This window comes from Phascolarctos cinereus, unplaced genomic scaffold (genome assembly GCF_003287225.1).
Source record: "Phascolarctos cinereus isolate Bilbo 61053 unplaced genomic scaffold, phaCin_HiC Scaffold_1;HRSCAF=81, whole genome shotgun sequence".
Lineage (NCBI taxonomy): Eukaryota > Metazoa > Chordata > Mammalia > Diprotodontia > Phascolarctidae > Phascolarctos > Phascolarctos cinereus.
This window is the reverse complement of record NW_027555514.1, coordinates 121,059,070-121,131,158: the sequence shown is the minus strand read 5'-3', so window position 1 is coordinate 121,131,158 and position 72,089 is coordinate 121,059,070. Positions and strand designations below refer to the sequence as shown.

At 38.4% G+C, this 72,089-nt stretch overlaps 1 protein-coding gene across 1 annotated transcript; it reads left to right on the top strand.

Moving 5' to 3' along the window:
• The first annotated feature begins 20,826 nt into the window (after nucleotides 1–20,826).
• Nucleotides 20,827–32,142, top strand: HYAL4 (hyaluronidase 4). The gene is made up of 3 exons (XM_020966372.2): nucleotides 20,827–21,810; nucleotides 29,449–29,538; nucleotides 31,701–32,142. Exons 1-3 carry the CDS (start codon nucleotides 20,857–20,859, stop codon nucleotides 32,109–32,111), a joined length of 1,455 nt encoding a protein of 484 aa, XP_020822031.1. The 5' UTR covers nucleotides 20,827–20,856; the 3' UTR covers nucleotides 32,112–32,142.
• The last annotated feature ends 39,947 nt before the right edge of the window (nucleotides 32,143–72,089 follow it).

The following is a 72,089-nucleotide window of genomic DNA, read 5'->3' as shown; positions in this document are numbered from 1 at the left end:
GTACTAGTCAAGAGTCCTTTGTAATCTCTTTCTGACCACCTGTCCAACCCCATTACCATCGGTGGGCTGAGAGTTTCCAACTGTCCTTGCAGCTGGTGCAGCTGCCTCCAAGGCCCCAGTCCCAACCTCTTATGTTGTCTTGGACTGGACAATTATTTCACTCTGACCTTTTGTTGGCTCTCCTGCTTCAGAATATGATTTGAGGTGTTGTTTTAAAGTTGTTTGGAAGAGAATTTGGTTGAGTTCATGAGTTCCCACTTCTGTTCTGCCGTCTTCTATTCATTCTGATTTCTGAGGAAATGTCTGTGTTTGAAATTTATGATTGCTACGGTGCTCCTGATCTCTTAAAAATTATGCCAAGCTGCTGGGACTGATGTGATACTTTTTTTAAAAATTGATTTGAGACTTACTGGTAGAAACTTATTCATTCATTCATTACTGGAAAAGTAACTCAAAGTGTTATGTCTAATAGGAAGTAATACAATTTTTGTATATGAAAAAGAATGCTAAAATGTAATGTTAGTGTTTTATTTAATAAAAACAATGTATGAAAAGTCTATAGGGCTCCTCCCATTCCTCCATCATTCTCATTAACAACCTTGACTAGACTCTGTAAATATGCCAGTCTCCAAAGGTGCTAGGGCTCAATGTGATATAGTTCTATGAGAAAACAATTTGCTACATATACTTTTGCAGCAAATCTCATTAAACTGTGAGCTCCTTGAGATCAGGGGTCTTTTTTTTGTTTGTTTGTGGGGTTTTTTTTTGGCCATTCTTTGTATCCCAGCACTTAGCACAATGCCTGGCACACTGTAGGAGCTTAATAAATGCTTGTTGACTTATCTTCCTTAGAACATCTCAATGGGAATAACTGTGTATAGTAAACTGAATTACTATTATACATCAGCAAGGCATGTTAGAAAGACACTGAGCCAGGAATTAAAAGATTGGGCTTCTAGTTCTGTGTGAACTTGAAAAGTCACAATATTTATGGTCTGAAACTTTCTTAACTGTAAAAACAATGAGTTTGAACTAGGTAGCATCTAAGATCTTTTTCAACTTTAGAGTCTAAAATCTATTATCTTTTAATTTATTTAATTTACATTATTTATATTTATATTATCAAATGAGGTAGACACTCCTTTCAATGTTATATAGAGGTTATTAGAAACTTTTTGTTTGCCATCTATTCAACCACTGCTCACAAGCCCATATTTTTCTTCTCTGAATCCTTCCCTACTCCCAGACCAGTCAGGAGCAATCATATGACATCCCAGTAATGTAAAAGGACATTTACTTAAAACAGGATACAACGTGAATAACTAGGAACTAAAATTAAGCAGCAGGCGTTTCATCACCCATTTCTACTATACAGCAGAGGCCAGGTGTTCCAAATCAGCATGGGGAGTACCCTTTCTCCTTGAATACCTCTGGCCAAGTTTGCACAACACAACATAGATCTTGGGAGAATGCTGACTTGTGGCAGGTGTATGGTTACCGAAATCTGGGGGAAGTCCCTTAATCGTCATCAGTCGGGTCATCAGTTAACAAGCACTTTTTCAATGCTCCAAAAGGCACTGGGGGCACAAATTGAAGGAGAAGTACAGTTCTTATCTTCAAGGAGTTTATATCTAATGGGGGGAAAAACAGCACATCCAAATGAGCTGAAAGGGGCTGTGGGACAAGGAGAGAAAAGAGAGCTGGTGGGAAGCCCAGAGACAGCCTGGAGAGGAATGAGGCTTGGCTGGCCTCGCCACCCTCCTAAAATGGAGGTTCTGGAAGCAGTTATCCAATGACAGGCAGAGCCCAAAGAGGTGGAGGGCACTTCCAATGTGTGAATTCCAGGGCTGGAGTGAGCTTGAGGAAGAAGAGGTTTCTGGGGTATGGTAGAAGTCAATAACCAGAGAGGAATGTGTCATCCAATCATCATGCAGGTCCAGGTAAGCTCCTTGAGCTCAAGATGAAGCTGCCATTTTCTTTTCCTTCTGTTAGAATATGTTCACATTCCCTCTCCCAGGAGACTACATCCAGCCTCTTACCAGAGGGCCACAAATACTCTCATCTAACCAGAGTCTCTTTTGAGGTAGTATCACCACCTGGCTCCACTGTACCACCCTTGTAGGGGATGAAGTTCCCTTTTCTTCTTTTATTCTTACTCTGAAATGCCACATATATTTACTAAGAATTTAGAGTTGAAAAATATTGTTTTTTTAGACACAGGCTCAGCATTGAGTATTTAAAACAGTCGTGTCAATGAATTAGTAAAAATATTTCATCTTAAGATTATGGTGATTGGAAGCATAACAAATGTTCAATTCTTCTAATCCTTTCCTGGGCCCATAGTAACAATATATTAAAAATCTCATCAATCCAGATGTGACAAAATAGTATAATTAATCATAACCAGAAATTAACACTTGAGATGACAGATGCATTTCTGAGTTAGTGAATATTGAATGGCACCTAGTAGGGATGAAATAGGCAGTTCGGTGACACAGTGGCTAGAGCCCTGGGCCCAGAGTCAGGAAGACCTGAGTTCAAATCTGACCCCAGATACCTACTAGCTGTGTGACCCTGGGCAAATCACTTTACCCTGTTTGCCTTAGTTCATCAACCGTAAAATGATCTGGAGAAGGAAATGGCAAACTACTCCAGTATCTCTGCCAAGAAAATCCCAGATGGGGTCATGAAAAGTCATATATAACTTAAATGATTGAATAACAACAACATGGATGACAATGCTCCTGACTTAGAACACTTGGCTACAATACTGTGACTGAATTGCTTTTTCATGGTAATTTACTTAAAAATATTTCAGGGATCTGTGATGCCATTATTGTGAATATTCCTTTTATCTATAAGTTGTTGTGGCTGAAAAAAATAACCATCATCTGGTGAAGGGAGAGCTTTTGGTGGAGAACCTCTTTAGATTTAATTAGGCTGGTTCTTGGACAAAAGGCATCTTAGTCTATAGCTGGACCAATTCTTGAAGCTTTCCAAAACATTGATGCAGTTGGTGTGACCTTTGAGCCAATCCTGGGTCAACTTGATAACAGTAGGTCTTTAGTGGAGGTTTTACTGAAATAATCAAAATAATTTATTCATTATTCAATAATGCTGAACTAGGCACTGTAAGGGGAGAATTTCCTTGACACAGTCCTTGCTTTCCGGGAAAGGATAACCAATGGACAAGCTACCCTGAATGCACGCAGAGTTCAAGGAATGCACATGAGTACTATAAAACACTCAAGTAATTCTGATGTATAAAATAAAGGGATTTGACTAGATGATGATAATAATAACTCACATTTACATGATGCTTTAAGGTTTACAATGTGTTTCCTTTGTGACTGGGGAAACAAAAGTAGGAGTTCTACATCCAAGCAAGGGTGCCTGTTGGCTTTTATTCATCTGCTCAATCTTAGAAGGCTTTCTTAAGGAAATGAGTTGTCTGGGGTCTTTGAACGACAAGAAACAGCCAGCCAACTTGACCAGCAGTCAGGGAATAATGATATGTTTTTAAAAAGCTAGAGAATCTTTGAAGATAACTCAAAAGAATGAAAATCAAATGTCTGCATTCTAGGTATGCTTCACAATTTTAGAGAAAGCATATCAAGATCTAGGAAGCCAGGCAAGTTGCCATTTTCATAACCTACTTCTCAGGTCAATGATTTTCTTAACAATAATCTCCACACACCCATGCTCCCCAAAAAAGCCACTTAAGATGTTTCAATGTCTTAAAGGTAATTTAATGGGAAAAAAACTAAAGATGCAAACAACTTATGAACCATAAATTTTGAGATATGCCCAACCTTTTTTAGAAAGGGTTCTTTTCAAGAAAAATCTTATTGACAGTTCTTTTATGGCTGATGTAGGCAATTTATCAGGTAGGTAAGTTATAGTTAAAAAACAAACTTTAGTTAATGTCTTTAGTAGGAAGAGAGCATTTAGTCAATTTGTTCATCGTGTTTCTGTGTAGCTTTTTACTCAAGGCTTCTAAATGAAAATGTCTGCATAAATTAGAGTAGTTACTATGTAAGTGCTTTCATTCTCACAAAGGTACCCTTGAATAAGAATAGAAATTGTTAAATGATGGAAGAGGAGACTGAAAATTTTTTCTTCTCTATTTTTGAAAATAGAATAGATTCAATGGACCAACAAGCGTTTTTAAAGTACCTGCCATGTGCTGGTCACTGTGCCAGGCACTGGGGACATAAATACAAAGAATGACATCATCCTTTCTCTCAAGGTTCTTACATTTGAACGATCTATGATTGTAAACTTTCCTGTGGATAATCTAAGTTATAGTTATTTCCCTGGCTAAAAAAAATTAAATTGACTTAGATAACTCCTTAGGGACCCTTAGAATGACTTTATCATTTAAGATTTTAGTTAGGAAACCATTGTTTTACGCAGATATCTCATCGTGGTAAGGAGGTGATTTGTGCTGCCATGGCTATTCCAGCTGCAGATTCTAACAGGTTCAAACATTCTGGGAAAGTTTCCTATATGGTCTCAACATCGCAGTGTTTTGATCATCCGAGGACCAACCCAACTTAGTTTGTTGAGGCTTGTCAGCAGTGTGTTAAGATTTTGTGATCAGTATTTTGGTGAAAGAGGCTTATGAAGATTGTGTTTGAATGCTTACTCGTTTTTCAGTTGGTCTGACTCTTTGTTACCTTTTTGGGATTTTCTTGGCAAAGGTACTGGAGTGGTTTTCCATTTTCTTCTCCAGCTCATTTTTCAGATGAGGAAACTGAGGCAAATAGAGTTAAATGACTTACCCAGAGTCACAGCTAGTAAATGTTTGAGGCCAGATTTGAACTTAGGAAGATGAGTCCCTGACTCCAGATAGAGCTCTCTACCCATTGTGACATCTAGCTGCCCAAAGAGACAAATGAGATAATATTTGTAAATGCTTAGCACAGTGCCTGGCACACAGTAGGAACTTTAAACTATTAGTCCCTCTTTCCTCTCCTCTAAGGGGCACCAGAGTTGCGATAGGTAATAGGCACCTACAACAAAATCATATATCTTTGGTAAAGGAAACATTAAGAATCATACTCTGCAAACACAGATGACAAGGACAGAGTGCTTTATGAAATGTGATGTTCTTTTCTCAGAAAGCTATTCATCTTGGTTCCATGAAATTTCAGGACCACATACCTGGGAGTTATTCAATGGAGATTTTAAGATTTTAGTTAGGAAACCACTGTCTTACACAGATATCTCATCGTGGTATGGAGGTGACTTGTGCTGTCAGTGGTTATTCCAGCTGCAGATTCTGACAGGTTCTTTCGACTACTTTTTCACCTGCCTTACAACTCTAATTGTTGAAAAATGGCACCTTAGGCAGCTGCTGTGATATGATAGATACTTGCTTATTCCTCTTCATGTAGGACATTAAGCCCTGATTTGTGAGCTAGAGGGAGGTATTTTCTCTTACTTCTTTCCCTATTTCAGGGGCCAGCAGTATGCCTCACCACATTATCCTAATCTCACCTCTGTGGTTTACTGAGGCTGGGGAATAAACAAACACATGCATACTTCTTGAGCCTTCAAATTCCCATTGGGTGGTGTCATGTAAACACTCTTAAAACTTTGATGTGATTCAGCTGAGATACCAGAATACTTGGGCGTTCAGGGGGTGGAGAGGGAACGTGCCTTCTGCTGCTACAAAAACAAAACAAAGCAAAACAAAACAAAACATTTTTATCCCTCTCTCAAGATTAAGGATCTCTAAAGTATTTTCTATGGACTTATATCTCCTCCCTCAACTTTTACTTATGTAGCCCTCTCCATTATGCTGCTTCTCCTTCCCTATTCATATTCACAGGTTGGGTGCTCTGGGGTATGACTACTTCAGATTCATGGTTCTTTGCTGATAAGCTCCCACTTATGCCTTTAGTCACCAGTTGATGCAATTAGTTCAAAGTTAATTTATGCTTTTATGCTTTTATGGGGTAACTAGATAGTGAAGTGGATAGAATGAGAGGCCTGGAGTCAGAAAGACTCATTCCTGAGTTAAAATATAACTTCAGACACTTACTAGCTGTGTGAATCTGGACAAGTCACTTAACCCTGTTTGCCTCAGTTTCTTCATTTGTAAAATGAATTGGAGAAGGAAATGGTAAACCACTCTGATATCTTTGCCAAGAAAACCTCAAATTGGTTCACAAGAACAGTTGGATATGACTGAACAACAACAAAAAAGGCATTTATGGAAATGGGTGGGCTATTTTCCAAAATAGGATAGATTCAATTGAGCAGAAAGTATACCCTCTTAAACTTGGGGCATACACTTTCACAACTTCGTAAAACATCAGTGGGATGAGTGAGAATAAACATAGAGTACACTTGTAGTAGGCCCTTAAATACTAGTTGATTGTTGACTAACTAATAGAGAGGAAAAAGTGACCAAGGCAATGGTTACTACTGGTACTGCAGATCCCCATTGTCTGTATTGTGTCTTTATACCATGCCCCTGTGCGCAGTATGTCTGCTTGGCAAGTCACCCTTTTGGTCTCCTTGGGTCTGTCAGAATCTGCAGCTTCTTCAAAGCTCTACTCAACTCTTCAGATGGACTCCTCTCTGTTGTGCTTAGTGTTTCCTTATGGGTGAGTGACCTTGCTGGAAGACAGCATTATAAATTGGTGATGAGGAGGAGAGAAGAACTCCTCTCCCTCCTTGCTGCTCTGGAAAGCTGGGCTCTTCCTCCATAGCTAGCTCTCTTTTCAATTGCTAGGGATGACTCACAAAACTGATTACTAAAGATGATTCCCTTAGAGTTAGGTGTTTATGCAAAGCCGAGCAGCTTGCTTAAAAATATTCTTTTAAAGCATTTTTTTTAACAGAAAAAGAGGATTATTTGTGAAATAATGAATCTTTACTGTAAGGAGGGGTAGTACTCCAATGTAGTGATGTCAAATTCAAAAAAGAAATCATCTTTGCCGTCCATATTGATTTGAAAAAACCAACCAATCAATCAATAAACATTTATTAAGTGCCTACTGTGTGCTAGGCACTGGGGATACAAAAGTTGGCAAAAGCCGGTCCCTGACTTCAAGGAGCTCACAACCCAATAGAGGAGACAATATTCAAAAACAAGCTATATGCAGGATAAATAGGAAATAATTAACAGAAGGAAGGCACTGGAATTAAATTTTGGGAAAAGGCTTCCTGTAGAAGGTGGGATTTTAGTGGGCACTTAAAGAAAGCCAGGGAGGTCAGAGTCAGGGTGGAGGAGAGAAAGTTATGCAGGTATGGGGGCAGCTGGAGAGAATGCCAAGAACTGAGAAATGGACCATCTAGTTCCTAGAATAGCCAGGAGGCCACTTACACTGCATTGAAGATTATGTGTTGGAGAGTAAGATATAAGAAGACTGGAAAGGTAGGAGAGGGCTAGGTTATGAAGGGCTTTGAATGTCAGAGTATTTTGTATTTGCTTTTGGAAGCAACAGGAAATTACTGGACTTTATTGAGTGTGTGTGGTGGAGGAGAGTCACAGTAGAGAGCCACTGGAGTTTACTGAGTGGAGGTGGGGAGGGATGACATTGTTGAATCTACACTTTAGAAAAATCACTTTAGTGGCTGAATGGAGGCTGGATTGCAGTGGTTGGGGACTTGAGGCAGGCAGACCCACTAGTAGGCTATTGCAAGAATCCAGGTGTGAGGTGATAAGAACCTACACCAGAGTGGTGGCAGTGTCAGAGCAGAGAAGGGGGTGTAGAGGAGAGATGTTGTTAAGGTGAAATGTACAGGCTTTGGCAACTGCTTGAATATGGAAGATGATAGATAGCGAGGAATCCAGGATGACTCCTAGGTTTCCATCCTGAGGGATTGGGAGGATCTGTTGTTGTGCTTTTATGAAGAGGACCAATGACATCAAAAGGGTGATGTCTTGACTTGCTCATGAATTGTATTTTTAAGTGAGGCAGAGTTGTATAGTGTGTCAGCCTCATTCTCTCTTTGAGTCATGCAAGGTCAGTGGTAACACAAAAATTAAGATGACTGGCCACGGGCCAGGATGTAGTGGATGACCTTGGCGTCTTTGACGTCTGAACAGGCTCTGAGCACTCCACCCTGCCTGCAGCCACCGTCATAGCTTTGGAACAATTTTTTTTCTCAACTGCCTATTTCAGCTGGGGGATGTCTTCATGTTCTTAGGGTAGACATCCTCTTAACTCGCCAACAGGTTTGAGGCCTGTCAGTCACCCTCAATCTGATTTAGACCATCTGCCAAAAAAGTTTTACTGGGGTGTGATTGCTGCACATGCTACAGTTTTGGATTCATGGGTGAGAGTTAGTTGCCAGGTGGACACCAAAAATGGATTGGAAGCTCTGAAAAGGGTTCAACAAGCCCTCATACCAGAGGTGCCAGTCCTCCCTAAACACCTCATACATACTTCCCTCTACAGTAATAGTTAAACCTACATGGGAAGATGATATTTGTAACTCCTAAGACCTTTCTCATTATTAGGGTGGTTAGAAAGTATAGACAAAGAGTACAGGTGTGAGTTGAATATGAAGTGATATCTAAAAATAAAATAAAATTAAGGGGTATACTGTTGTTGTTCTGTCTCTCATTCTAGAAGAAGACCATGACATCTGAAAGATGATGCCATGACTTGCAAGTGAATTGGACTTGAGTGAGGGAGGGCTGTGCAAGGCCACCAGCCTCACTTTCTTCTCTGGAGCCATCTGGGTCCAGTGGCAAGACATAGATCAGGATGACTGGAGATGCCCCCCACCAGCCTTGAGATGATAATTAAACCCCTGGGAGTTGATGAGGTCACCAAGGGAAGTGGTATAGTGGGAGTAGAGACATGGGTCCAGGACAGAACTCTGAAGGACACTTACAATTAGAGGTCGTGATCTGAAAGAGGTATATAGCAAAGGAGACAGAGAAGGATGGGTTAGATAGGTAAGAGGAAAGCCAGGAGAGAGTGCTGTCCTGAAAACCTAGAAAGAAGATAGTATCAAGGAGGAGAGTGATCAATCACAAATGAATATTATCTATGTTGTATCATATTTGTATTTGTTTTGTTAAACATTTCCCAATTACATTTTAATCTAGTTCAGGCAGCACTGGAGTTTAAGTAGCCATGGCCCAATGAGACCAGTAAAAATAAAGGTCTGAAAAGGATAAAAGACACATTGAAAGGTAAAAGGGAAAGCCTTCAGATACAAAAAAGACATTCCTTAACCTAGAAAGGAGAATTGAAGGCCCAACAAACAGGCAAGCATGTGTTTATCTCCAGACTCAGAAAACCGCAGAGGTGAAGCGAGGACAGTGTGGTGGGACACAGTGCCAGTACTTGAGATGGGGGGGAAGTAAAAGAAATGCCCTCACCCTAGCTCAGATAAGATAAGAATCTGAGCTGGAGATTCTGAATGTGGAGAGGATTGAGGAAGTGTCTCACAACTGCCGCATAAGCGGCCCTTTTTTTTGCAAGGACTAGTTAGAGCTATAAAGTGCTAAAAAAAAAAAGTAGACAAAAGAATGAGGATGAAGATGTTTCTTAATTGCTTATCAAATGGCCAGCAAGAAAACAAATATGCCTCCTGGGAATAGATTGCATTCTCACCTAGCTCCTCAGGTACCCAAGACTACCAAAAGCTGGGGAAGAGGTGAAAAAGACTGAATTGAAACTAGATACCCCAAGGCAAGGTGAAATGGCTTATTGAGGGATGGGACTTAGTTTAGTTAAAAAGAATTCATTCAAAAAGCTAAGTGTTGTTGTAGCTGTAAGATCTCAGTAACCCTATAGCTGATGAGAGCCCAGAACCCCCCCAAGCCCAGCCAGTGGCTGAAGGTAGGAAAAAGACAATAGCTCCCCACTGGAGAGTAAGTCCAGGAGACTATGGGATTGACCTGTCCAGCAGAGATGCTGTGTCCTCAGAGGAGCACAGTGGCTGAACAATCAGCTCAGCTTAGTCCAGCAGCAGTGGGCTTTGGTGAGGAGCCAGAACAGCCACTGACCTGCTTGACCCACTCAGCAGCAGATTGGCCTGTCTCTAGCTGAGACACTACACACTAGAATGAAAAAGCCCAGCTGGGTTGCAGGACTGTCAGAGAAACCATGCCTTGTACAGAACCACCTGAGCAATAGAGCAATGTGTAGTGAACTTCATGAGGACTCTTGCTAGAAAGAAAGCACATGAGGCCCTGCTTTACTGGAGTGGTGGATTGCCTGGGTCATGCATTCCCTGCATGTGTGTCTTACTACCATTACATTTTAAATTGCTGTCCACTGTTTGCTCCCTCTTGGATTTGGGGTATGTTTGTGCCAGAATGTGGCCCTGCCATTTGAGTAAAGGAATTTGCTAAAGAGCTGAGTCTTCTGTCTGTTCAAGTGGAACTAGTCTGTGAACTAGCATCTAGGAGGATATTCACCACATGGTTACCCCTAGAACCCTGGTTGAGATAACAGCTACCCCTCTGGGGACCCAACTTGGCAGGTGCTGTGTGACTTTTTCCAGTGAATTCCTAGAGAGATGTTACACTATTATAGATAGCTTCCTTTTTTTTTTTTAAAGTATGTGATACATTCAGCCTGTTATTTTCAGATCTGTCCTACTTATCTATGTTTCCTTTTGAGTTTCCTTCTGTTCTCTTCTGTGAATTTTAAAAATGCTTCAGTGACCCTCTTTTAAAAAAATACACTTATCTCTAGATCCACAAAAAGTTTCCTTCCTAATAAAAAGAAAAACATGATCCTTATTAACAAAGAAGTATAGTCAACAAAAACAAATCCATACATATCTGAAAAATATCTGTTTCATTATGCACTTTGAGTCTGTCACCCATCTGTGGGTAGCATGTTTCATGATTCTTCATGGCTGGTCATTGCATTGATCAGAGTTCTTAAGTCTCTTAAAGTTGTCTTTCTTTAAAATGTTCTCGTTACCGTATAAATTGTTCTACTGCTTCTGTTTACTTCTCTCTGCCTTAGTTTATACAAGTCTTCTTAGGTTTATCTGAAATAGGGTCTTGTGGCACAATTATACATTATGGTACAATTATACACACACACACACACACACACACACACACACACACACACGCTGTTATGTTACATATGTATCCTATAATTTATTTAGCCATTACCCAACTGATGGGCCCCCACTTTGTTTTCAGTTCTTTGCCACTAGAAAGAGAGGGACTATAGTTTTGTATATATGAGCCTTTTTCCTCTTTCTTTGATCTCTTTGTGGTATAGGCCTTGTAGTGGTAACAAAGGGTCACAGTAGAAGCATAGTTTATCATTGACTTTTGGAGCGTAGTTACAAATTACTTTCCAGACAGCTGGACCAATTTACAATTCCACCAACAATTCATCAGAGTGACTGACTTTGCCAGTCCCTTCAACAATTACAATTTTCCATTTTTGTCATTTTTGTCAATTTGATCAATACAAGGTGGAACTTCAGAGTTGTTTTAATTTGCATTTTAAAAATTATCATGATTTGGTACATTTTTTCCAAATGACTGTTGATTACTTGGATTTCTTCCTTTGCAAAAAAAAATCCTGTTTATACCCTTTGAAAATTTTTTCTATTGGAAAATGCTAACTTATTTTTTAAAAGCCCTTAGGATTTGGCTGATCCTTGAGTTAGAAAACAGCTAACCACCCTATGATGTCATCAAATACCTCCTAAATGAACAACTAAGTGTAAATTTATTTTTATAAAACAATTTTCTAGTAAGAAGCTACTTCTCTCCTAATCTCAGGTATCAAGATGATGAAAATATATTTATATAATTCAACAAATATACACATGTGTGTATATATACACATGTGTACATACATCTACGTATATACATAGATATATAAATATACAGATAGATGTTAATAATAACAGCTAGTATTTACATGGCACTTCAAGGTTTGCAAAGTGTTTTGCATGTTAACTCATTTGATCCTCACAACCACCCTGTGAGGTGGGTGCTATTATTATCCCTAACTTACAGATGAGGAAACTAAGGCAAACAGTTTAAGCGACTTGCCCAGGATCACATAACTAGTAAGTGTCTGATGCAGAATTCACATTCCTGTCTTCTTGACGCCAAGTCCCAAGATCTAACCATTGCACCATCTAGCTGCTTCTGTATTGGTGAATATACCCTACACATATATGTATTCAGACATATGTTTACATATGTATGTATGTGTGTGTGTGTGTATATACACATGTATATATATGTACACATGTATATATATATATATATACACATGCATGTGTGTGTATACACACACACAAACACACATATAATCTATTTACTTGTAAAGACATAGCTGTCAAGTAAAAGGGAGGCTGCATGAAGCAAAATCAAAGGCATTGACAGTTGTCTTCAGCTGATGACCTTCCCATTCTTTTTGTTGTTCCCCTATACTGAGGGTGACTGTAGGTCTCAATCACAACAGATAGCCTGAGGTGAGGCCCAGCTAGGTAGCAGTTCTCCCTTCTATTACTTTTATTCTTGAATTCTGGATGCTCCCCAGGGATGCTTAGGCTATTGCCAAACTGGTCAACATGACTTGGGGCATGTGTATTTTACATTTTATACCCTTGTCTCTTCTTCCCCTTCCTTTCTATTTTATGACCTTGTTTTTTCTTGTTCCCACCTAGTTAAATTCTTATCAGATATACACCCTCAGGCTATTTATTTATGTACAGCAAGCAGATCTCAGTGGCATTACAACAGGTCCTGGCCAAAGCTCACTGCAACTTCCTTTTACAAACAGTGATTTGGCCACTCTCAATTCCATACAATTTATGTTCTGAGAATAGGAGGTTAGGGTGTGAGCAAGAGACCACAAAGTTTCACAACTCTTACCTGTGGGACTTGACTCCAAATCCTACAAGGTACCAACTGATCCACTCAAAATCTAAAAGGGGCTGTCCTTTATAGGAGCAGATGAAACAACTCCAGGTCTGAAAGAGGGATATCCTTAATACCACCTTGCCTGGGTGACGTGCCCCTTATGTTCTCAATATCATCAAGTGGATTGATGTTATTGGATCAAGCTCTACTTCATCTATCAGTTCCTCAGTTCCTGTTTGTTTCATCCTAATCTGGCAATTTTCAGACTGCCCTCCAAGAAAAGCCCATAACCAACCAATAAAGGGCATCCATTGTTTTTCTCTGATGGATGTTGCTTTCATAGCACAATCTTTGCTCAGTGTACTCTGGTAGAGAAAAATTGGTTCTTTTCCAGGTGTCCTATGCTTCCTTTATATTTCATCGCAAACACAAAGTTGTTTTACTCAGGAAAAGGACCACGGTGATATGGTTTATTTAATATGTTAATAAGAATTTTTAATAAAATCTTTAATTAGTAATAAATTGTTTAATTAATTAATTAAATTCTTAATCTATGTGTACTATATGTATTATATGTAGAACACTGTTATGGGATAAATGAGATAGGAAGAGAAATAAAATGGGCTTCCATCCTTCAGGGAGCCTGCAAATGCAAAAGGAGACAAGACATAGTCAAACAGCTAAAGTACAAAATAAATAAGGCACAAAACAAATTCTATGAAAGTTCTAAAAAGGGAAATTACAAGTGATGCTTGCAGATCTGGGAATACTCAATGATAGAAGCATCTGGGTTGTGAAGGATGTAGATGAGTGACTATCAATGGGGAATAACCTTAGGGGAAAGGTGGCATTGAAGGTAAATGTTAAGTGAACAAAAATATAGAGGCCAGGAAGTTCCATCTTACAGTGGTTCTTTCCCTGAGTAAAACAATTTTGTGTTTGGAATGAAATATGAAGGAAGCATAGGACACCTGGAAAGGTTTTTCCCTACCAGAGTAACACTGAGCAAAGATTGTGCTATGAAAGCAACATCCATCAGAGAAAAACAATGGATGCCCTTTATATGTTGGTAATATGCTTTTCTTAGAGGGCAGTTTGGAAATTGCCCAGTGAAGACGAAGTAAAGTCATTCAGAATGAAATAATGCTGCAGAATAAATTGGCTAATCTTGAATTTCTTGGCTCCATTTTGCCTCTGATTCTGATTAATGTTGATGCACCTATTTGCCATTTACCTAGCAGCAAAAAGACCATTCATTATCGACTTGGTGATATTGAATTCGTTGATTTAGCAATGAGGGAGAATTTTTTCTTCCAACAGTATTTTTAAAATGTAGTTTCACCTTTGCTGAATGTCACCTTAGATCCTTGGCCATGAGACATTGTTCATAAAATATTTGCAGGGTCTAGGTTTGGTGGGCATGTTATTTGCATCTTTGCAATTTGCCCCATCTAAAGATTGGGAGTTTAATATGCAGTGTGACATATTGACCCAGAGAATTGTTGTAAGGGTCAGAAAGACCTGAGTTTCAAGACCTGGCTCTGATGCATATTGGTTTTATGACTTTGGCTAAGTCTGTTAAACTCTTAGTGCCCTAGAAAACTCTCTAAGACTATAGATTGCAGAGGAGGTGCTGATCTACATTGGTAGTCCTTCATTGGGAGCTTGCTATACCAAAGAATTATAGATCTGGTAAAACAAATGAGGGAACACAACTTCTATGTCAAAGAAAAATGGAAAGAGTTCTAGGCTTTGAAGATGGCTGTCTTCCCTTTATATTATTAAAGAAGTATCTGTCAAAACCTACATTCAAACACTGATTTCTCCAATTTTAAGTTAACCACAAATACCAGAGTAACAATGCATAAAGACAAGTAAAATAATAAAATAAATGTCAACTATATTTGTTGAAGACACAATACATATACACATTTATATTTACTACTTCACTGATAATGGCTCTGAGAATTATCTCCCTTTGATTGAAAAGCAGAGATGACAAAAAGTAGGATAGCCTCGACATTAAACAGTGAAAGGAAAGGAAATTGGGTTGGGAATGAGGGAAAAATAAACTCACCTTTCCTATTCCTTGTAAGAGGTAAGCCTGAACATTTGGATTTAAAATAATAATAGCTAACATTTACATAGCCCTTTGAGGTTTACAAAGTGCTTAACATGTATTATGTCATCTGAGCCTCACAATAACCCTGTAAGGTAGGTGCCATCATTATCCTCATTTTCCAGATGAGATTTCAACCTCAGTTTTCTCATCTGGAAAATGGGGGTAATAATAGCATCTACTTCCTTTATTAATACTCAGGTGTTTAGGGATAAACTGTCCCCTACTTCCTCTTCTTTCATTCCTACCCTCAACACTATCCTATCCATGTTCTCATTCCAATTCCTCATACTCTTTCCAATATGCCCCATGGAATTCTCATTGTATAGTGAACAAACTCTCCTTCATCTTAGATTTTTTTCCTTTCACTCATTCCTTCTCCTAGCTCTCACTTGAAACCTAGCTTACCCCTGATGACACTGTATTTGTGGCCATACTGTCCAGCATGGATTGAACCTTCTCTCATACCTCTTGACACAAAGAGTTGTAATACTCTTTGCTCCCCTCTGCCACTTCCAGACACTCCCTATACCACTATTACTCCTCTTTTGAAGTCTACAAAATAAAAAATTTCCTCTCAATCCACATCATAGTGGTGTGTATATATTGTGCCCTAGCTCATTCTCCTTCCATTCTCAAGTAGTTCAGCACTTGACTATCTTCCTCTCCTACTTAAATCCTTCCCTTCTACGGGGGCATTTCAACCTTCCCATTGATGCCACATCAAACTTTGTAATTTCCTAATTCCTCAGCTGCCTTGAATCTCATGACCTGTTTCTTCACTCTGCCTCATTCACACTATAAATAGCCATACACTGTATCTAATCATTACCCACAAATCATCCATTTGCTTAATTAGAAATTCTGATATTCCTCTATCTGATCATAACTTCTCTTCCATCTCTCCCTGTGCCTCATCCCTGATGACCCTATTCTTTGCTCTCAATGAAAACTCCAAATCCCTTAGTACTTTCTCAGGCCTTTAGCTCTGCTCTGACTTCGCTTCCTAATATTAACCCTATAGTTAGCCGTTTCAAAATCTACCTTGTCTTCTGCTCTCGAATCCCTTATTCCCTGGGCTTCTCTTTTCTTGCAAAGCCTTCTCCTGGTATTACTGCCACCACCTGCCTTCTCCACTCCTACTTATGGACTGTTTAATGGAGCTAGAAGAAGTCACACAATCTCGACTGGGTACATTATAAATTTATGCAATCCAACTTCTACTGGACTCTCACTGTAACAAAGTAGCGCTTTTCTTCCTTTCTAATTGATTCCCTATGTTACTCCCCATAGAAATTGTTTCAAACTTTCTCTTCCCTCCTCAATCTTCCTATGCCTTCCTTTCCTCTCTCTCTCTCTCTCTCTCTCTCTCTCTCTCTCTCTCTCTCTCTCTCTCTCTCTCTCTCTCTCCTCTCCCCAGGACCTTGCCTGTTACTTTTGCTGAGAAAATTAATTACTGCTTATTTGTTTTTATGTCTTGTCCAACTCTTTATAACTCCCTTTGGAGTTTTCTTGGCAGAGATACTAGAGTGGTTTGCCATTTCATTCTCTGGCTCATTTTACAGATGAGGGAACAGAGGCAAATAGGGTTAGATAACTTGCCCAGGGTCACATAGCCAGTAAGTGTCTGAGGCCAGATTTGAACTTAAGAAGATGTGTCTTCCTGACTTTAGTATTCCTGTCTCCAGGCCTGGTACTGTGCCACCTAATTGCCCATTGAGTCCATTAGAGCTCCCTCTTCTCCCATTTTCTTCATCTCAAAACCATTTGACATTATTCCCCAATTTCATCTCCTTTCTCCCAGTCTCTGATAAAGAGGCATCTCTGCTCTTTGCCATAAAACCCTCAATATGTCTGCTTAAGCCTCTTCTCTCCCTTTTTCTCCAGCAGTTCACAGTGCCCAACATCCCCTCTTTTGCTACTCTTTAACTTCTCCCTATCTGCTGAATTCTTAAAAATCTCTCATTAGAACCTCTCATCCTCTCAAGCTATCATCCCAAAGCTTTCTTCCCTTTCTTAGCCAAACTCCTAGAAAAAGCTTTCCACCCTCACTTCCTCCACTTCCTCCCTTCTCATAACTCCTCAACCTTTTATAATGATCATTCAATTCAACTACTCTGTCCAGTTACCAATGATCTTGTGTTTTTCATTATTCAAAATCAAGTCTTTTAATTCCAAGAAAAGTGCTCTTTTCTTTTAAAATCCATTTTAAAAGAATGATTGCTAATAGTCACTTCCCATCAAACACCCAAACTACTTCCTCTTTTATGTACATTCTTCAATATAGCGATTGTTGCCAGAGAAGTGTTCTTTTAGCTGTGAGGGGTTGGTACCAACATTGACTGTTGTATTTGGCTGGTTTTCTTGCCTCTTGAGCTTGACTTTATCTACATTGTTGCATTTATTGTACATATTTTCTTTGTCTTGAACAGAGCACTTTGAAATGTTGTTCTAATCAACTGCTCAATCTCATGTCTTTTCTATTCATCATCTTTCTCAGTCTATCTGCTATATTTAACTTTTCTCCTTTTCTCCTAGATCAGGTCTCCTTTCTGGGTACCTGTCTGATTACTTCTTCACTATTTCCTTTACTGACTCATCATCTCTATTACTCTCCTCTCCTACCAACCGTGAATATTCCTCATTTTCTCTTTTCTCTGTACATGTGGGTTTAATTGTCATTTCTATTGCTGTAGATGACTCTCAGATCTCACATCTAGCCCCCGTGTCTCCCTTGAATTTCAAATCCACATCACCAAGTGCCTATTAAACATTTCAAACTGAATGTTGCAGAGACATCTCACATTCAACGTGTCCCAAACCAAACTCATTATTTTTTGTGTGTGTGTCCAGACTCTTCCTTCTTCCAAACTTTTTTATCTTTGTTGAAAGTTTCATTATCCTTCCTATTTCTCAGGTTCATAACCTTGGTGTCATTCTTGACTTCTCACTTTCCTTCATGACTCATTTTTGATCAGTTGCTGTATTTTGTTTCAACCTCCCCAGCATCTCTAGTATCCAATTCCTTCTCACTAATCACACAGCTATTACCCAAATGTAGGCCCCCATCATCTCTTACTGAGATGACTGAAACAACCTTCTAATTAATTGTTCTCCTTGCCTCAGCTTTCTTCCCTCTTTGGCCCATCCCCCACAGTGAAGCCAAAGTAATTATCCCTTACCCAATATCTATGCTATTACCCTAATCAATAACTTGCAATGGTTCCTTGCCTCTAGGATAAAATAGAAATTTCTGTTTAGCTTTTAAAATCCCTTCACAACCTGATGCTGTTTATCTTTCTAGATTTACTCATTATGCCCTTCACACACAGATAATCCAGAATCCAGCCAAACTAGTCTTTTTCTTCTGTTCACACATGACCTCTCTCCTGTATTCTGACCTTTGCTCTGACCATCCCTGATTCATGGAATTCCTTCCTTCCTTATCTCTGCCTTATCTCTTTTTTCAAGGACCAGTTTCAGCCCATTCCCATCTCCTGCTGGAAGCCTTTCCTGATTGCCCCAAATGCTAGTGCCAAACTACCCAATTACCTCTTGTTTAACTACTTTGTTTTTATTCCCTTTATATTACCACCCCCTGCTAGACTGTAAGCTCTTTTAGGGAGGTGATCACATATTATCTAACTTTATATTTCTCCCAGTGATTTGCATGCAATAATACTTAACAAATGATTGCTGATTGATATTAAAAAAACATTTTCCTTCATGTTCTATACTTTAAAAAAATATATATATGGTAAATTCTGGTACATGAAATTCTTTAACATGGGCAGAACTGGAGATGTAACAAAAGCATTCTTTGGGAGCTTAAGGCAGCTTATATTTAATTATAAGGCTCTTACCCTGAAGTGGACTGTAACTGATAATCAGAGACAAGTGGCAGTTCTAAAAACACTTTTATTCTCTAGGACTCAGAAAGACAGGCTTTGTGGAAAACACTGTTTTCTTTAAACCATAATTTATATTTTTGATGTAACTTAAATTTTTGATGTGAATAAGGATGACAGTGACTTTCAAAAGTTCTCTTAAGGTCTATCATCATGCCTTACACATAGTAGATTCTCAAAAATGTTAAATGAATGAATAAATTACCTAGCTCCATTGTATATCTATAAATACCCCTAATAAATCTGTACAAGGTTTGTTTAGGAAGGGTTTGTTCCCTAAAGTGCTCTAAAGAGGAATTTAGAGTCAAAGATGTGGTTGAGTCATGTCAGTGGTGATCAACTTTCCATGACCCCATTTGGTGTTTTCTTGGATGAGGAAACTGAGGCAAACAGGGTTAAGTAACTTGCCTAGTAATATTGTTAGTAAGTGTCTGATTTGAGATTTGAGTTCAGGTCTTCCTGACTCCAGGCCTTCTACTCTATCCACTGTACCACCTAACTGCCCTATATGTAGAGTCAGAGAACTTGGATTCAGTTCTTGACTCTGTCACTTATTACCTATGTGACCTTGGGTAGGTCATCTAACCTCTTTGGGCCTTAGTTGCCTCACTTGTAAAGTGAGTGAGTTGGGCTAGATGGTGTCAAAGGTTTTTTCCATCTATAAACTTATGATCCTATGGCCTTGTCTCTTCCAATTCTAAAGTTCTATATTATTCCTAGAAGTCTCTATGAACTGCTGTGAGGTTGTGTTGATGACACCTAGTGGTAATGAGTCACCATTACATACTACCTCAAAGAACTCAGAGCACGTACTTAGCAAGTTTCCTTGAAGTAGTGTGAACATTCCCAAGCTATACTTCTCAAATGTCAGGTAATGGAAAGATGCCAACCTTGATGAACCAGCTCATGCAATAATTAACTATCTAGAATGCCCTTTCTCTTTAATGTTCAGGAGTGAGGAAAGACACACCCTTAGGCATTTCACCATGAAAAACTCAAAAGAAAAAAATTGATAAATGTTGCCTTTTCACCAGGATAATCATGGGTAGCTAGGTGGCTAGTGGATAGAGCACTGGTCCTGGAGTCAGGAAGACCCAACACCCTTACTAGCTGTGTGACCAAGTAACCTAACCCTGCTTGCTCAGTTCCTCATCTGTAAAATGAGTTGGAGAAGGAAATGGCAAACCATTCCAGTATCTTTGTCAAGATAACCCGAATGGGGTCACAAAGAGTTGGACACAACTGAATTGATTCAACAACCCTTTGACCAATAAATTAAGTGAAAGAAAATAATATATCATTAAGTAAGAGAAGGAGCAAGAGGATAAAAGGCAGTTAATGACAGCTGTTTACTAATAACACATAAAATCAGAAATGGAAGGGACCTCATAAACCATCTAATTCAACCTGTAGCTTTCCTAGTCATCTCCAACATGCAGCCTTCCCTGGAAGATATCTGATGATAGAAAGTCCACTACTTCCCAAGATAGCCTGTTTCACTTTGGCACAGATCTAGTAGTTAATGAACATTAATTAGTGAAGTTAATGAAGATTTCCTCTGGAGAAAAGCAGAATAAATACAATTCTTCTTCCACACCACAGCCCTTCAAATATATAGAATATAGCACAATGTTCCTTGTCCTAAATATCTTTTCTTCTCATTATTAAACATCTCTTCCTCCTTCTACTGATTCTTTTATGTTAGGATATCAAGGTACTTCACTATCCAGGTTGCCCTCCTCCAGACATAAATGTTTGCTAAAATACCAGAGCCTAGATCACTAGATTTGGACATTTTCCCTTACGTCATAGACTACATTTATATTTCTGCTGAAGGCTTTTTGTAGACTTTGAATATAAGGTACTTCATAAACAGACCCTATTATCATGTAACCACTTGTTCTTTTCGCATGTCTTCTTAAAAATTTTGCCTCTATGAAGTCATGTCAATTTATATCTTTCAGGTTGCGTTAAACTGGAAGATTACACTTTCTCTTATCATGAAAACATTATTTGAGAGAAGATTAATACTTCATGTTGTGCAACCATTACATCTCACATCATGGCTACTTGTGTCATTTATTTTGAAACCTATTGCCTCTTTAAAACCTGCCCGACTTCCAATCTATCAAAGGAAACCTTTTATAGCTGCTTGGAATGCCCCAACAGATCAGTGCTCAACAAAGTATAATATAATACTAAATTTAAAAATGTTTCACGTCATTGGCAGCCCATTGGCCAAGGCAAGAGGGCAAAATGTTACCATATTTTATGTCAATAGATTGGGATATTATCCCTGGTATACATCACAAGGAGTTCCTATTAATGGGGGACTTCCCCAGAACATTAGTTTGCAAACCCATCTGGAAAAAGCTGGCCAAGACATCAATTATTATATTCCAGCTGAGGATTTCAGTGGACTTGCTGTTATAGACTGGGAATACTGGAGGCCTCAATGGGCACGGAACTGGAACACAAAAGATGTGTATAGGCAGAAGTCAAGAAAGCTAATTTCTGAAGTAAAAACAAATATGTCAGCCGGTGATATTGAAAATTTAGCTAAAATCTCTTTTGAAGAAAGTGCAAAGGCTTTCATGAAGGAAACCATCCAGCTGGGACTTAGGAACCGCCCCAGGGGCCTTTGGGGTTATTATTTATATCCTGATTGTCACAATTACAACATTTATGACCAAAATTATACTGGCTCATGCCCAGAGGATGAAGTTTTGAGGAACAATGAGCTTTCCTGGCTTTGGAACAGTAGTGCGGCTTTATATCCTTCTGTTGGAGTCAAGAAATCACATGGAAACAGTGAAAACATCTTACGCTTCTCTCAGTTTAGGGTAAATGAATCAATGAGGATTTCTACTATGACATCTCATGATTATGCTCTGCCTGTGTTTGTCTATACAAGGTTAGGATACAGAGATGAGCCATTATGTTTTCTTTCCAAGGTAAGAATTTGTCAGATGAGGACTTTGAGATTAGATGATTTCTAAATTCTATGATTTGGATTGATTTCCTTGTTTAAAGAGAAGATTCCTCTCCTCTTTCCATTTAACTTCTAGTGGGTAAGTATTGCCTTTGAAAATCCCTGAGTCACACTAAATGAAATGGGGAGATAGAGTTCATTCTTGGTTGATTTTTTTCAGTTTGAGGATCATCTGAAGATTTTATCCCTTCTTTTCTGTGACTTCATTTTTGGACTATTTCATTGATCACAACCTATGCCACCAGAAAGTAAATAGTGGAAAGATATGAAATGGTCCGAAAAGGCATTGGGATTATTCTGTCAACAAAATATCGATTCTCAATTCGATCCAATGTATTTATTAAATTCATGAATATGTGCTAGGTGTTAAGGATGCAAAAACACGAAAGTGAAACAGTTAAAGAGTGACAAAAATGTACAGAGATAGGTAAATTCAAAGCACATAGGAAGTACATATAAAATAATTTTGGGTTGAAGAGAGCATTGACAAATGGGAAAATTAGGGATGGCTTCCTCTAGACAGTGATAACTTGAGCTGGGGCTTGAATGAAGCTGGATTTCCAAGAAGCAGAAGTGAGGGAGAATTCCAGGCATTGGAGACAGCCATGCAAAGACAGAGTAGGATGTGGAATGTCCTATATTGGGAGTAGCAAGTAAGTGGGCTAGTTTGATTGGAATGTAGAGTACATGCTGGAGAATGATTTGAAATGACCCTGGAAAGGAAACAGATGGTGAAGCCCTTACATGACAATGAAGTTTGAATTTTATTTTAGAAGCAATAGGGAGCCACTCAAACTTCTTGAGGGAAAGACAAGGTCAGATTTGCACTTTGGGAACATTATTTTGGCAGCCACTCAGAGAATGGATGGGAGAGAGGAAGCTTCCTTACCCATTCTGTGTATTTAGGGGTTGTTAGAAAAGGAAGGTAGTGTATAAGGAGAATATAAGCTCCTTGGGTACTAGCAAGAGATTGCATTTATGTAGTACTTTAAGATCTGCAAAGCACTTTCCATTTATTATCTCATTTGATTTTGATAACAATCCTTTGAGGTAGGTGCTCTCAGTACCCTCATTTTACAGATGAGGAAACCAAGGCTGAAAGTGTTTAAATGACTTCCCCAGGGTTATACAGCTAACAGTATTTAAGGCAAGATTTGAACTCAAGCTTTCTTGACTCTACGAATAACATTCTACTATGACACTTACCTATTGGAGAGCAAGGACTAAGGTTTTTATTTTATTTTATTTTATTTTCTTCAGTATCCCCAGTGCCTGGCACAGTGTCTGGTACATAGAAGAGGCTTAATAGATATGTGTAGACTGATTACCACTTTAAAATAAATAAATGAAAGCTAGATTAGAAAGTAATAAAGCAGACCTGTACAACTTGTAAACTTCTTTGGGCCTTGGATAGGTTAGACTAGAGACATACTGATGATTGTAGGTTGCTGCGGGTCACGTGACAAATAGGATAGTGCATAGTGGCAACCCGCCATTTTTCACGGGCTGCTCAAAAACCTTTGGTGAGCTACAAGTTGCCTGTGAGCCGTATGTTGTGCAGGCCTGTAATAAAGAATACTCTGGGATAGTTTACTCCTTTTTCTGAATATGGACGCTAAATCGTCTCTCTCTCTCTTGCTGGGGTCTCTCAGAATATATCTATCATCTCAAATACTGTGGTGGATACAGCAGAAGATGTGTCTTAAACTAGTCAGTATTCAACTTTTGGGAAAAGATGAAGGAGGACATGGTAACTCTTTTCTAAAATGAAGCTTTGGTTCAGTTGTTCATGCTGTCCTTGCACCTGTGGCCATAACTAAAAGTTAGTTGGATACACTACTAGCAATAGAAACATCACTTCTGGAATTCAGTATGGAGAAGACTTTTAGAGAGTTTTACGAGCCTAAAATTCACTCACCAATTAATCTCTCTCTGTATCTCTGTCTCTGTCTTTCTGTATTTGTCTCTGTCTCTCCAATTCTATATCTTTTCACTGTCTCTCTGTCTCTGTCTCTGTGTGCTTATCAACACACACACACACACACACACACACACGCACACACACAATTTCTCAAAGAAAATATCTAAAAAACTTGTAGTTGGCCCCTAAACAATCTTTCAACCAGATTCCCCCTCTTCACATCCCCCACAATGGAAACATCTGGAGAAAGCATATGATATGGAAGCCTCAGTTCTGAGTAACAATAGGTTAATATTCTGTGAGTGTGGGCCACCAAGTTTATCCAGCTCTTCCCCTTTAAGATGTGGTGGCCATTGAAGGGTTTAGTAGGCAGCAAGGAACATCAGGCACATTAAATTGATCATTCCCCATTCCCTCTTGTTATGGGGCTTAGCTATCTGTAATACATTAAAGTGCAAAGAACAAAGACTGTTCCCAGAGTGTATTTTTTTGAGTCTGAAGCTCAGTGTCTACCAGGCCAAGTATACAATGTGGAAGTTACCACGTGCATGTCACATAAGCAGCCTCTCCTAAGTAGTATACATGTCAAGAACCCTGGATTTGGAGTCATAGGGCTTGGGTTCAAATCCTAGTTCCTTCACTTACTACCTTGTGACCTGGAAAAAGTCACTTACATATTTCTTTCACTGGCTTCAACTGAATCTTCTATAATCTGCAATGAATTCCTATGTTTTCCTGGGAATTTATTGGTTTAAATGTTGATGTTCAAAAAACAACCTCAGTTTCCTCCTTTATAACGTGAGAGAGTTGGACTAGACCACCTTGAGGGTCCCTTACAGGTCTTAATCTGTGACCTAAGATTAACTCACGTATGGCAAGAAAGGCCATGCCTATTTAGTACCATTGTTTCTCAAAGGGAAGGTAAATGTTCGGTATTTGACAGTGTTGGTTAAATGACTAATGAACGAATGCTTCTTTTGAATGCCAATATTTAGACCAAAAAATTACCAGGAAAAACAAGGAATTCATTGCACATTGACAGAGAATACAGTTGAAACCAATAAAAGAAAGGTGTAACAGTATTTGAAATCACTGCAAGTTGTCAACTCTATTCCCTACAAGCTCAAAAGAAAAAAAAACCAGTGTTATCCATGGCTTACATCTCTAACTATACAAAGCTAGATTTCCTATTCTATTTGTAGCTTAAGAAGAGCCTTTCCCCAAGTGATAATAAATTTATCTCCTTAGAGTTAGTAATAAACTCTAAAGGTACAAAGTGTTCATTTCAGTGGATTAACTCAAGATTGCTAGAACATGTAGTTCCTCCTATTGGTTCTAATTCTTACCTACAACATTACTAATATGAAAATATGTTTAATAGGAATATATATGTATAGCCTATATCAGACTGCACACTGTCTTGGGGAGGGAGATGTGGAGGGAGGGGAAGAAAAATTTGAAACTCAAAAGCTTATGGAAGTGACTTGATAATTCAAAATAAATTAATTTTTAAAAAAAGATTGCTAGAAAATGGTATACAATTAGTTTTCCTTTTCACTTGGTCCAAACACTGAAAGGCTTCAAATCATTGCTTAGGAGAGAGGTTATGATAGCCAGGTTGAAACATAGGAAGTATGACTTGGGTACCCTCCTCCCCAAGTTCTGTAACCATCTTTCTCCTCCCTTTCACCATCCTCTATCAAAAACCAGACAAAGAAAGCACATAAAACACATTCTTACTAAGATGTAAATGACTGATAATTTATATTTTTGATTCTTGATCCCATAATGTCAGCCCTAAGGCTACTAGTACTTCTTCCTAAATATTGTATTTATTTTGTATACAATGTATACAAAATATATGCACATTGTATTTATTTTGCATACAATGTGTCATGTATGTATATGTTGTTTTATAAGATAGAATCTCTTACAGAATAGAATGTTAACTCTACGAGGACCAGGACTCTCATTTTTGGTCTTTCCAAGCACAGTGCAAGCCCTTTATAAATGCTTGTTGATTGATTGAGTTGTTGATTACCCTTAGCCAGGTATTTCATTTTAATAAGATCATTGACACCTTTAACTCAAGGAATGCTGTTGTTCAAAGGTAGAATTTTTTGGTCTTGTGGCATGGTTAACCAGCCTGTTAGGAGAGGAGGAATTCTAACTTTTACCAGCTATTGAACCATTCATACTCCCAAATCTGTCGGGAATCCAAGATTCTGGATTTTTAGGCCCTGTTCATTAAGCACCTGAACTCCTGAAATAATTGCACAGCTTGAGAGATATTTGATGGGAATTGTCATCTGCATGGCTTATTAGAGAAAATAAAATTAATTATGAACATGCTACCAAGCATACAGACTATTAAGTAAATTATTAACTTAATAGCACATATATGAATCTATCAAAAATGACTCCTATATAGAGAACCTGTGATTTCTTGGATAAGGAAACTCCCTCTAGCAATGCAGGTGGGAGAATTCTCTGCAACTTATAGTCTTAGAAAGTTGGCTTCCTTTACTAAGCCATTGATGCTATTTTCATGATTGTATCACTAATTTCTCTTCCCAATTTTCCTCTACCTCTCTTACTTGATTTTTAAAGTCCTTTTTGAGCTCTTCCATGGCCTGTAAACAATACATGTTTTTCCTTGAGGCTTTGGACGTGGCAGTTTTGACTTTGTTGTCTTCTAATTTTGTATTTTGATCTTTCCTGTCACCATAGTAACTTTCTATAGTCAGAATCTTTTTCTGCTGTTTGCTCATTTTTTCCAACATATTTCTTGATTTTTAACTCTATACTAAAATGGGGTTCTGCTTCCAGAGTGGAGGGGGCACTGTCTCAATCTTCACTTTTTGTGTGTGCGTGCGTATGACTGTTTTCTGAAATAATTCTGAAGACCTGTAAGTTTTCAATTTTTCTAAGGCAGTATGATCTAGAGAGAAGTGTGTTTACAGCTCTGTTGGCTTGTGTTCTGGTCTGTGAGTGACCACAACGCTCTTTTCTGCCCTGGAACCCTGACCACGGTCCCAGATTCCCTGTGGCTACAAGCTATGGTATGCTACTGTTCCTCCTTGCCCTGGGACTGAAACTCAGGACTGAAATCCGCATCCAAATATGGGCAATGTAAGAGTCTTGATCCTGGTGCCAGCAAAGCACCTGTGTAATCTCCTTCTGACTGTTGTGTGGTCCCTTTACCATCTGTAGTCTGAGAGGCCTGGAAACTACTGCCACTGATTCAGTTGTCCCCAAGGCCTGTTGCTGGTTTGCTGGGCATGGCCTACATTCTACTTTCACCCAGATACAGTGGACCTCTCCTGCCGACCTTCTGTGTTGTCTTAGGCAGGAAAATGGTTTCGCCCTATCCTTTGGTGGGTTCTGCAACTGCAGAATTTGTTTTGTGGCATTATTTAAAGTTGTTTAGAGGGGTTTTGGGAAGAGCTCAGATAAGTCCTTGCCTTTTCTCCACCATCTTGAATCCACTTCCTTTATAATTTCTTAAAATATTATGTCTAGGCTCTTTTTTGGATCATGACTTTCAGGTAGTCCAATAATCCTTAAATTATCTCTCCTCTATCTATTTTCCAGGTCACTGGTTTTTCCAATGACATATTTTACATTTTCTTCTATTTTTCCATTCTTTTGACTTTGTTTTATTGTCTCTAGATGTCTCATGGATTCATTAGCTTCCACTTGCCTAATTCTAATTTTTAAGGAATTATTTTCTTCAGTGAGCTTTTGTACCTCTTTTTTCCATTTGGCCAATTCTGCTTTTTAAGGGGGTCTTTTCTTCAGCATTTCTTGTGCCTCTTTTACCAAGCTATTAAATCTCTTTTTCATAATTTTCCTGCCTCATTCTCACTTCTTTTTTTCAATTTTTTCTCTACCGTTCTTATATCTTTCTTTAACTTTTCCAGGAATTCTTGTTGGCCTAGTATTTTTCTTTGAGGCTTTGCTTGTAGTTGTTTTCACGTTATTGTCTTTTTCTAAGTTTGTATTTTGGTCCGCCCTGCCACCATAGTAGCTTTTCACGCTCAAGTTCTTTTTATGTTGTTTGCTAAATTTTAAATCCTACTTCTTGACTTGAACTTTATGTTGAAATTGGGCTCTGCTCAGCTGGGGTGAGGAGGCACTGTCGCAAGCTTCAGGCTTTTTCGTGCTCCTGGTTTCAAAGGTAGTTCTGAGGGTCTGCAAGTTTTTGGTGCTTCCAGGGTGGTGTGATCTGGGGAGTAGTGTGGTCACTGGTCTCCCAGTCTACGCTCTAGTCTTTATCTGGGAAGGACTCCTGCTGTGCTGCAGCTGCAAGTGCTGGTGTTCCTTGCTCTCTGCCTTGAAACGGACCCAGAGCCGCATATGGGTAATAGAGTTGTCAATCAGGGCCAGGTATACCCAGTGCCAGCAAAGTGTTCCCTGTAGTCTTTTTCTGACCAGTTGTCTGACTCTCTTACTGTCTCTGGGCTTAGAGCTCCCAAAACTGCTGCTGCTGCTGCTGCTGCTCCTGCCATCATCTGCATGTATCCTGGACAAGCCTCCACTCTGGTGTCACAAACTCTTCTTTCAACTCCTAAGTTTTCTTAGGCTGGAAAAATGTCTCACCTTGACCTTTTGTTGGCTCTGCTGTTCCAAAATTGAATCTGAGGCATTATTTTAAAGCTGTTTGGAGGGAAATGTTAAGAGAGTTCAACTGGGCTGTTGCCTCTAACCTGCCATCTTTCCTCTTGAGATTTTTGAAGCACAAATGTCCTTTTCTGAGGTTTCTTTTCATTTATCTTTTATATTCACCTCTGTGGATAAGAATAATTACTTAGCGTGAAGGTGTTGAGTTAAGAATGAAGCATTTTCTTTGAAATTGAACACAAACGGTTTCTGGAGTTCTAAAAGGGAGCTCAGGAGGCTTGAACAAATTTGAGTCTGGCTATTTTTAATAGAGTGATCCTTTGACTTGAACTTGGATTGTGGATGACTCATACCAGTCAAAATGATTGCAGAAAGTGAGTGAATTACCAAATGGAATTTCAAAAAATGAAATGGGGAAATGGGAATGAAAGGAGTCACTGTGGCACTTGGAAAAAGACAAGGAACATCTGGATTCTGTTTCATGAACTATAAACTTATTTGGGGGGGTAGCAGCAGGGTGTTCTGGGCAACAGCACAGCACAAACCACTCTATTGAGTTCAATGAAATGATCTATTTGTATTTACTTACTAGTTTACTAGTTGATGGTATTAAAAATACTTATATTATTGGGGCAGCTAGGTGGTACAGTGGATAGAGCGCCAGCCCTGAAGTCAGGAGGATCTGAGTTCAAATCCAGCCTCAGACCAAACACTTAACACTTACTAGCTGTGTGACCCTGGGCAAGTCACTTAACCCCAATTGCTTAAAAAAAAGAAAAACTTACATTTTTGTTTTAGTTGAAATCTTTAAAAGAAAAAAAACCTGTTTTCTCTGTTCACAAGATTATATAGCCTCTCACATTTCATAAAGTTTATTTAGTCATTCAAAATTTATTTTGCTCTAGAAAGGTAGAAATACACTTTTTTAAAAGTATGTAATTCAGGTTTATCCCTACCATTTTGAAGACATCTTCTGTTTTATTTTATTTTATTTTCTAAAAATTTTGGTGGGATGTCTTGTAGTAAGATTGACAATGATTTCTCTTTTCGTTATAGCAAGACTTAATTAGTACCATAGGAGAAAGTGCTGCCTTGGGAGCTGCAGGCATCGTTATTTGGGGAGACATGAATTTAACTTCATCTGAGGTAAGTTAGTACCTTAGTGGCATATTTTATAAAAGGAAATACCCTCCGTCTTCTAAGTGGCCCACTTTCAAGTTCCCATGGTCCCCATAGTACAGTAATGTAGATAGAGTGAGTGGTACTGGCTTTTGAAGATTCAGGGGAGAAGATGTCACTTTCTTTCTGTATTTAGCATGCATTGTTTCTGGAAAAAAAATCATTCAAAAATAGCAATTTAAAAAATGACTTGTGTATTTCTTCCAAACCTCCAAGAAGCTATGCTCAAATGATGTTACCATGGCTTTTGATGGGAAAAAAATTTGGCTTTTTTCCTGGACTTTCAATTAAACTGTTGCATGAAACTATTCCTGCTAGCATGCTGCTAAAATCTCCCTCTGCCCATATAAAAGAGCCAGAAGGAGGATCATATCATAGCATGCTTTCCCCTGAGATCAAGTGTATACTCTGCTGCAGAGTTTTTATTTTTATTTTTTATTTTTGGAAGTCTACTCCTGGGCTGAAGGAGATTCTCAGAATTAGATGAGCTGATCAATGCTAATAGCAAGAAGTTGTTTCGTTTGGTGCCTTTAAGAGATGACCATGTAGCTTAGCTGGAGATACCCAAATGGGGTGCTAAAGAGGGAGGAGCATCATAGGAAGGGTACTTAGGCAGGGCATACCCCCTTTGCTCACTTCCACATAAAACTTCTCCAAAGCTAGGGCCTCCTACTGACCTCACCTCCCACCAGGGCCTGGAATGACATCTCTAAAGTGAGACAGGAAAAGTCAGGGAAAGGATAAAATCAGGTGTGGCACCAGAAAGCTCAGGCAAGATGATTTTCAGGTCTTCTATGACCATGCTTGATTTCAGCTCTTATGGGTCTGCAGAAGATCATTATTAGTAAGTCAGGTAGACAGAACTCGTGGCCCCTTTGTAACTTCATGTCAAAAAGAAGCCTGGTCACTCTAGGTGTTCTGTGGTCATCTCTGTGATGTGTGTTTGGATATACGTTAAATCTAGCAGAGTATAACCTAGGGAGGATTCAGTTTGAGCACTTACCTAGACCCTCAGAAAGGCTCCAGATTGTGTGTGGCAATAAGTCTGACGAGAATGTCCAAATGTCTGAAGAGTAGTCTTGGGTGGGGAGATGAGCTCGGCTGTGATATAATTTCAAATTATGCAGCCCTTTTCCCCATATGACTGGGAGCAGGAAAAGAAAGATGGAGAGACTCAATCATTCTTGTCCTGGGGACAGGGAAAAGTTAGGTATTGTCCAAGGTGGGGGAAAGAAGCTGCATCAAAGAAAATGGCAAATATTAGTCAAAGATATGCTCTTAGGGGAAGTAGTAAGCAGTACCTTTTTTGAGTTGTGACTAAAATGATATACCTGATGTCACCTTTAGAAACAATTCCATTCTCATATGAAGTATTAATCAGCCATGACAATTTCAAAGCACACAGAGAAAGCCTCTCACTAAGTTGGTCTAACCTACTAATAGGATTTATTAATATAAACACCCTGTACATAAGCTCACTCATACAAGAAGGCGACAAGGCAGGTATCTCTCTGCCTTACTACCATCCCTGGGGTCTCATCTTTGTCTGTCTTGAAGAAATCAGGCTGGACCTTATAACTGTTCCCAGAAAGTCAGAGAATGTGTACGTAAACTTTAAAGTGCTATATCAACTAATTAATCAATCAGCTTTTATTAAGCATCTGTGAGGTGCCCGGCACTATGCTAGTTGCTGGGAAATATGGCAGTCGTTGTCATCCAGATGATAATAGCTGAACCAGGAGATGGCCCACAGATTCTAAGGGCTGTGCATTTTTATACTAAGTTAAATGAAGGGAACTGAAGGTGCTTTGAATAGGTCAGGTAAGTCTGAACACAGGGGCTGATAGAATTCTTCCAGAGTCAGGTGCTAGAGTCATGGCTGGCCATTCATTGGTCACCCTAGATGCCTTCCTATTTTGTGGGCCTCCTGTTCAACCTTGAGACCTTTGTGCCATAGATCACATGTGTGCAGTAGGGGTGATTATATTTGTGGAGGACAAGGGTCCACTAATTAAAATCAAGAGTGCTGGTTTCAATCCAATCTAAAGACTTTCAGTGTTGGGCTAGAAGCGGTAACCATGCTATTATTTGTAGGAATAATGGAACCCTTCTGTGTTCTTTACTTCTAGGGCAACTGTACAAAGGTGAAACAGTTTGTTATGTCTGATCTAGGGAGCTACATCATTAATGTGACGAAAGCAGCAGAAGTATGCAGCAGATACCTGTGTAGGAATAATGGGAGATGTGTAAGAAAAATCTGGAAAGCAGCAGATTACCTCCACCTGAACCCTGAAAGCTGCCATATTGAAACCTCTGACAATGGAGAATTTGTTGTGAAAGGACAACCATCTGATTTAGACTTGAAAGTGATGGCAGAGAAATTTTCTTGTCACTGTTATCAGGGATATAGAGGAAGTGACTGCAGAGAAATTAAGACATCTGACAACCATGCTGGGGTTTCTCTTTCCTCTGGATCAAGAATAGTACAGTGTCTGCTAGTGTTAGCCTGTTATCTGAACTTTCAGTACTACTATAAATGAGTTTAAGAAGAGGGTATATCCAGTCTCTAAAGCAATCACTTAAGAAAGATTAAACTTATGATCATTTTCCTCTCTATTAAAATTGGTTGAAATGATAGCAAGTGTAATAATAGCTGACATTTTATAGCATTAAAATTTTTTTCCCTAAGCATTTCATATAAAATATATCATTTCATTCTTATAACAATCATAAGAGGTAAGTCCTAGGGGCTTTGGGACAGACCTGTGATTTCACGGTATAGGCAACTCCCAGTGAGTAATCTCCCTTGACCAATGCAGACAGGTACCTTGTAAATAACTTAGAGGGCTGGCCAGGGAGGAGGAAGGAGGGATCAAGTGACTTGCCCAGGGTCACTACCTTAGTCATGGAGAACTAGGCTCAAGTTCTCCCATGATATATGCTGATTTGTGTGACCTTGGGCTGGTCACTTACACTCTCACCAGCATTATTAATCCCATTTTGTAGATGAGGAAACTAAGGCTCAGAGCATTTAAGTTATGATATTAATGTATTAGAAGCAATAATTGGAACTTAATTCTCTGTTGACTCCAAGATCAATGCTTTTTCACTACATGTTATGTAGAACACTAAATACAAATAGTAGCTTCATTTGGACTTCATTAGCTCTAGATAACAAAACAGGAGTAAAAGAATTGCTGTATTCTCTTTAATAGTTCCCCCCCCCCCCCATGTTTTAAGGATTTAGAGCTGGAAGAGAGGGCACTTTGTTGAACTCCTATAGTTTACAGTTGAAAATACTGAGGCCTAGAGAAATGACATGATTGCCATCTTAGGCAGAAGCTCATTAACTTAAAAGCCTTGCAATCTTTTTAGAAGGTTATTTCAGTCAAATTCAAGATTTAAAGCACACAATTGATATTCACTGGGAGTTTTTCTAGTTATAATTTATTGATATCCTAACAAAGGATATAACAAGGACATATACCAAAATTTGACATAGCCACTTGGGTATCTTTTGTCTTGATTTGGGACATACTGAAACACATGTAAAAGATCAGGTCTACCAGGCTTACATAAATTGAGTGTCTCTGGAGCACTGGGACCATTTTATACTCAAATAAATCCTCTTTACAAATGCAAAAGTAGGATAAGCCTGATTCCAACCATTTCTGAATATCACAAACTGAAGCAAGATAATAATGTACATGCCAGGGGATACAACTCTTGGGTGGCTACACCTAAGGGTTTATTGGTCACTCTGGCTATTCTTCTATATGTCTCCCCTCCTCTCTTGGTGGCCCAGGGCCTCGTGTTATCAGATTACCTCAGATGTTCATAACTTTATCTATTGAATTCTTCAAGATACAACAAAGGGGAGCCGCCAACTCAATACTCCCAATGTTTAGGCTTGAACAGCTTCTCTAAGTTGAATTTCCTGAGATAATAGGAGGAGGGTAACTTCTCATTATTTTTAAAATAGAAGAAGCATAAACAGATGAGGACTGAAGTGTACCAATGTTTGGATTACAGAAGCTGGTCCCTTTCTTACTTACTATCTCTCTTCTATTACCATCAATGCTCCTTTCCTGGTATAAATTTTCAATTTCATATTAGAAGTTTAGTGTTTGAATATACAGAATTCCACTTTGAAACAAACTTTTTGGGGTGTCATATATTCCAGATGAAAGGAGCATAGCATTACCCTCAAACTATATTATAAAATAGTAATCATCAGAACTATTTTTGTATGGGATGAAAAAGAGAAATGTAGAACAACAGAACAAATTAGAAACACATGACACAGAAATAATCAAACCTAGTGTGCCAATATTTTATAAACCTAAAACTATAAACTACTGAAAGAATAACCTTAAATAACTATTTGACAAAAAACTAAAAAGCAGTTTGGCAGAAAATTGGTTCAGACCAATATTTTATACCACATACAGAATAAACTCTAAATGGATGTTAACTAAACATAAAAGTTGCATCCCAAGAGTCATTGCCATTGAGTAAGTGGTCAAAGAATGTGAATAAATAGTTTTCAAAAGAAGACTTGCAAGCTATTAATAACCATAAAGAAAACTACTCCAAATCACTAATATTAAAAGAAATACAAATCAAAACAATTGTGAAGTTTTACCTCACACTCATGAAATTGACAAAGATAAAAGGTGAAAGTAATGTTGAAGGGACTGTAAAAATAAAAGTACGTGAATACTGCTGGACCTATTAATTGGTTCAAACATTTTGGAAAGTAGTTTGAAAATACGTTTAAAAGTAACTAAAATATCTGCACTGTTTGACCCAGAGATTTTACTGCTGGTCGTATAACTCAAAGAGGTTAAAGACATATAGAAAGATCTCAGATACATGCACAAAAATAGTCATAGAAGCACATTTTCTGGCAACAAAGAACTAGAAAAAAAAGAAGCTGTTGTTTAACATCTAAATAAAGTAGGGTAAATTAACAAAATGACATATTACTATAAAACCATAAATATGATGAATTCAGAGAACTATGGGGTGACTTTAATGAACTGATAAAGAGTAAAGTAAGCAGAACCAGGAGAGCAACGTATACAATCACTACAACAACCTACATGGAAAGAAAAAAATGAAACAAAATTCTGTGTAATTATAATGAGTGAACATGGGCTTTGGAGGAGAGTTGAGAAAATGTTGCTCTCTCTCTCCCCTTTGCAAAGGTGGAGAACTACTGCTATGGAATATTGCACATATTTGTCAAAAACCATAAATGTGTTGGTTAGTTTTGCTGAACTTTCTTTTTCTTTGTTTTAAAATCATGAATAGTATGCTCCATAGAGAAATTTGAAAATGAGGGTCATGGGAAAAACAAATAATCAATAAAAGTAGATTTAATTCAATACCAAAGTACCAACTGATTACAGAGCTAGACAAAATAATATCAAAATGTGGGATGTCAAGGAAATAATGAAAAAAATGTAGGGATGAAGAGGAAAAAGCATTTCTAGACCTCAAACTATATTATAAAATAGCAATCATTGAAATTATTTGGCAGTAGCTAAAAAATAAAAAGCAGATCAATAAAGAGACCGGAGAAGAAAGAATCAGAAATAATTTCACTCCATGATCCAATATTTGATAAATACCCAAACACAAATTGCCAAAGGAAATAAATAACATAAAGAAAGAATTCCTTATTTGATAAGAATAGAAGCATTCTGACAGAAATTAAGCATAGACCAATTTCTTATACCATATTCCACAATAAATTCAAAATGGATATGTGACCTGAATATAAAAGATCATACCACAAAAAACTAGAATAGAAGCAGATGATATACCTTTCAGAGCCCTGGGCAGGGGATGGATTCTTAACCAAACAAGTAGAGACAATTACAATATAAAATAGCTAATTTTGATTACATGAAATTGAAAGACTTCTGCACAAACAAAATGAGACCATCTAGGACTAGAAGGGAAATGAGTGGGAGGAAAATCAAAACAATCTTTGTGTCAAAAATTTCTGATAAAGTTTTGTTATGCAAGATATATAGATCCCTAATAGAAATAAATACGACCAAAAGCCATTCCTCGGTAGCAAAGTGGTCAACAGATATCACAAAATAGTTCACTAAAGAATTGCAAATTATTAACAACCATGTGAAATAATGCTTCTAACTGCTAATATTAAGAGAAATTCAAAAGATAATAAAAGCTGGGGAAAATCAATGTTAGAGAGGTTGTGGAAAGACAGGCACACTAATTCACTGTTGATAGTCTATGCATTGGAAAGCAATTTGAAATTATGCAAATAAAATAACTAAAAATATCCATACTCTGTGATGCAGATATTCTACTGCTTTTTTTTTTAAACAAAAAGAAGGTTCTAGATGTCCCCAAGTATTTATAGCAGCATGATTTGTAGTAGTAACAAAGGACTGGAAACAACTGTGGAATGGCCAAATGAATTACATGAGTGTAATAGAATATTACTGTGTTGTGAGAAACAATGGACGTGATGAAAGTTAAGAATCTTGGAAGAATTTAAATGAACTGAAGAAAAGTGAAGTAAGCGGGGAAAGGAAAATAATATACACAAGCCCTACAACAGTATAAATGACAAGAACAACTGTGAACTAATAAAACTCAACATACAAAAATTATAAAGAACAAGCTTGGCCTTAAAGAAGAGATGAGATAAGACTTCTCCCCATTCCTTTGCAGAAGTGAGGCTCTGTTGGCGGAACATAACAACATCAGATTGTTTTTAATGTACTGATTTAAGTGATGACAAAATGAAAGATATCAACATGATCTAATTTAATCTTTTAAAAAAGAATATGAAGAAAAAAATCTAAATCTTTTTATAAAAAAAAAGATCATGGACAGATTTTCTACATACTCCATTTAATTCACTCATTCCCAGCTCTAGGTAGTCATTATCAACAGGCCTCAGCTCTTCCCTTTTACCAACCTTGTCAAGTGCCTGTGTAAGCACTCAGTTCAGTACTCCATGATTGCAATGCCCTCTTTAAGGTTTCCTGTTGTCACTACTGTGAGTCTTTTTTTTCCCTTGGCTATCAACACCAGTCCCCTTATGCTAATGCTAACTTTGGGAATGCTCTACATTTTGAGGTGAATAGGTCCCTAAAGTGTTGGGCAAAAATATTTTCCCCCTATTTATATCTAAGACCATCTCTGATGGAATCCTAAAGCTGCCCCTGACCCCAATGTTCTAACTTCCTTATGGGCCTCGCTGAAAAACAGACATGTCCTGATTTAACCACACAATCTGGCTTCAACCATACCACAGGCCCTAGACTCAATCATAGGCCTGACTGAACAGCAGGCCCACTGTCCCTAGCTATCCACTGCCCCTAGTCTCAATATAGCCACTTCTTCTACTTAATTATGGCCCACCCCCAACTCAATATCCTAACTTCCTCATATATGCCTCACTGCCTCACCAGAAGAACAGGTGTGTCCATGAACTAATATTTCTCATAGAAACAGCAGGCATGGCCATGTGATGGGATCCCAGATACTGCCTCAAAGAGAATTCACTTAGTGTATCTAATAACCTCCTCACCACGGTACCTTTCAGAGTAAAATTCCTTCTAATTAGTCATGAACCTACACTGGGGCTCCTGCATTGAAAATCCTAGCAAAGGGTACAGTAGAAAGCTTACTAGTAGCTTAGGTGAAATCTCAAAGACCCTCCATTCCTGTTTTTCTATTGTAAATAACAAGGGCAGAACTGCTTTTCTATTTTCCAGTCTTCACAAGAAATCTCTTCTGGCAAGTTCTCAGCTTATAGCCAGTTCTGCACTCATTCCTTCCCCCGCCACTGTTCATTCAAAGAACTTGAGCCTAAATTTCAAAAGTAGCTCATTTGGTACAAGCACATACTTAAAAGATTCTCAGTTTCTTCTTGGAACATCATTCTCTGAATTTCAAATGGGTTGACATTAAATTTGAACTTCACATACTGTGGCTCACATTTTGTCCTTTCTTTGGTCACTGATTTGGATTTATGGTCACAGGTAGTCTGCTTCCTGTTTATTTTAAAGATTTTTCTCCCTTCATGTTTCTATAATAACAATGATCTATTGAGTTGATTCAACTCTCAGGCTCCAGACTTGACCTCTGAGTGACTGTTGCCAAGTTAGATTTGGTAAAAGATTCTCTTTTCCTTTATTTTTCAGCAGCCCAAATAGCCTTAGAAGACTAGAAGTCTAGGAAGACATAGAAGACTAAATAAATCTAGGACTTGTCTTTTAATCAGACTGTTGAGAGAATTTCCAAGGTCCTTACTAGCCACTGTCCAAATAAACCAACAAAAGATATAGACAGGTAAATTGTAGCTTATTCAGGAGTATGATACATACCATCAGTAGGTGATGAAAATGTGTCTGCATCTCACAATTTCACGGATGACACATGTACAGATGTATTAAGGGTATCCTGGATGAATATTTTCCACAAACAATATTCTATAGTAGACTGCATCTTTATAGCTACACAGTTGGCTGATAGATACAGAAAATACAAGCTCTCACTGTGTTTATTTTTTGTTGACTATAAAAAGTACTTGAATTTGTAGAGTAAAATGTAGCCTTGAAGGCTTTCCTCACAATTCTGCTGATGATATAGATGATATACATGTGTCTATTCTCTCTTTCACAGCTTCCTGAACCAGAGAGAGTAATAGCTTCTTACCAATAAGTTTTGCTAAGAATGGGTAAAGCATATAGGAAGGAAGAGATACTTAATAAAACAAAAAAGATGTTCTGAATAAAAGAATGTGTCCTTGTTAGCATATCCATTTACACTCTATCTTTCATAGTTAGGTGGATGAGAGGTATTGAAGAAGACATTCAGTACTGTCAAAGACATGCCTTTCAAAAAGAAAAAGAAAAATAGCAAATGCAGGACAAAATGCAGTCAATTATGTTCTCCCCCAAAAACACTTTCAGCAGGCTTTCACATGATCAGTTGAATAAGACTTGGAAGTATGGTTAGAAATGCAATTCATCTGAAAAAGATTTTGGGGTATTAGCGGATGGTAAGCTTAATGAGTCAACAATGTGATGGTAGCAAAAAAAAAATGTAGTCTGAGATTGCCTTAAAGAGGATGGCATATAGAACTAGGAAGTTTGATCCCTAGTCAGATCATATCTGGAATACTTTCAGTTTGGGATACCATATGTTAGAAAGGACATGGGTAAGCTGGACAGTGTTCAAAGGAGAGTGACCAAGATAGTGAAGGTACTTGGCTGAGTTCATGTCATGAGAATTTAATCAAGGGAATTAGAAATGTTAACTTGGAGAAAGGAACAGTTGGGAGAAACTTGGTAGTTCATGGGATTTGACTTGTTTGGCTTGATTTCAAAGGGCAAAACTTTGAATAATGAGTAGGAGTTGCAAAGAGGAAGATTTAGGCCCAATATAAGAACAAGGTTCCCTCACAGTTCAAGGTCTTCGAAAATGGAATGAGCAATCTCAGGAAAGTGTAGTTTCCCTTCCCTGGAGGCCTTCGTGCAAATACCAGATGAATATTTGTTGAGTTATATTGTAGAGTTGTCTTTTTAGAGTATGGCCTCCATGTTTGGCCCTTCTCACTCTCAGATTCCTAAATTTTTGTGTGTTAGTAATTTTTCCTTGTATGTCCTTTTGAAATATTTTTGTATCTGTTATCTCACTACCCTCACAAGTATCTTGTGAAGGAGGTAAGGTGGTTTTATTATCCTCATGAGGATAATAATGAGGAAAATCAAGTCCAAGAGCTATTTGGTGACACCATGTATTAACATAGCTAGTTAACTATAGAGTCAAGAACAGCTTATATTATACTTTTCCATCTTGAAATCTAAGGGCACTCTTGGGAAATGGATGTTTGAACTAAATAATTAAAATATATTTGTCTCTAAATTAGTCCAATTCTAGACCTCTAGGAATAGAAACCGTTCTTAAAGCCAGGCAGTATAAGTGGCACAGTGGATAGAATGTTGAACTTTGGAGTCAGAAAGACCCGAGTTCAAATCCCATTCAGACACATACCAATTGTGTGACCCTGAACAAGTCTCTTAGCCTTAGTTGCCTTACTTACAGAAGGGGGTAATAATAGTTCCAACCTCACAGTGTTGTTGTGAGGATCAAATTAGAAAATTTAGATGAAGTGTTTTGCCAATCTTAAAGCATTTTATAAATGCAAGTTATTATTAAATCTACTCCCATAGGATTTATTGATAATATATAACCCATTGGTAGTACACACACACACACACACACACACACACACACACACACACACACACACACACACACCCCACCACCACCATGCAAGGATATATACCAACTAAGCTCTGTCATTCAATTTCTCATTCCTCTGTATTGGTACATGAGTGGTCATGCAGTGCATGTGTTCATTCTAGGAAATGTCTAGAACCTGTCTCCTATTCCCTATGAAAAAGTGTAGTCAGACTGAATCAGTTCATATTTTAATTGTAATTTTTAATTCATGCACCATGCTCCATCTCCCATGCTCTGTGTATTTGTGCTGGCTATCCCCCATGCCTGAAATGTATTTCCTCCTCATTTTCACTTTTTGGAATCTGTGGTTTCCTTAAAGAATCAGCTCAAGTGCTACTTTCTACGGGGAACTTTTCTTGATCCTCTCAACTGTCAGGGCCTTCCCTCCTCAAATTAATTTTGTATATATTCTGTGTGTGTATGCGCACACATATATGCATTTGTATGTATATGCACATATATACATACACGTATGCTGTACATGCATATATTTGTATACATACCTATATACACATATGTATATGTGTGTGTGTGTGTGTATGTATGTATGCTATCTCTGCTGTTAGCATGTGAGCTCCTTAAAGGTAGGTACAATTTCACTTTTCTTCTTTATATCCTACAAACTTAGCATAGTGCCTAGAACATAATAAATGAACAATAAATGCTTTTTGATTGATCGATTGATCAAAGTTCTCTGATTCCAGAGCTAGAGTTCTTTCCATCAAACCACACTAATTCACTCCCCTAATGAATCATCATTAGATAAGTCATAATTTCCTGACCTCTGACCTCACAGACTGAAGAACTCTCTGCCTAAAGTGTTTTCTCATCTACCCAGGGGCCATGTGGATTTGTCATGCAGTATCTCAACAGCTTGCCTCATAATGAAATCTGAGGGTAATTTAATTGGCTAGCAATCATTTCCTGGTCATTCACTGTGTGTAGAACTCCAGACTAGACATTATGAGATACAGATGATATAAAATACCTTTTCCCTATTCTCAAAGAAATTACACTTTATTTGGGAAGAGGAAATAGAAACAATAGAAATTAGAAATAATAGGAAACAATAGTTCAACAAGTGTAAAATAAGTGTCAAAAATAAGTACAAATTCAGTACAAATGAAACAATAAGTACTATTATTTTTTTGGTATGATTTCTAACTGTGGTGTTTAAAAAGTTTGAGAGATATACTTTCTGAGTAACTTAATAATTTTATTTATAATGCCAGCATTTTAAACAAAAGGGCCAGTGACACTCTTGAATGCCAAAGGCAATCATGGTGGAGGTGGGCTTATGATTTATATTGAAAGACGGGTGTTCCTGAGAGTGGCAATCAACTCTGATTGGTTAACAATTAATGAGAGGTGTACTTTACAAAGAGAAGTAAACTCACTCCAATGAGGGGCTGAGATGATCTCACTCTTGATCAGACTGTCCCTATACCCACGTTACCCCCAGCTGTGGGCAATCTAGACAAAGAATTTACAATTATCCTTTTTACATCATGACTTTACCCATTGTGGCTTCAATATATTGCAGACTGGCATAAGAAATTAAATGAGAATTTTGGGAGGAATTTTATGGAAGTTGCAGATGACATGCTAAGGCCAACAGACAATTCAGAAAAAGCTTAGAAACTCAGAAATGCATAAAATATATATGTTCAGTATTATATAATGTCACCATATTTTATCTTTTAATACCATAATAATTCAGACTTCTTCTCTGGTATGAAGGGGAGGGCAAAAATTTTTATGTGGATTTTCCAGATCTTGGGAGGCAGGGATTTGCCTCCCCCCTAACATTGAAATGTGGAAGAGATAATTATATCCAATTGCACCCAAGCCTGAGCTGGTTGAGTGGAGTAGCAATACACAGAAAAAGGAGAATGTAAATCCTGTTTTCTATCTGCCTTGTCCTTAGATAGGAAATAGGATGGGGAAAAAAAGCTGGAATCTCCCCAGTCTTAATAATTGCTATTAATCTGAGAGAGAAATAATTATTTCTCTTATCACCCTTCTTGACCAAAATTGTTATTTCTCTCATTGTGACAAATTAAAACTTGAAGTTAATGATGGAGTAACTGACATTGCCAACACCTGGAAGGATGGTCTTCAGCAGTTTTTCTTGAGGAAACAAAGAAAAGATTTGCTTGAGATGAGGCCCAATTAATCCCCATGATATTGAGATCATTTAAAGGTGAAGCAGGAACAAAAAAGATGAAAAATGGAAGAGATCTTTCAACATATGTTAGACTTTTTTATTTTTTATTTTAATCAATGACAGCAGAGATACCACCTTTGGATTCTAACATCTTGGGTTGGGCTGTACTCCATGAAGAAGTGGATAAAAGGCAATAGAGACAATGAAGATAAGCATGGGTGGACAAACCATGTATACGTATATAAATACACACACACAATGAGATTTGTTCTGGAGGCAACACAGTTTTGAAGATATTGAGGTCCTGATTTTTAAGAGGGAAGACTATAGGAAAAGGCAAAGGAGAGGACCTCATTAATTTCTGACATATGCTTATGCTCTCATCACTAAAAACATGTTTATGAGAATGAGTTACAATGTATTAAGGGTATGTTGGATAAATATTTTGCACAATGTTCCACAGTAGACCCTATCTTTCTAGCTGCATAATTGGCTGATAGGTGCAGAGAATATAAGTTCTCACCATGTGTATTGTTTATTGACCATAAAAAAGCACTCGAATCAGTAGAGTAAAAAAAAAACAGTAGAGGGAAGCCTTAAAAGCTTCCCTCCATGCATATGTTAAGATCATGCAAGATTCCTGGAGACATAAAAATGTAGACAACTGTTCCATGATTCCTTGTTAATATTGAACAAGGCATAAAATAGGTAGGCACATATTTGACATGTTTGCCACTGTAATAGGATGTCTAATGCAAAGTCCAAATGGAACAGAGATTGCCTATAGATAGTGAAGTTCTGCAAAAATCTTGCTTGTGGACACATGGTATTAATTGGGCCAAGCCCCAAAACGTTGTATAGATTCCTCAATCAGATTCATAGCCACTCAAAAGAATTTGGTCTAACTATCCACACAAGAAAAACTAAGTGGGTGAATAGTGGCTGTTGTTCAGGGTGTGATATGCAATTAGACAGATTGAGCTGGTCTAGAAGTACACATATCTCAGACTGAATGTGGACATTGAGCTGTGCTCAGAATTAAACAGAAAGAAAAGAACAGGCATTGAGCATGTCACTTAACTGCTGAAGACTTCATGTTCCTCATTTGTAAAATAAGTTGGACTAGATGACATCTATTGTCCTTTCTGGATCAACGTTGGATCGATGTTGAAAAAGAAATTGTAGGGAAGCTGTGAGGTATGGTTTATATTGAATTTACATATAAGGGAATGAGGTTGTATTCATGATTAAAAAAGGACCTTGTGAGACGACCAGATGGATTTGCTCCATTCCCACCCACACTCGAGATAAAAGTAATTATTTATTTTTAGATTTATTTTCTTTAAACTTAAGAATAGGAGAGTGTTAGCTGGAGTTAGCTAGTTTGTGAATGGAGGTATACCACCAGAGGGCAGCAGAGTCAATGTAGTGCTGTCCTTATTCTCAAATGCCAGAAGCCTTTTGAGAAAGTATTGAGAAAAGTATTTGAGAAAATAAGAAAATATTTTATCTTAAAGTGGAGTCAGGAATACATGAGCTATCCATCTTTGGTGTAGGATGATGCTCTGAACCGACTGCCACAAGGACATATGCTTTGGACTATTTTTCCAGTAGGGATAATCAATATCTAATATATCGGTATTCTCTCCAAGTACAAAACTCCTCCCAGTGATTTCTTTTGTAGAGGGCAGAAACTGGACTCCACTCCACTTCACCTTTGCTGCTTTGACTGGTTTCAGCTCCACAGAACAAGATGCCCTTCCTAGGTTAAGCTCATCACTTTTAATCTCATCATCATTTCACTAATTCAAACTTTAACTGTTATCACCTCTTTTCCCTTCTGATTGGAGGGCTGAAGGGTGAACTACCAACTACTTTTTCTATAGAGGGAAGAAATTGGACTTTCAGCTCCCCACTCCCCCCATCTCCTGAATCTTTTTGTGTGCTGTCTTTCCCTATTAGAATGTAAGCTCCTTGAGGGCAGAGACTTCATTAATTATATCCCCAGTGCTTAGTACAGTGCCTGGTGCATAATTGTTGTCCTTCATTTTTTGAAGAGGACCAGTGATATCACATGTCTTGATTAGTGTGTGAATTGGATTTAAGTGAGGCAGAATTGCACAAAGTCAGCCTCATTCTCTTCTCCAGAGTCTTTGAAGTCCAGTGGCAAGACAAAAGTCTACATGATTGGCAGTGGCCCAGAAGGCAGTGGATGACCTTGGTGTCTTCAATGTCTGACCAAGTTCTAAGTACCCCACAGAGCCTGCTTCAGCTGCCTTCATGGATGTTGGAATACATTGTTCTGGGAGAAGCTTTTGAGTTTGTGGTAAAAAATCCCCTTAACTCGTGTGAACCCCAGACCCCATGAACCGCAAACCCCAATTTGAAACAGAGTCTGCTCTAAGAAAGAGACAATGAAATTGGGGTACATGTATCCAAGGTTTAATTTCTCAAAGTGCCTTGACATTCATTGCATGGGAGTTCAGTCCACAACTGGGCCCCACTAAGGGGGCCAGTTCAGAACTGGCTCAGTTTGACATTTTGGGGTACAGCATTATATGCCCTTCAAAGAGTAGGTGTTCCCAAGGGGTGCCAATCAACCATGATTGGTCAACATACTAGGAGGTAGGTCAAATTAAAATGAAGTCTTGAGTACATGCTTTAGATCACAGTCCACAGGGCCAATGTCCCCCACCATCAAAGGAAATACCATCTCTAGTCTTAGAAGTCTGTTTCTTCCCAAACCTGAGTAGGATAAAATCAATTCAGGCCTGGGTTGGAGCTTGACCAAAATAAGAAGATTCAATGCAATCTCATTATCAGAGATGTTCTTCTGAACAACTCTGGACAAAAGACTGGCAGTGTGGAGCTCTGAGTCTCTAACACACAGATTACCAAGAGAAATTATTTTTAACACTCATTGATGGGTTTGAGGACTGTTGATTACCCTCAACCTGGTTTTACCTGTCTGCCCAGATGGTTTTATCAGGGTGTGGCCATTTCACATGCTACAGCTTATTGAAGCTACAGATAAGAATTGGGTGACAGGTAGACACCAAAGGTGGGTGAGCAGCTCTGAAAAGGGCTCAGCAAACCCTCAGACTAGAGGTGCTAGTCCTCTCTGGACACCCCAATGGGATTGGATGTAGTGGGACAGAGATACTGGTTGAAATCCTGCTTCTGTCCCATATTAGCTATGTTAACTTAAAGTAATCATTTCACTTCTCTAGGCCTCAGTTTCCTTGCCTTTAAAATAGAGTGATTAAATAAAAGAATGTTTATGCCCCCTTTCATCTCTAATGTTATCTGACTCTATAAATGGATTGAAAAAGCAGTTGAGAATTTGGGAATCTTTTGGGTTAAGTCTTTTTGCCCAGATGTTTAAGGAAAGTTCGATATGATTTGATAGGTATGCAGCTACTACAAATAACATAAAGAAAGTCAGGACACAGTGACTACCTGACACTTTTGTCAATTTAAGATTTCTTACTAGAAAAATCTTAAAGAGTCCCTGGCCTGCATTTTCCTTATTTAGAGATGGACAATAGACCTATTGGTGTTTGTATTGTGACATATGCCATGTGGCTTTAAGCTGATCCCAACTTTTTATTGAGTCATGTTGGGTAGTAGAATAATGAATGAAAGAATCTGAGTTAGAAAGGCATATCTAAAAGGTCAGAATGAATGAAAAATAATTTTTTCCATAGTAGTTTAAGATGTCCCTTTGGGGTTTGTCATCTTTTCCACCTTCATCCCCTGATTCCAGCTGTGATATGCCAATCCTATATCCCAAACCAAGGAAACTAGATGCCACTCTGATGAGTTTGTACCATCCTTTGGCCTGTTCAAGAGGTAAGTCGGGCCCTGCATCTGCCAGCTAGAGTGATATGGGACAAAAATTTGGCACTACCAAGGACATTGTCTGGTCTACTATTGTTAAGTGCTATACCCAGGGAATAAAAGTCCAATTCTTCCCCTTAGTTTTGACCATTTGAGCACCATTTAGTCCTTTGCTTCTCTTCCATCTATTATCTATGACTAAGTAATGCTTTGCAAACGTTGAAGCTATCACTATGGCTATTATCTTTAGAGAGATATAAATGTCAGCTATCACTATGGCTATTATCTTTAGAGAGAGTTATCCAGTTGTAACAGATCATGAGAATGAACTCCCAAATCTGAAATAGTTTTAGAAAGAAATTTATTTGGTCATTTGGTAGAGGAGGAAAGCCAGAAGAAGGCTCCCTCCTGAGTCTCGGAATGGTTTATATTATAAAGGGTTTCAGAAAAGAGTACCAGTACACCAGGCACATACAGAAGCAGTTATGCTGTTTTCTAGAGAAGGCAATTCCCAGTGTGAGAGATGAACTGTCAGAGGTGAAGCCTCCTCAAAAGGTCAATAATTTTTGGTTATTATTTTCAAAATCCTCCCCCGCTCAGACCCTGTTTTTAAGTGTACAACAGAGAGTAAGCCCTGCCCCATGCCCAATCTGAGCCATTCGCCCTTGGCTTCCCGCCTCTTTCCTTGTCTTTGAATTTTGGGCCTGGAATGTAAGCCCCACCTCCCAGTTAGAATATAAGCCCACCCCCAGTTAAGGGGGTAAGGGATAGTGGTGGGTGGAGACTTTTATATGGTGGGCGGAGATTTGCAGCCCCTGTTATGTCTCTCTCTCTCTCTCTCTCTGTCTCTCTCTCTCTCCCCCCACCCTCTCCCCCTCCCCCCAAGTGTATCGAAGGAGCAGACAGCCATCTCTCCAGATTGTGATAAAGGTAACCTTTGCTTTCCACCTTGAGAAGTCTCTGAGTTTAATTTGGGTTAGGGTCGCTGTCCCACACAGCTTTGGAGATTCCACTGAGATTTCGCCCATCTGTGAGAGAGACTACATCTGGACCCTGGGGGTCAGGGCACCCTTGGAGATTTCTCTGGCAACCCTCAGACTAGACTTAGGGAGCCTCCCTCCGTTTCGGTAAGGTCTAGAAGAGAGACGCTTGAGGGGGAAAACAAAGGCAGGGCAGCTATGAGATTATGTGAAGCTGACCAGCCTCGGTGAATAGAGTGAAATAGAATGAAGAATTGGATCAGTCACATGAGTTGTATGTATACAGCCTGACAAATGCAGCTCTTAAATGTCCCCTTTATTCGTAGGTCCCTGACCTGGAGGGAAGGCGTGACGACTTTCAGCTAAATTAACTAATTGCTAAGTCTCTGACTTGGGGCTGGGGGCAACCCCACCTGAATAAATTCGGGGACACAGAGAGAGCATTCGGGTGACTGTAGGGGGGAGGGTGACCTCTTCTGTTAGTTAATCGTTGAGTCCCTGACTTGGAGAGAAGAGCAATCTCTCTCAGCCAAATTCATTTGTGTAATTGCATATAGGTAAGAAAATTATGGGCAAACCGCATTCTAAAGTAGTAAATCAGAAGCTGCCATTTGACATTCCGGAAGATAGTCTTTTAGGGAGTAGACTCCAAGATTGGAATGAACTACCAGAATAAAAAGGGAAAGATAAAAAAAATTGATTAAATATGATGTGAGGACTCTGCAGCAATTTGTTGTAGGTCTGTTTTGTGTTCCTGTTGGTGTCCGTGGTGTGAATGAGAGTGAATAGAGGGTTTGAGAATAAAAGTTTTGGAAACTTTTGGAATAAAAAAAAAATTTTTTTTTCTGTAAGACCAATGAATTGTTCAGAATGCATAGTAAAGTTGTAAAATGAGTCCAGGAAGAGAGAGGGAGGGCCCTATTCAATTATCTATAGAGGGTTATGTCCTGTTCAAATTGCTGAAGCCTGAGATTTTCAGGAGGGAGGTTCCATCTGATAAGCCTCTAAGAAGCAGAGGGGACTTTTTTCTTAGTTTCTTTAAGGAAGTAGGAAAGAAAAGGAGGATTTAGAGCAGGAATTGTCACCACGTGTCTCTTCAAGGGAATATATAAATTTGTGGAGGATATTTCCCTTTAAAGGGCCAAGAGTATCAGATTTAAAACAAAAATGTTTTTAATTGTTTATTATTAATGATTATAAATTCGGATCTGATTGGATTTAAGTTTGCTGTTAAAAAAATGGCTGTTATGAGATGTGGCATTATTAGTTAATGTAATTGTTAAAAGTACTAAGAATAATAAGATTGATAATTTCTGCTTGTGATAATCTGGAAATGCAACTGATGTTATCTGAAGTTTATTGTTTAAGTTACTACTGTGTTTCTAAATTGTATTGTATTTCTAAAACTCTTACATTGTAAAATTTGAGGAACCACTGTGAGGTAGAAATGGTGTTTAGGTAACTCTTGAATGGGTCTTTTAGTGATAAAGATGAGACAATTTGAAACTGTTAAATACCTAGTGAGGTATATTTGATTATAAGACTATGATAGGAGATTTTCGTTTAAAATCTTGACTATTATAAAAAAAAGATGGTGGTTTAAAGTTATAGTTTCAACATATTAATGATGAGATGAATTATTCTCTGGTCAAAGTGATTGGGAGTGCATTCATCTAAATTGATAATGGGTTATTTCAAAGTATTACAATTTTGGGAATAATTTTATAATGTATGCCCTGTGATACAAATGTATTTTATTGTAAAAAATACTTATTGATATGTATTTGGAATTAATGAGGTATTCTCTTATACTAGGGCCTCAATTAGAAATTGGAAAAATAAAAATAAAAAATATATATGTATATGTATGTATACATATATGTTTTTCAACCCAGGCCTTCTTTAGGCTAACTATTGGGTTTGTTGGGGGATGGGCCATGTGGACCACACTCTTAAGGCAGGGACTAGTGGGCTGGGGGGAAATCCAGGCTGCCAGCCACCAAATTCCTGATTGGGAGTGTCATTGAGGTTGAATCAGGATGTGGCCTGAGGATATCGGACCACTTCCAAATTTTGTCTCTGGTTAAAGGGAAGTGTTAGCTGGGATTGTCTGGCTTTCACTTAAGAAGCTTAAAATTGTTAACTAAGCTATTTGGAGTTATTGTTTAAGCGAAGCACTGGTAAAATATTTTGTGTGTGTGCACAGAGAAACTTGATAATTATGAAAAAACATTCTAACTGGGAAGGGGGCTTACATTCTAAGCTCAAAAGTTTCTTGCTATCCCCTTAACTGGGACATGGGGCGTAAGCCCCCTTCCCAGTTAGAATGTAAGCCCACCCCTATTTAAGGGGGTAAGGGATAGTGGTGGTTGGAGACCTGTTTTCGTGGTGGGTGGAGACTTTTTCGAGATGGGCGGAGATTTGCTTTTATAAGGCGGCCCCTGTTATTCAGACAGTCATCTCTCGAGATTTTAATAAAGGTAACCTTTGTTTTCCACCTTGAGAATTCTCTGAGTTTAATTTGGGTTAGGGTCACTGTCTCACACACCAGGCAAGGTCCATTGACATATAAATCAGTAAACATTAACATTCAAATTAAGGTTGATTGAGATATAAGCACAAGCATTCAAATTTGGGGAACTCAAAACACCAGCATTGAGGAACCCATGACCTGGGTGGGTTCCAAACATTCTCTGTAGCCATCTGGCTTTCTTAGGAACTTCTCTGAGGACAGCCAATGTCTAGCCACATATAGCTAGGTTCACACAATATTAATAAAGTTTTCCAAACAATACAATTAAATATTTCCCTACACAATGCATCACACTGTAGGTCAGTTATTTAAGGTACAAAATCTATTTTTGCCATAGTGTGAGGACTCCTGGGATATAAAATGTTTGCAGGCAGGCATCTGACAGGCCATGGGCAATTTTGGGCAAGATTTGGAAAAAGGAAACCTTGTTCCCAGTCCTGGTTGTGACCCTGGGCAATTCACTTTTCTCTGAGCTTCACTTTCCTCATCTGTAAAATGAGGTGGTTGGATTAGGAATTTTTAACCTAGGATCCATTAACTTGTGGTAAAAAAGCATTTTGATAAAGATATTTCAGTATAACTGATTTCTTCTATAATCCCATATATTTTTTTCTTTTCATTTAAAAATGTTATACTGAGAAGGGGTTCACAGGCTTTACCAGACTACCAAAGAGATCCATGATACAAACAAAAAGGCTAATTAACTTTTAACTCTAAATCTATTATTCCCTTCCTACAAATGACTGGATTAAGAGTCCGAGCTATAGGGAATATTATAGGGGAAGAGTACTTATATAGAAAATAAGGAAGTGGTAAAGAGTCTTTGAAAGAGAAATCTCCTTTGTAGCCTTTTTCTTTTTAGGTAGGAACAAGTGAAAGTTAATTAAGATAGAGATTTGGAGCCTTACTAGAGATTTCCCAAACAGAAAATTTTCCCTTTAGGGGCTGACCCATTTTACCACAACCAATCCTGTCCATGAAGATTCTGAAAAAAAAAACACCTGACACTGCTGCCTAGATCGGTGCCTCCAAGCCCAAATTTACCTGAAAGTTTAGGGATTTTTACTTATTCTTAGCTATAATCATATGCATGGCTTTTAAATGCTAAATTATTAAATTTTAATAATTATAGCACCCAAAATCATATTGAACATAATTTAATCTTCCTCGAATGTTTCAGAAGGCACTTCAGGATGTGAAGAACAGGTATGAAGTGGCATGGCATGGTGAGAAAATGCTATACTTGGAGTCAGAGTGATGAGGTTTAGGGGTGCTAGAACCCCAAAATCATGACACTCAGGTCCTGCCCGAAAGAATTTGACCCAAGCCTTCTTTCAGCCAAAGACAAAGTTTATTAAAAATTGGCCATATTGGCCAGACTCTTAAGGAATCTGAGCACCTGTGAGCTATTGGCTAGATTGTAAAAATCTGAGCCGTGGCTAGATTATAAGAATCAGAGCATCTTAATGGAGACAAGATGGACCTTATATACAGAAAGACTATGGGAAGGATCTAGGAGTGACCAAGTAGTCTATGAGGTAATAAAATTCCAGGGGTGGCCAAGGGAAAATGGAGTCTAGATAGGATTAAGAGTGGTAAGTGACCTGGGGACATAGGGAGGTAAAACAATGGAGGGCTAGGCTGGGTTAAGGGTAACAGAGAATTGGGAGATTGGGTGTAGCCCCAAAAGAAAGGCCAGTTGATGAGATTATAGCCTCAGGCAAATGCTGGAGATTTGGCCATGTTGGAAAGTCCTGGGTTTTTCCTTTTTGGGGGTCTAGATCCCATCCTCATCACGAGGACCCAAGTTCCAATCCCAATTTGTCTACTTACTACATGTTGAGGTTCAGGGTACAAATGATGAGGTACAAGGTGTGTGTGTGTGTGTGTGTGTGTGTGTGTGTGTGTGTGTGTGTGTGTGTGTGTATGTTGGGATCATCTCTAAAGAATTCATTCAGGTTTTCTCCAAATCAAGTAAAAGCATTTATTGAGGATAACACCCAACAAGCAGGCTCCTCCTTAAGGTAGGTTGCAGCCCCTTAGGGGAGGCAGCAGCTTAAGAAAGATTCCAGCTTAAGGGGTGGGGCAGCTCCCTAAGGAAGACACTCCCCTTCACCCCCCTCCCCACCTTCCCCCAGCCAGGAGAAGCTAGGGATTCTTATAGAGGAAAACTTGCTGTGGGTGAGGAAATGAGATAATCAGGGACAGAAAGATGGACAGGAAAGTGCCAAAACCAGGGACACATAGGTAAGGGGGCGGTGATAGTTCAGAGTTTTGAGCATATTCCATCGTTCAGCCCATTTGCCCAGGATGGAGAAGTCCCTGTTGGTTTTGGTATTTCAGGTAATGGGCTTCTCATTGACCAGTCTATTTGAATCTCACCACTACCTATGTGACCTTGAACAAATTCTTTCACCTCTCTGGGCCCTCAGTTTCTTCCTTTGTATGGCCTACTAAATCTTCATTTGCAAGATAATTTATTGCTTAATTATTGTAATGAATTGTAAAGCAGAAGAGATCTTGCTGTTTTGATCTGAATCTGTATTCCTGCAGTGGCCTAAGCAAGAGTTAAATTAATGTTTGAACTTATATGTAAAAGGTTCAATTCCAGAATGAGTATAATTAGAGAAGCTTGTGAACAAGAACATAAACCCATCAACTGGTGAGATTAGTCAGGAACCTCTTTGCTTTGTTTAAACTGGGATAGGATTCCAGTACAGATAGTCATACTAGTGAAGAGTAGTAACTTATGAGCTCTTTTATGTTAACTTAATGGGAAATCTAATATAATTTTTAATGTGGAATTAGAACATGTGCAGAAATTTATGCAAATTGCTTAAGAGTCATCTAAAGATGTTCCCATTATTTAAAGGAATTATGAGAGCAGTAGTTTTTTTCTGTGATCAGTCTCTTACTGCTACCAATGTGAGATTAAATTCTTACTATCTAGGATATGTGATTTTATGGGACAGCAATTTACTATTGTTTTGAGCTTTGATTACCGGGATAATTGTCTGAGTTGTCATGAAGGCAATAGTAGAATGGCGTGTGCTACAGGATGAGAACTGCTAAAGGTGGATGTCTGTGCTTAGGAAGAGTTTTGAAGACAACCTTGGACACAGCCTAGGTAGGATCTTCCTGACTCTATTTCCCAATTGTGCTATTTCCTTTCTGAAAAGGAAAATTCCCCACCTGATTAATCCCGAGCCCTGCTTTTGACATCCAGTGACTACATGATTGGCTATCAGATATAACTCATGCCTGGAATCAAACAGAGCTAAGGAAGTTCTTTCCTTCTGATGTGATGTATGACATTGTCCCTCCTTTTCTTTTATAGCAAATTTCTATAATCAAGAAGTTCTGTAAGTACAGTATTAAATTTATTAAAATAATAGATGGATGCTAGAACATCTCTGAGTTACTATAATAGAAAGCAAGTATGAATAGCTTACAATTTTAACTTATATTCATGGCCAAATAATAATAATATAGGGATAACATCTTCCTAAGGAGGAAATGATTAGACAAAGTAATAAGACGAAGATGTAATGTGATAGATGTCTAAATAGGATAGCAAATTTTGAGAAAAGCAGCAGGATTAGACTGATTCCTCTAAGAACTATATACAGATCTACATGATTGGCTTCCAAAATGTATCTGTCGTGGAAATCCAAGCTTTAAGCATGTTTTGGTAATAAGATCTCAAATTTAGATTTTTACACCAAAAATTGTGTAAGATAGTGGTAAAAGTAAGTGAAATTATTTTTCCTTTATTAAAGTATCTGGTAATTTTAAAAGGCAGGAGAGCTCATTTTATGGTTGGACCCTCACATTTTAAAAGATTCTTATACCAGGTACAGGATTTAGGTAAGGATAGAAGCAGCAGATGATATATAAAAAAATTGAGAACCAAATTTTAGTGGCTATACTAAATCAGAATTATCTGGGAAATTCTAGATCTAAATCAGAGAAGCAGAACTCCCTTTTTGAATTGCCTCAGAATAAAACTTATTGTACATGAGCAAGGAACTTAATGTTAGTTAACATTGGTAATAATGATTGTATTGATTTGTATGGTTCATGTTTGGTGACATGTAAATCTCCCTTCTCAAAACTAGCCCATTATGAGCCCTTTAAGTAATTTAATCTGTACCTGATTTGATGTAATTATGCAATTTTGTGAATTATGAGAAAAACTTTGTTGTATGGTTTTAACCTAGCCCTGTGTGGCTGGGAAAACTGAACCATCTTTATGTGCCTTTAACTAAGGACCTATGTTATACTGTTTTCTCTCAATTATCAACTCATACATCTTCCAAGAGCCCCTATCAGGTCTATGTGACTACTCCCATAGCTGCCAACTTCTGGATGTGGACTCCAGGATCATCTGAAGCTGCCTGTTCTAAGTAGACATCTCTTCCCACCTCTGAGGAGGAAGAGATAAAGCCTTTGGCTTACCTTTGACCAAATGGAGGGAATGATTTAAGATTTAAGGTCAACTGAGCCTCAATAAGGGCCAAAAACCTGAATTAATCTTTTCTTCCTGAGTGAGCTAAGAATGCCCCTTTCTGTGTTAACAGCTAAAGCTGACCAAGACCATTCTTCTGTTTATGACCACTAAGGGGCTTTTGACACTACCTTGAATAATGGGACTTTTCTTATCTTGATATTCTATGGTGGTAAAGGAAACACAGATATCCTGGATCTGACATTTGCCTATCAATTAACACAGACATCCCAAGTCAGGGATTAAATGTCCTGCTAAAATTGCTTGCTTCAGTCAGAGTTAAAGCTCTGCTCCATGTAACATGTTACATGCTGCCAACTTAAGGGAATAAAACAATATGAATTTACTTATCACCTAGCTTGTTGTCTCTTTAACCAACTTTCAGGTTGACTATATATATATTATATACATATATATATATATATACACACATACATGCATACACATATAGCTACATATATAGTTACACATTTATGTTGGATGGGGTTTTCTTGGCAAAGATACTGGTGTGGCTTGTCATTTCTTTCTTCATGTATCTATATAGTTTACCAAGTACTTAAAAAAGTTTATTTCTTTTGATCTTCATGACAATACTGTGGGGTAAGCAAGACAGGTTTTTATTATGCATTTTATATATGAAGGAATTGAGGATCTGGAAGATTTAGGAACTTGTCTAACAAGTAGTTGAACCAGAATTTTACCCAGGTAGGTCCAGGCTCTTTCCTTGGTTTGACAGTTGTTGAAGTTACTACCGGTTATATAAAAAAAAAAAAAGAAAAGTCTCTTGCCCTTAAAAGCTCCATAACTTTGACATGTTATAAATTTTGTTAAACAATAACTTTATATTTCAGTATTTCAAGAATCTGTGATTTAATACAAGTGGTTACTTCCCCTGCTATTTCAGATTGTAACCAACAATATATTGGAAGATTTAAACTTCAAAGATAACTATTCTTTATAAATTCATCTTACAGAAAGTAACAAAAATACAAAATGACAAAATAAGGTAATATTGGAATTTTTTCCTGCTCCCCTAAAAACTCATCAACTCATCAACTACTTACATACTACTTACTACCCTCTTTATGCTGTTCTAGGTGCTGGTGGTATAATAAAGAAATGAAAATTTTCCTCCTCTCTTCTCAAGGAGTTTGCATTCCTCTGGGGGGATCTAATATGTAGAAAAATGCATAGGGTGTAACATATTTTGAGGAAGGAATAGGAATCACCCTGACATGGGAACTGTTGAGATAGTTTGCCAGAGACTGTTGGGTTGAATCTTCTGGGAAATTATTTGTAACTTGCTCAAGAATGGACAGGATTGAGATTGAGAATAAAAACTATCATCTTGTTCTTGAAAAAAAGAAGTATAATGGACATCATAGTGAAATGCTTATTCAAATGCCTCCAAAACAAATGCCCTGTTTAGTGAGAGACTGTGTCTATTTAAGAAAACAACTGGTTTGAGGAAAGAAGCATTATATGGGAAATTCTTCAAATTGCCTAATTAGTATCTATTATATTTCAATGGATCCATAATATTAAAGATGTAAGCAATCCCTCTAGGGCAGCTAAGTAGCACAGAGGATAGACCACTGGGCCTGGAGTTAGGAAAACTCATCTTTATGAGTTCAAACATGGCCTCAGACATTTGCTTTGTGTGTAACTCTGGGCAAATGACTTAAGTCTGTTTGCCTCAGTTCCTCATCTATAAAATGAGCTGGAGAAGGAAATGGCAAACCCTTCCAGGATCTTTGCCAAGAAAACCCCAAATGGGGTCACAAAGAGTTAGACATGACTGAACAAATTTTTAAATTAAGGTGTGTATGGTTTTTTTTTGGAAAAAACAATGCCATTGCACACTTAACAGAGTACAGTAATAATGTAAACATAACTTTTATACACACTGGGAAATGAAAAAATTCATGTGACTCATTTTATTGCAATGCTGGCTTTGTTGAGGTGGTCTGGAACTGAACCCACAATATCTCTGAGTCATGCCTGCAGTTGACTTGGAAGATCTAATTGGAGGTATAATCAGCTCCCATGGGCTTAATTACCATCTCTATGCTGACAATTCTCTGCTCTAAGCTCTCTGCCGACCTCTAATTTAGCATCTCCAACTTCCTTTTAGGTATCTTAAATTGGATGTCCAGTAGACATCCTACACTCAACATTTCTAAAACTGAACTCATCTTTTCCCCAATCTCCTGCCTTCTCTGAAGAGGGCAACACCATTCTCCCGCTCCCTCAGGCTCTCAACCTAGGTGTCATTCTCGACTCTTCACTCTATTCACTTTATCTACTCTGTTGCCAAGGCCTGCTATTTCACCTTTGCAATGTCTCTTGATAATGCCCTCTTCTCTTCTCTGACGCTACCACCGCTGGCGCAGGCTCTGTTACCTCATACTTGAACTTCTGTGATAGCCCGCTGATGGGTCTGCCTGCCTCAAGTCTCTCTCCACTCTAATCCATCTTCCATTCAGCCACGAAAGTGATTTTCCCAAAGCACAGGTCTCATTCATCATGTCACCCCAATGGCCAATGGCTTTCTTCTCCCTCTAGGAGCAAAACCCAAACGCTTTGTTTGGCATTCAAAGCCCTTCATAATCTAACACCCTCCTTCCTTTCCAGTCTTCTTACACCTTACTCTCCCTAAATCTTTGATCCAGTGACACTGGCTTCCTGGTTGTTCCATGAACAAGACACTCCATCTATTGGACCCAGGCATTTTCTCTGATGGTCTCCACGCTTGAAATGCTCTCTCCCTCCTCTTCTCTGCCTCCTGGCTTTGCTGGTTTCCTTTAAGCCCCAAGCAAAATCTCATTTTCTACAGGAACCTTTTCCTAATCCCTCTTCATTCTCATGCCTTCTCTCTCTGACTTCTTATTTACCTTATATATAACTTATTTGTATGTATTTGCTTGTTTTCTCCCCCACTAGACTGTGAACTCCTTGAGGCCAGGGACTATTTTTTTTTTGACTCTTTTTGTATTCCTAGTGCTCAGCACAGTGCCTGGCACAGAGCAGGTGCTTAATAAGTGTTGATTGATTGATAGGGATAAGCACTCACCCTGTGATTTCATTGGGATTGGGAACATCCTCTACCAAAGTTTAACAAAACTGTTGTATGATTTATAGTTTTAAATAATTGTCAAGATTAAATAACTGTCAGAGATAGGACTAGAGACCAAGTCTTCTAATTCAAAATTAGCTCTTCAAGTAGTATGACATGCTGCCTCTCTGAGCAATGTATCTACATTTTAAATTTTTTAATAAAATCTTACCATGGTGACTATAGCAATATGTCCAAAATATTATTTCTGTGATGAAATTGGATATATATATACTTGCAAGGATGGTTCAGCCTTTGGAAAACAATGAACATAATTTTAGTATTAACAATAAAAATACTCCAAGCATCTGATTAGATCAACAGATGCAGATTATCCTTGAATGTTCTACTGATGAAGCCCTGAATTATATTATCACATTGCTACTGAGGATAGCCTTGGCAGAAACTCCAGGCTTCTGCTACTACAAACCTCATAGATAATCTTGGAAATCCTATACCTTTGCACGTGTTGCCATGAAGAATACACTGCTTCTAGGAATTAATTAAAAACAAAACAAAACAATAATGTACATTTAACTCCTTTCTTCACTCACTTTCATCTTCTAAGATAAAGACTAGGTAAACTAATTTTGAACAACAGTTTTTCATGGGGATGGGATCTGAACCTCTAGAAGGAAAAGACCATGTCTTTGGGATCTGGACCCCAAAAAGGAAAAGCCCTAGACTTTCCCACATGGCCAAATGTCTGGAGTTCCCTGAGATTATAATCATATCTACCAGACTTTCATTGTCGCCTATGCCCAATCTCCCAATTCTCTGTTACCCTTAACCTAGCCTAGCCCTCCATTATCTTACCTCTCTATGACCCCCCTCACCCTACTTCCCACCTGTAAGAAAGATTTTAGGGAGCTAGGCTTCCACAGCAGGATAAGAAATTCCAAGATCTTGTGGATAAGTCTCTCAACCAATCAGAAAGTGCTCCAAACTTTTCTGTAAACAACTAGTTCCTTAAGAAAGAGCCCTAGAGGCAAAATCAGTTGCAACCCTTCAGGTTCAAGGAAGGGGCTTTGACTGGGCAAAGGCTTTTCTCCATTGAGCCTGCTTAATAAGCTTATTGAATATTAACTGATACATCCCAAGGGCAGAGATAGCTGCCATTTTTTAACATGGGACCCATGAAGTGGGAAGAGTTAGCAGAACATGGACAAACATGCGATGGGCTGTCCAGGAAGGGTGTAACTCAGATGAACCAGACCAATCGTAGCCCTGATGGGTGGAGTATGGATCTTACTAATGGTTTAAAAATTGGTTCTACCACTGAACCAGCACCCAAGTGCTACTAAAGTGCATTATGCCTGCTTCTCTTGCAAGAAGTGTAATAAGGGCTTTCCTTCACTCACTCACTATAGTAGGTTTTTGTTTCAGATTTTTCTAACACACCCTTAATCCTAACTAGGGTTCATTCTCCCTTGCCCACATGGTCCAGGTCCCTGACTTTCTGTTACCTCACAGTCACTGTAGCTTACTGGCCACTCCCATCCAGATCCTCCTTAGAGCCCTCCTCCAGTCACCCCAGACTACTTGGCCACTTCTAGATCTTACATACAGTCTTTCTGTATGTAAGGCCTATCTGGCTTCCATTAAGGTGCTCAGATTCTTAAGATCTGGCTCACTTGCATTAAAATACAAATGTTTAGATTCCTTAAGGGTCTGGCCAATATCGGGGATTCTTTAAATCTCACCCACTCCCATCGATGTTCTAATAAACCTTGCCTTTGGCTGAAAGAAGGCTTGGGTTGAATTCATTTGGATAGGACCCAAGTGTGATTTTGAGGTCCCAGAACCCCTAAACCTCTAAACCTCAACAATCCCATTAAGAAGAAAACTAGTTGGAATGTCAATTTCATTGTATAAATTATAATCATTCCTGAAAATTGAGGGAAAATATACTTTACTAGAAGTGATATGAATGTAAATATGAGATACCACTCAAAACTTTGTCCAAAGCCTTCTTTCAGTGCTCTACCTTTAGAAAGGCCCTTGCCATTCCCTCTTTTTTTACAGACCCTCAAGAACTGGAATCTATGTTTTATAGAATTTGAAGCCACTGAAAAGAATCTACCCTCCTGCTAACTCTGACAGTGCTATGCTTGACTAATAATATCCACAGAGTATGTGGGAAGGGAAAGGGAAGAGCATACACACACAGGGAATGCATGGAAGGGAAAACTCCCTTGTCTCATTCTTTACAAACTAGGGTGGGCTCAATTCATTCTGCTTATAGATTTCCCCTCTCTTCTCATGACTACTACTTAATCAGCACAGTGTCCTAGATTTGGAGCTGCAAAGGTTTTTAAAAGTCATCTAGTTCAACCCTCAGGGCAGGTAGGTGGTGCAGTGGATAGAGTGCCAGGCCTAAAATCAGGAAGACTCATCTTCCTGAGTTTAAATCTGGCCTCAGACACTTACTAGCCATGTGACCCTGGGCAAGTCACTTAATCCTATTTGCCTTAGTTTTCTCATCTGTAAAATGATCTGGAGAAGGAAATGGCAAACCACTCTACTATTGTTATGAAGAAAACCCCAAATGGAGTGAGAGTTGGACACAACTGAAAAAATGATTGAAAAGTTCAACTCCCTCATGTTACAGATGAGAAAATTTGGGTTCAGAGGTTTTGGTTAACTTGCCCAAAGTTACATAGGTAGCGAGAGCAGAGTAGGATTCAAACTTGAGTCCTCTGACTCCAAATTAAGCTGTCTTTCCTCTGTAATTATTTCCTCCAATTAAGAAAGGATTTGTGTGCCTTGGATAATTTTCAAGAACCAAACTGATACTCTTTGATTCTTTTTTCACTTCTTGTTCCACCCTCCTCTTCCCAATTTTTCTGGCACCTAACCAGGAGACAGTGAATCAATTTTCATCTCTTCTTATTGCCATACTTCCCTGCCTCCTCCCCGCTTCCTCTCCCCCCACAAAAAAAAAAACAAATTTGAAATGACCAAATTTCCAATCAGTCCATAATCTATTGGTCAATATAGCTAGCCAATAAATATTAAGCATCTAGTATGTGCCAGGTCCTGTGCTAAGTGCTGGGAAATAGGAAAAAGAAAACCCCTGTCTTCAAGGAGCTCACAATCTAATGAGGGACAGCACATATTAAGCAGTAGTTGTGTTCAGAGGCCTATATAAGATCTCATGGGAGTAGGATCTGATGATATAGTGAATGTGTGGTTCTTCCTCTTATGGGAATCATGGAGAGGTATGGTCAATGACACTTACCAGACCTAATTTACCCAGAAGCAGAGTTGGTAATGCATAAATGGAATGATTGGATGGATCTAAAAACAATCTCCTCCCCACTAGGGTGGCAGAAATTGGGTTATTTTCTCCTGGAAGACTTTGAAGTTTCAATTAAAATGAAAATATTTCCCTTAGCTATAGCAATAAGTCAATGTCACCCATTAACATCTCATAATTAAGTTAGTTTATCTGACTTGCTCTGTAGCCACTCAGTCAAGAACTCAGGTAAAGTTTAATGGGGAGTGGGTCAAGCAAAGTCACACCTGGATTGTGCCTTTGACAAGAAGCTAGGATGGGCTTCCGTGATGAGGAAACTTCACAATCTTGCCACTGCCAGATAAATTTATCATGTTTCCCAATTAGTTGCTGAACATTCATTAAGCACTCATTATGTGCCAATAGCTCTGCTAAGTGTTTGGGATACAAAGAAAGGCAAAAATAGTCCTTACCTTTATGGACCTTATAGTATAATGGAACAGCCAATACACAAATAACTAGGTACACACAAATTAGGTTTGGAAACAAAATGAGCTGGAGAAGGAAATGGCAAACCGTTCTAGTAACTCTACCAAGAAAATCTCAGAAAGGGTCAGAGCTACTCACAACTGAAAAAAAAAACCCAAAAACAACTGAAAAATGCAACCCTGTCATGTTATATATGAGAAAATGGAGGTGCAGAGGCATCAGGTAACTTGCCTAAAGTCTCATGTTATATGTGAGAAAATTGAGGTCCAGAGGTATCTGATAACTTGCCCAAAGTCAGATAGGTAGTGAAATTGAGAAAGTTTACCTCATCACAGGGGAACTAGGTGGCACAGTGTATAGAGTGCTGGGCCTGGAGTTAGAAAGATTCATCTTTCCGAGTTCAAATCTCGTCTCAGACATTTACTAGCTATGTGACCGGGGGCAAGTCACTTAACCCTGTTTGATTCAGTTTCTTCCTCTGTAAAATGAGTTTGAGAAGAAAATGGCAAACCACTCTAGTATCTATGCCAATAAAACCCCAAATGGAGTCATGAAGAGTAGGACATGACTGAAATGACTGAATAACAATAATGGCTCATCTGATTTGGTATAGATGATGATGGGTTTGAAATGAGATCTCAGGCCTGCTGTGCTATAGTTCATGGGACTCATAACTACAGAGAATTCTTGGATACTTACCAACTAGTCATGCTCCACCCATGTTTCATTGCATTCTGATGATTAAGTCACATAACCTGTCTATGATGTGTCACTGTTGACAAGGTTAGTAAGTCATCATTGCAAATCATTATATTGAAAGGGGACATGTAAATACTCATTTATTTAAATTTATGTGGTTTCTTTCGTTTGTGGAGCTCAGAGCATATTAGCCTCCCAAGAAGAAATGGGCTAGTAGAGAGAACATTAGATTTGGAGGCAGAGGCCCTGGGTTTAAATACTGACTCTAAGAATCCTGACTGGTTACTTACTACCTGTATGACCTTAGGTGAGTCACTTAAACTCTTTGGGACTCAGTTGCTTCACCTGTAAAATAAAATGGTTAGATTGGATGATCTTATAGGTACCTCTGGATCCAGAATCCTTGTATCTAATTTCTTGGACACCCTCACATAGAAATGGAAATTGGCTTTATCATTCTCATTTTCTAGATGGGAAAACTAAGGTAGAGAAATCTAAAACTTCTCTGAATCTTAGTTTCTTTGGTTATAAAATGGAAATAATATCTATTCTGCCTCTATGGATTGCTATGAAGATAAAAGGAAAAATGCTGTTTATGCAGTGAAAAGAGTTCTGGACTGCCAGATTCCTGAAAGCAATTTTTATTGCTGTACACTACGAAATTCAATGACAAAAAGAAAGAGCCCCATATAAATAAAAATATTTAAATATTTTTTCTGGTAGTAACAAAAAACTAGAAACAAAATAGATTCCTATTGATGGAGGGATGGCTAACCAAGCTATGATGCACAAATGTAATGGAAAATTGCTGCATTGTAAGAAGTGATGAAAGTGATGAATACTGAGGAACATGGGAAGATATATATGAACCAATAAAAAAGAAGTAAGTAGAAATAGGAAAACAATTTATGTGACTACAATAATGTAAATAGAAAGAATAAAAATAATTAAAATTGAACTGTGAAATTATAACGACTAAGCTTAGTGCCAAAAAAGAGGAGTTGGAAGACAATTTCATGTACCATTCTTTTCAGAGACAGGGGATTATGGATGTACATATAATACCAGCCTTTTTTGGCATGTTGGTTAAATTTTTTTAAGTTGATTTTTAAATTTTATTCTATTAAAATTCTCTTTCTTCCCTCCTTCCCTCATCCTCCTCCTCTTCCTTCTTATTCTTTAGTAAGGGATGGCTTCCTGGGAAGGTTAGTGAGGTGGGATAAATTAGAAATGTAGGTGGTGTAAAAAGAAAAGATATCAATAAAAATAAATTTAAAAGAGTTTTGGACTATTTGAAGTCAGAAGAACCAGGTTAAAATTATGGTTTTGCTTCTACGGAGCTGTGTGATCTTGGATGAGCATGAATCCTCCTCTGTTAAATGAGGATGTTAATAATTATACTTCAAAAGGCTGTCAAGAGTGATAATGTATAGAAACCTTATTTAAAGGTAAAACAAATACATCGTATTATGTAAAATGTTTACAAACCTAAAGCACTATATAACTACCAGTTCTATATTTGGGTTAGAGTCTCTATTCTTACAGAATGTTAGAGCTGAAAGGGACCTTTGAGGTAATCTAATGCAATTCCTTTATTTTACAGATGTGGAAACAAGCCCAGAGAAGTGAACTTTCCCTAGGTCACCAAGGTAGGAAACTGCACAGGCAGTACTAAAACCCAGGTTTCCTGTTTCCCAGTCTGGTCTTTTTTTTTTTTACTTATACAAATGTAACATAGCCGAGAAAGCAGTGGATTTGTAGTCAGAAAGACCTGGGTTCAAATTTTGCCTTAGACATTATTGGCTTTGTCACCCTGGCAAGGCACTAAATGACTCGAGACATTAAATGCCTCAATTTCCTCATTTACTAGATGCGGGTAATCACAGCACCTCCCTCGTAGAATTGTTGGGAGTCTCAAATGAAGTCATGTACATAATTACTTGGAAAACCTGTAAGCTTTCTCTAAGTGTCAGCTATTACTATAATCCCATCATGTTGCCTTCTAACTTGTTGTTCTCTAACCACCTCAATATTCTTATATTAAAGTTGTTTAACAATGTCTCATCATGGAATGGTGGTCAAAGGCTATGCTGTGGAAGACAAGTCCTGGCAGACCTTACCAAACCAGAAAGATTTTTAAAAAAATTTTATTAGTTTATTTTCATTTATCAACAATCACTTCCATATGCTTTTGAGTTGAAAATTTTTCTCCCCCCTTCCTCCCCCCCACCCTCCCCAAGATGGGCACACAATCCGATATAGGCTTTACATTTACATTCCTATTAAACATTTTCACATTAGTGAAGTTGTAAGTAAAAATTAAAACCAATAGCAGGAACCATCAGAAAGATGAAACAAAACTCAACAGAAAGTAAAAATTAGTGATAGCAATTCGACTTACATAGTTCTTTCTTTGGATGTGGACAGCATTTTCCATCCCGAGACCTCTGGACATGTCTTAGATCCTTGTAATGCTGAGAAGGGTTCAGTTTAACAATCTGAGTCATTGCATAATGTGGCTGTTATTGTATACAAAGTCCTCTTGGTTCTGCTCACTTCACTCAGCATCAGACCATATAAGTCTTTCCAGGTTTTTCTGAAGTCAGCCTGTTCATCATTTCTTATGGCACAATAGTATTCCATTACATTCATATACCACAACTTGCTCAGCCCTTCCCCAGTTGATGGGCATCCTCTCAATTTCCGATTCTTTGCCACCACAAAAGGAGCTGCTATGAATATTTTTGTACATGTGGGTCCTTTTCCCATTTGTATGATCCCTTTGGGATATAGCCCTAGAAGTGCTATTGCTGGATCAAAGGGCAAACTGGAAAGATTTTCAAATGGTCTAGGTGACAGCTTGTCTATCAATCATAAGCATCAACAGGAAGGCTTGGCACCAGAAGAATGGTCAATAGGCAAAGATTTTTTTTCTTTTTTGGCTTCAGAAACTCATGAAGATAATCATGAAGATAAGTAGTGTTATAGACTTTGAGATGGAAGGGGGTAGGTGTGATATAGCAAAAAATGTTTGCTGAATTTGGAGCTAAAGATCTGCTAATTAATACCCATGTGACCTTGGGCTTCATCTCTTCCCTCTCTGGGTCTTAGTGCTCTCATCTATCTGTAAAATAAGGGGGTTGGATCACATGTACCCTTAAGTCTCTTTCAGCTCCAAATCTATGAACCTGAAGGACTTTAGAGGTCATCTGGTCCAAAGGCTCCTGACCTGGGGTCCATGGATGCCCCAACTGTACCTGGCCTATAGAAGGTGCTTAATAAATGTTTATTGACTGTATAAACTTCAGGGAGTCCATGAACTTGGATAGGAAATAAATTATATCTTTATCACTAACTTATATCAGAGATTCTTAAACTTATGTGTGTCTTGGATCCCTTTGACAGGGTGCTGAAGCCTATGAACCCCTTTTCAGAATCATGTTTTTAATGCACAATATAAAATGATTTGTTTTACAAAGGAAACCAATTACATTGAAATATAATTATAAGTATATGTGTATATATATATATATATATATATATATAGAGAGAGAGAGAGAGAGAGAGAGAGAGACATATATATACACGCACACACATATAGACATATATACATGTACATCCATACACATACGTAAGTTCATTGGTCCTAGGTTAAGGAATACTACAATTTAACTGAAATTTCATATTTACTTCAATTATTTAAAAACATTCTGAGAACAGGTTCATAGACTTCTGGAGATTGCCAAAGAGGGCCGCAACACATAAAAATGGTTAATGAGCTTTGACCTACTTCAACCACCTCATCTTACAGCTGAGGAAAGTGAGGTCTAGTGAGGGTAACTGGTACACGATGACATATATAGCATACATCAGTGCTTGAACTGAGGTCCTCTGTATCTAAAGCTATTATTTTTCTCCTCTGCAGCATCCTTCAGTTAAAGAAGTACCCATCTGAGTTGGTAGAGGGAGAACACATGTGAAATCATGATAATAAAAATGGTTAGCATTTATATAGCACCTACTATGTGCCAGGCACTGTGCTAAGTGCTTTAAAAATATTATCTCATTTTATCTTTATGACATTGGTAGGTAGGTGTTATTATTATCACCATTTTACAGATGAGGAAACTGAGGCAAAAAAAGTTAAGTGACTTGCCTAAGGTCACACAGCTGCTAGGAGTTCGAAGTCATATTTGAAATTCAGGTCTTTCTGACTTCAGGGCTCAGCTGCTTTATCTACTGTTCAACCTAACCACTAGGTTCTTTGTTTTTGTTTTTAAATTTTATTTTGTTTTCAGTTCCAAATTCCCTGCCTTCTATCTTCCTCTCCCCTACCCATTGAAAAGGCAAGAAAAATGAAACCCATTAAAAATATGACAGACATGCAAAACAAATTTCTGCTGATCCTTATATCCCCCACCCTCAAAAGCAAGAAAGAGGAGAAAATATGCTTCAATACACACTGAGTCCTTCAGTTCTCTTTCTGAAGGTGATAACCTTTTCATCATGAGTCCTTTGAAATTGTCATTGCTCATTGTGTTGATCAGTTACTGTCTTTCAAAGTCGATTATCTTTACAATACTGTTGTTATTGTATAAATTATTTTCCTAGTTCTGTTCACTTTGCTTTGCATCAGCTCCTACAAGTCCTACTGTGTTTTTCTGAAACCACTCCCTTCATCATTTCTCATAGTTCAATAACATCTCAACACATTTATCAACCATTTCTTGTTCAGCCATTCTCCAATTGATGGTTACTCCCTCAGTTTCTAACTCTTTCCTAACACACACACACACACACACACACACACACACACACACACACACAGAAACTACTAGAAATGTATATGTGGGTCTTTTTCCCTTTTTTTCTCAAATTACATCAAGGGTGGGAAATCTGGGGCCTCAGGGCCACATGTAGCTTCGAGGCTGCAGGTTTCCTATCCCTGAGATCTATCTTTATTTATGAAAAGAATGTCATATTGATGTGGTATAGGGGTTCAGGGGTGCTGGGACCCCAAAATCACATGTGGGTCCTGCCCAAAGAAATTCGACCCAAGCCTTCTTTCAGCCAAAGACAAGGTTTATTAGAACATCCATCATATTGGATAGACTCTTAAGGAGTCTGAGCATGGGTAAGCAGTGGCTAGATTTTAGGTGGCTAGATTATAAGAATCTAAGCAGTGGGGAGGTGGATCAGTGGAATAGGTTAAATGTGCAAGACACAGTAGTCGATGACTGTAGTAATCTATTATTTGATAAACCCAAAGACCCCAGCTTCTGGGATAAGAACCACTCTTTGAAAAAAACTGCTGGGAAAGCTGGAAAAGAGTATGGCAGAAACTAGGCATAGACCCAAATCTCACACCATATACCAAAATAAAGTCAAAATGGGTCCAGGACTTAGATATAAAGGCTGATACCATAAGTAAACTGGGAGAACAAGGAATAGTTTACCTATCAGATCTATGGAGAACAGAAGAATTTATGATCAAACAGGAGATAGAGAACATTTTGAAAAGCAAAATGGATAATTTTGATTACATTAAATTGAAAAGTTTTTGCACAAACAAAGCCACTGCAACTAAGATTAGAAGGAAGGTAGAAAATTGGGAAAGAATTTTTGCAACCAGTCTGTCTGATAAAGGCCTCATTTCTAAAATATATAGAGAATTAAGACAAATTTATAAGAACACAAGCCATTCCCCAATTGATAAATGGTCAAAGGATATGAACAGACAGTTCTCAGATGAAGAAATTAAAGCCAGCTATAGTCATATGAAAAAATGCTCTAAATTGTTATTGATTAGAGAAATGCAAATCAAAACAACTCTGAGGTGCCACATCATACCTATCAGATTGGCCAACATGACAAAACAGGAAAATGATAAATGTTGGAGAAGATGTGGGAAAATTGGAACACTAATATATTGTTGGTGGAGTTGTGAAATGATCCAACCATTTGGAGAACAATTTGTAGCCCCAAAGGGCTACAAAAACATGCATACCCTTTGATCCAGCAATAGCACTTCTAGGGCTACATCCAAAAGAGATCAAACAAATGGGAAAAGGACCCACATGTACAAAAATATTCATAGCAGCTCTTTTTGTGGTGGCAAAGTATTGGAAATTGAGAGGATGCCCATCAACTGGGGAAGGGCTGAGCAAGTTGTGGTATATGAATGTAATGGAATACTATTGTGCCATAAGAAATGATGAACAGGCTGACTTCAGAAAAACCTGGAAAGACTTATATGGTCTGATGCTGAGTGAAGTGAGCAGAACCAAGAGGACTTTGTATACAATAACAGCCACGTTATGCGATGACTAAGAATGTTAAACTGAACCCTTCTCAGCATTACAAGGATCTAAGACATGTCCAGAGGCCTCGGGATGGAAAATGCTGTCCACATCCGAAGAAATAACTATGAAAGTCGAATTGCTATCACTAATTTTTACCTTCTGTTGAGTTTTGTTTCATCTTTCTGATGGTTCCTCCTATTGGCTTTAATCTTTACTTACAACTTCACTAATGTGAAAATGTTTAATAGGAATGTAAATGTAAAACCTATATCAGACTGTGTGCAGTCGGGGTGGGGTGGGGGGGAGGAAGGGGGAGAAAAATTTTCACTGAAAAGCATATGGAAGTGTTTGTTGATAAATCAAAATAAATTAATAAAATTTAAAAAAAAAGAATCTAAGTAGTGGCTGGATTATAAGAATCCCAGAAGTGGCTAGATTTTAGGAATCTGAGCATCTTAATGGAGACAAGATGGACCTTATATACAGAAAGCCTGCGGGAGGGATCTAGGAGTGGCCAAGTAAACTGGGGTGAACAGAACTCCTGGGACCTAGACCTTGTGGCCAGGGGAGAATGGAGCCTAGCTAGTGAGTGGGATTAAGACCACTTACCCAGATTCCTGCTCTGATACAGTTTGAACCAGATGACCTCTGAAGTTCTGTTTGACAAGAGAAGAATTTAGGGCTACATTCCAGGGGCACAAACAGTAAGGGTGAGGAAGGACGAAAGCTCCTTCAAACACCTCCCCTTGTACAAGGCCTCTTTCTGGAAGCCAAGAAAGGATCAGAGTTGACTTCCCTTGTCGGTGCTCCCTGAGCCAGAGAGATACTAAGCCAGCTGTACTTGCTCAGAACCCCAATTACTGTTGATGAAATTAGCAAACAAACTTTAAATAAAAGACTTTATCCAAAAAAAAAAAGAAAGAAAAGACCGCTTACCCAAATAGCCAAATAAAAACTCAGAGGTTTCTCCACGTAGAAAACAGAAGGTTTTATTCTAGCAAGACTTTGGGTGACCAGAGAAGGGGGCTGGGAAAAGGGTCTAGATAAGAATTCTGATTGGAAGGTCTGAGAGATTGAATAGACAATGGGACTAGATAATGAAGGAACTGAAAGGCATCTGAATGAGATCAAAAAGGTGGTGCTAGGGCTTTCAAAGGGGGATAAGGGGAGTGGATAAGGAACCTAAAATGGGAGCCAGATTCTTTTTAGGGCAAGGGTCAAAGGCACATCTGAGTAAGATTAAAAGGTAGGCTAAGGCTTTCAAAGGGAGATGAGGGGCCGGGTTCTGTAAACAAATGGGAGTCAGATTCCCTTTGGGGCAAGGGGCTAAGATCTTTGCTTGGGCCCCCCATCAAAACTACTTATTCATCACTGCTAAATCACTTAGATTTTTGGTAACAGTTACATCTCTTCATTTATAGAATGGAAATTGAGCCCCATCTATGACAGGACAATTCTGTGACAGAATAGCCAAAGGCTGAAAATAATGGGAGGTATGGGAGGCAACATGGCAGACTCAAGAAAGAGACTGGAGTTGGAATCTGATACTTATTAGCTTTGTGAACCTGGACAAATTACTGAAACCTTTCTGATCCTCAGTTTCCTTGTCTGTGAAAGGGAGATCGCAATACTTCTAATACCTATTTACTAGGTTGTTGTGAGGATTAAAGGGAACATGTAATATGAAGCATTTTACAAACAAAGTGTTATCCACATGTCAGTTAGTATTATGACTATGATGCAGCACGCTTCTGTGGAAAGAATGCTAAACTTGAGTCGTGATAACAGAATTCAAATGCTAGTTTCACTAAGTACTGTTTGGGTTAGGACAAATCTTTGAATCTAGTTTCCTTATTTATAAAATGAAGGGTTTGGTTGTTAGGTCTCTAAGGTTCCTTCTAGCTTTAGAACCTATGACCTGAACATTATTTGGTATAACACCATTTAAAAAAAAATATATATATATATATTTAATAACACCATTTTTTATTCAAAATGCAAAAAAAAGTGTAAACTAACAAATGTTCAACTTAACAAGTGTTTATTCAGTGCTTGCTATGTGCCAACCAGTCAATAAACATTTATTATGTGCCAGGGACTGTGCTTATGCAATAAAGATACAAAGAAAAAATGGAAACATTACTTGTATTCAAGGATACTTATATACATCCTAGATACTATATTTCATGTGAACTCATCTTCCTGAGTGCAGAGCTGGCCTCCAGATACTTCCTAGCTGTGTGACCCTGGGCAAGTCACTTAACCCTGTTTGCCTCAGCTTCCTCATCTATAAAATGGGCTGGAGAAGGAAATGGCAAACCACTCCAGTAACTTTGCCAAGAAAACCCCAGATGGGGTCATGAGGAGTCAGACACGACTGAAGAATGACTGAAAAGCAACAGAAGTCCAACTCTTTCATTTTATGGATGAAGAAAGGTTGTTGTCTGGAATTCCAGCTCTTCAACTCAATACTTGTATGATCTTGGACAAGTTACTTCACCTTTTCTTCATCTGAAAGTCAAGGAGGCTTAATTGGATGGACTCTAAGGTCCCTTCCAGACCTAAATATATGTTTCTTCAAGAGAGGTGGAATTATTTGTATAAGGTCACTTGAATAATCAGTACCAAAGGCAAGACTTGATCCCAGGTCCTTTGATGAAAATGACAAGGCATTACACACTCTGCTACACTGCTTCTTAGGTGATAAACCTGGTGATTGTGTCTATGAATGATAAACTACCCAAGAACTTACAAGTCAGAGTGCTAGTTTAGTATGGCTTTAAGGAGCCTGCCTGGACATGTACAAATGGGAACCCAGACTTCTGTATCTGAGTAAGATGCTTTCAATGTATTCTCTTTTCCAAGTAACCGAATAAACAGTCCCACTTTGTAGTAAAGAAATCAAACTCATACGAAGTGGCGAGCAAGGCAGAATTTTTGTAGAGCCATGAGTTATTGCGCTAAATTTTACCATGGAGATAATAAGTGATATTTATATTGTTTTAAAATTTCCAAAGCATTTATTAATGATAAAATAGCAGAGAGAGAAGGAAGTTTAGCAGGGTCAAGAAGAGAATCCATAAATGTCATTAGCTTTGAATCTTTAAGCAATGACTTACATTTTACATCTTCTTCATTAAATACATGGGCATCTGGCCAAATGCATGATGTAATCTGCTATCTGACATTGTACAATTCTGAATATGAAGTCCTACTCCCGTGCCTCAGTTGTGGCATGGGGGTGACCATGTGTTTTTGAAGTCAGTGACAGAGAAAAAGGCTATGCCCTCTGCCCCTTGGCCTCTCTCTCTCACTGGATTGTTTCTCCCAGAAACTCCATTTGAGAGTGTCCAGGCCAACTATGTCTCCTTCCTCTCCAGGCTGCGCACTAGACTTCTCTCTACCTTGACCCTCTTCCAGGGATTCTTTGGAATCCCCTCTGCTTTTTAGCTTCCTTTTATATATTATCTCATCCTCTTAGAATATAAATTCTTTAAAGTCAGGGACCATTTTTCTATTGTCTTTCCCAGCCCTTAGTCCAATGCCTGGCATAAAATAAGTGCTTAATAAATTCTTGTTGACTAATTGACTGGAACATAAGCTCTGGAAGGTTCTATTATTCATCAAAAGCTTTGAGTACAGTCCCAGCAGCAGACTATGCCTGTTTTCAGAACAGCTGCCTAGTTAAGGATAGAAAGCTTAATAACAATAGGCTGGTTATTTGACAATAAATATTTTGGCCATGGTGACCCAAGAAATAAAAGACAAAGAATATAATGTGATTCCTTTCCATTTTTGTAGTGATGGTGGCAGTTGTCAGTCATTTTGCAGTCATGTTTGAGCCTTTTTGACCCCATTTTGAGGTTTTCCTGGCAAAAATTACTGGACTGCTTTGCTATTTCCTTCTCTAGCTCATTTTTATAAATGAGGAAACTGGGGCAAACAGGGTTAAGTGACTTGCCCTCAGAGTCACACAACTAGTAAGTGTCTGAGGCCAGATTTGAATTTAGGAAGATGAGTCTTCCTGACTGCAGGCCTGTGATGGTGGTAGATGGGAAATATGAAGTTAAGAATGCAGGCTTTAGACCATCTAATGACTGGATGTACTGTTGTATGAACTAAATTATATCAGTTTTGGTGCTCTTAATATAAGTGAAACTTTGAGACAAATGAAATTGTACTTAAATGAAAGAATTGCATCAGTGTACCCCAGGATGATATTCTGAGCCCCTTTCTGGTCCTTTTCTATGACAAACTCTAGCTGATTTCGTTAGCTCCCATGAATTCAATCATCACTTATGGATTATCCCTAATCTAAATATCAAGCCCTCACCTCTCTTTACTAT

What these genes read in the sequence shown, in the direction of transcription:
- HYAL4 (XM_020966372.2), top strand. Translation starts at nt 20,857, where the DNA reads ATGAAAACATTATTTGAGAGAAGATTAATACTTCATGTTGTGCAACCA. An exon ending in CATTATGTTTTCTTTCCAAG is followed by an intron (nt 21,811 to 29,448) that starts GTAAGAATTTGT and finishes TTTTCGTTATAG; the next exon opens with CAAGACTTAATTAGTACCAT. An exon ending in TGAATTTAACTTCATCTGAG is followed by an intron (nt 29,539 to 31,700) that starts GTAAGTTAGTAC and finishes CTTTACTTCTAG; the next exon opens with GGCAACTGTACAAAGGTGAA.